Source organism: Oncorhynchus tshawytscha, linkage group LG13 (genome assembly GCF_018296145.1).
Source record: "Oncorhynchus tshawytscha isolate Ot180627B linkage group LG13, Otsh_v2.0, whole genome shotgun sequence".
NCBI lineage: Eukaryota > Metazoa > Chordata > Actinopteri > Salmoniformes > Salmonidae > Oncorhynchus > Oncorhynchus tshawytscha.
The window spans coordinates 76,605,910-76,677,612 of record NC_056441.1 but is presented as its reverse complement, the minus strand read 5'-3'; the positions used below and the strand labels follow the sequence as shown (position 1 = coordinate 76,677,612).

Sequence of the window (71,703 nt, the reverse complement as noted above, 5' to 3'; positions counted from 1 at the left end):
GTTTACATCTAATAATTTGCAGCAGGTAGGGGAAGGATTCAAATGTCCATGGCTTGGGTCTGTAATATGTTGTGGTGATGACCCTTTGACCTTGTGTGTGTATATCTATCTGGACGTCAGTAAGAGTGTGGAGTACAGCCAGAAGACTATGGATGAGGCTCTGCAGATGGTGAAAGAAATGAGGGCTGACCTGGGAGGTACAGAGATCCTCCAGCCTTTAAAACATATCTACAGCCAGCCCTGCCTCCCCGACCAGCCCAGACAGGTATCTAACACACCTTACATTCCTTACAGTGCCTTAGACCGAGTGGCGCAGCAGTCTAAGGCACTGCATTTCAGTGCTAGAGGCGGCACTACAGACCCTGGTTCGATTCCAGGCTGTATCACAACCGGACGTGATTGGGAGTCCCATAAGGCAGTGCACAATTGGCCCAGCTTTGTCCGGATTAGCGTTTGGCCGGGGTAGGCCGTCATTGTAAATAAGAATGTGTTCTTATCTGACTTGCCTAGTTAAATAACAATAATAATATACACAAACACTCCCACAGAGAAATGTCTGTACTTTCTGTAACAATCCTTCCATTGTAACAAAACCTCATGCGTTGCTTTACTGTGGGTTATACAATGACAGTAGGGATGATGTTTTTCGTCAGCTGTCCAGCCAAAATGATAGTTAAAATGATCTAGATGAAAATAATAAATTGTGTGCAACGTTATCAGGTAACAATAATGTAAATGCCTTTGCTAAAGCCCGCCACCGTATCCTCCAACAGACATTTCTTTGGAAGTTTCTGAATGTCCTTTTATCTAATTTAGTTTATGCATACGTGTATAGATGACGCAATGTATAACGACTGTTACCCAAAATATAGATTATGTATTTTTGATGATGCCAAAGGAACCACTACCATGTTTGACTAGGTTTGTTTTTTAGTGTCTCAACTATCTGAGTGGTCAACAAAAATCTGTCAGTTATTGTATCATTGTGGAGTGGCATTTGAATATTTTTTTCTAATCATCTCACTCATTGGCCTTCTCTATACCTTACACACACACACACACACACACACACACACACACACACACACACACACACACACACACACACACACACAGTGATTCATACAGGTTCCTCTTGAAACACCTGAAACTCCTCCCACCTTTCCATGTGTAACACGCAGGATATGAACCCTGGTCTCCAACGGGAGCAACCAATGTCTTAGACCATGAGGGAATTCCCTTTTAGGTTTTGGGCAGGTTTAGTTAGAGTAACACCCTAGCAAACAGTGTATTTTGAGTGTGGTATTTACAGTAACACGCCTGGCTTACTGGGAAACCAAATAGACCTGTGTTTCTGGTTACTAAGGAAACATTCTCGGTATCAGTGCTGCACGTACATTATTTAACGTTGACACATCAACATACCCGCTGTTACAAATCCCTTTGGCTCTAGTCTAGGGGGGATGGCAACGAGACCCGTAACATAACTCATGCAAATTATAACAGTGAAAAAGTAGCAGAAAAAGGGACTGAGCTGGACCCAAGGAAAGAAACAAATTTCCAAAAACACCCCTAAGCTAGACTAGCCTACTTCAATACAGCTAACTAACCAAAAATACAGTGGGTGGTCTACCCAGTTCTAACTAGTGTTCTTAGACAAAGTATTCCTTCGGGTAGTGTATGCCCATGGGCGACTTGTCTATGTACCCCCTTTTCCCACCAGCAAACAAACAGTCAAACACCATAACAAAAACAATAACTAATCCTCACAGGGTAATGGACAAAGTGACACGGAGTTGCTAAACCAAACAAGAGATCTACAGAGAGATTGAGCTCTAGAGTAAATAACTGATGGGGTTTTTAAACCAAGGGAATGTGATAGGGTAAGGGAAAAGGAGCAGGTGTCTTCTGATTGGAGAATGATGATTGTCATCTGTGAGGGGAGAAGGAGAGACAAGAAATACACACAGGATACACACAGGATACCTGTATCCGTAACACTCCCACCCTTAAAAGAGCAACCCCGGGGATTGCGACCACAGTATTTACAAAACATTCAATAATCATAATTTTTAAACACGAGACAAAGCATCTGCCAACACTTTTTCAGAACCTTTTTTGTGGCGGATCTCCAAATGATAATTTGCACAATAAGCGCCCAACGCATAAGGCGCTGGTTCTGGTTGTACATCCGGTGGAGAAACACTAAGGGGTTATGGTCAGTATATATGGCCACTGGTAGGGCACTGGAACCAATATATACTTTAAAGTATTGCAGAGCTAACAACAAAGCTAAAGCTTCTTGTTCGATGGTTGCATAGTTTGTCTGACATTTGTTAAATTTACAAGAAAAATAACAAACATGATGATCCACTCCACTTGTCCTGCTGCAGTAGAACAGCACCAGCACCTCTGGCACTAGCATCTACCTCAAGTTTAAACGGTTGTTCAAAATCCGGAGCAGCAAGTACAGGGGTACTACATAAGAGTGCTTTCGCAGTATCAAAAGCTACCTTAAAATCAGGGGACCACTCAAATGATCTAGCTGGACTGAGCAAATCGGTCAATAGAGCAACTACAGCAGAGACATTTTTACAGAAACTACGGTAGTAGCCAACCATCCCTAAAAAGCGGCGTAGCTCTCGTCTGGTGGTAGGTGTGGGAAATGCAGTTATAGCCAAGACTTTGGCATCAACAGGGGCGCACCTGTCCATGGCTGACCTCTTTGCCGAGATTGGGAAGGCTACTGTTACCTAACTCGCACTTTGCCAAGTTCAGGGTTAGAGAAGCAGCTGCCAAACATTCACATACTACCCTTAGAGAGTCAACATGATCTGAGGTCCAACTTAGTTACATAAGTCACAGCACCAACAGTGTCGATACAGTCGTCCAGTCTGGATAACGGGAACGAATCTGGCATTGTGACAGAATTTACCTTTCGATAATCCGTACATAATCTGGATGTACCATCAGATTTATGAACCAGAATGCAAGGAGAACTCCAAGGGCTTGAACTTGGCTTAGCCACGTCATTCTCCAACAAATATCTCACTTCATCCCGCATTATCTTCCTCTTAGAAGCATTGATACGATATGGGTGTTGCTTGATAGGGGCAGCATTTCCAACATTAATGTCATGTTCCAACACGTTGGTGCGAGTAGGAACGTCATTAAAGAGACATGGAAAACTGTGTAGTAGCCTCACAATATCGTCGGCCTGTCCGTCCGTTAAATGAACCAGACCTGACTGGAGAGACAGCAGCATTTCTGAGTTGGGCAATCAAATGCACTGCTGCTGAGTATTGCAAAACTCTAATCCATCTCCATCAACATCATTAATATGACAGCCCACTATCATAGCAGTAGAAGCAGAGGAGACAGCAGTACCTTCCGCTGTTTTTGAACTATCTACCTGGGTGATGGGTCGGGTGTGGTATGCTTTCAACATGTTAATGTGGCACACCCGATACTTGCGTTTCTATCAGGAGTTTGAAGCACATCAGTTTCACTTAATTTCTTTTCAATGAAATACGGACCAGAGAAACGAGCTGACAGTGAAGATCCTGGAACAGGCAAAAACACCAGTACTTGGTCACCTGGCTGTAGTGGACGAGAAACAGCCTGTTTATCATAATGTATTTTCATACTCTGTGAGGCAGAAAGAGAACAACGGCATTTGGAGCTCAAAATGCGCCAGATGGAACTGGAGGCAGAGACCGCGAGGCCTCCTCACCAGCTGTCTTCCAACACTTTTGATATTAGTAGGCAGATTGCCTTAGTACCTTTGTACAGAGAGTCAGAGGTTGACTCCTATTTTTGTGTTTTTGAACGTATAGCCGTAGCATTGAAATGGCCTGAAGAGGTATGGTGCCTGTTACTTCAGTGTAAATGAACTGGTAAAGCCCAAGAGGTTTTTTCAGTGCTACCTCCGTAACACCTGCTCTGTCCTCCACAGCTCTTCTTGTTCACTGACGGTGAGGTGGGGAACACCAAGGAAGTCCTGGATCTGGTGAAGACGAATGCCGGTTCTCACAGGTGGGCCCACAAGCACTGTTTCCCCTATCATTACCTAGTTGGGGCAGAGATCCCATAGCTAGGTCTGTCACCTCCCACCTGAAAGAATTTAACTAACTGGTTTTAATAGAGTTTGTTACAGAACCCACTGCGCCTGTCTGGAAAGTAAAGGTCTAACCACAGGTCTTTTTGACTCAAAAGATGAATTGTAAAACCCAATCTAAAGTAAACCTACCCAACCTGTCTGTGTTTTCAGTCACCCCACGAGGACAAGAAAATGATACAAGTGATATGGATTTTGGTGTTTGATAACAACAATAATAGTGATTCCTGGGTGTGTCCCTGTCAGGTGTTTCTCCTTTGGGATCGGGGAAGGGGCCAGCACTGCTCTCATTTCTGGGGTGGCCAAGCAGGCCAGAGGGCACGCACAGTTTATTACAGGACAGGACAGGATGCAGCCCAAAGTAAGAGAGCTTATCAGTGTGTGCATGTGTAAATTGAAGGCTGTATTGGTTATAAACATTTATCACCTTCCTTATTCTCTCTTGTTATCTCTTTCCTTTTTTAATGACATTTTTTACCACTCTCCCACCTCCTTAACACTCCTCCCTCAGGTGATGCAGTCTCTCCGGTTTGCCCTGCAGCCAGCTGTGGTGGACATCTCAGTCAAGTGGAATGTCCCAAAGGAGGTGTCTGTCACCCTTCTGTCTCCACCAATCAGAGTGATCTTCCAGGGTCAAAGGGCACTTCTGTATGCCCAGCTCACTGGGGAGGTGAGGACTCTGCCTTCTACTGTTATGAATGTTAATATTGTTTAACATGCAGTATGTCAATGTTCAAATGACACTGGTAAGGTCATAACTTATTTGCAAGACAACTATTTTTTGGGTCACGGTCCACGTGTTTCACTCAACCCTGTATTTCCTTGTTTTCTTTCTCTCGTTCTGTCTGTCTCTTTCTCTCTCTCATTCTCTCCCCTGCTCAGAGCTCGGGGGACACAGAGGGCTCGGTGACAGTGAAGTACAGCCTGGCCAAGCAGCCTGTTGAGAACCAGCTGAGCTTCAGTCTTAAGCCTGCAGAGGACACTGGGTAAAAACAACACTGCAGGCCTTGGTCAGATGCATTTTAAGGGAATGTGCCACTATTTACAGGCAACACTGCTATGATGCTCCATTAACAGAAACTGTGCCAGCACTTCTAATGCACTTCAGCTATGTAGTATGGTTTGATATATATAGTACTGTAGGTACCCCCATCTTATCATCGACCCTCCAACTCCCCCACTCCACCGTCTTAATCTCTATATCCCTCCTCTCCCCCACTCCACCCTCTTAATCTCTCTATCCCTTCTCTCCCCCACTCCACCCTCTTAATCTCTGTATCCCTCATCTCTCTCTCGCTCTTTCCTCTAATTCTTCTCTCTATCCCTCCTCTCCAGAATGACCGTCCACAGGCTGGGTGCTCGAACCCTAATCCAATCCCTGGAGGTGGAAGAGAGGGAGCAGGATGGTGAGAAGGAGGGAGCGAAAGAGAAGGTGATAGAGCTCAGCGTCCAATCAGGAGTGAGCAGTGCCTTTACTGCCTTCATCGCTGTCCACAAAGGAGATGGAGAGGCCCTGCAAGGACAGCTGCTACGCAGACATGTCCCCACACCAAGTGAGTGAGTGTTTGTGTGACGGGGAGAGGCCCTGCAAGGACAGCTGCTACACAGACATGTCCCCACACCAAGTGAGTGAGTGTTTGTGTGACGGGGAGAGGCCCTGCAAGGACAGCTGCTACGCAGACATGTCCCCACACCAAGTGAGTGAGTGTTTGTGTGACGGGGAGAGGCCCTGCAAGGACAGCTGCTACACAGACATGTCCCCACTCCAAGTGAGTGAGTGTTTGTGTGACGGGAGAGGACCTGCACTCCAGGACAGCAGCTGCTACACAGACATGTCCCCACTCCAAGTGAGTGAGTGTTTGTGTGACGGGGAGAGGCTGTGCAAGGAAATTATTTTATGCAGATATGTAAACGGCGCTAAATAAATTGTAACCGCGAGCTGAAGTGTCTCAATCTGTGCCCCCTGCACGTGTAAGACAGAATCCTCATAGTTTAGTCATTAATGAGTTTGGTGCGTGTACCTTCATGTTTGTAACCCAGTGACCTGTGTTTTTCCCTTCTTTCTCAGTGTTGTATCACAGCTCCATGCTCATGATGCAGTCGTGTGTTATGCCTCTGTGCAGCCCCACGGTGATGGCGTGTAATCTGCAGATGAGTGCCTCAGGCAAGTTAAAGTTGAGCAAAAAGAGTAAACGTAACGGTCAGCACCGAGTTTATTTGTTTAAAAAACAAGTTACATGTCTCCATTTCAATATGCTTACGTATCACTATTGAGTTAATACTAAACCCTGTTAATATGATCCCTGTCCATTTGTATTAAGATTGTGATCTGATGGGTTCATGTTTAAAGTCTGCATGTTTTAATGAAACTACATGTTTTATTCATTTCAGGGTTAATTCAAATAATTCAGTTTTACAAAATGTGTTTAGACACATTTCATAACTTTTACAGAAATGTTGGAATCAACATGGTTCATGTTGAATTATACTGAACAAAAATATAAAATGCAACATGCAACAATTTTAATAGATTTTACGGAGTTACAGTTCATATGAGGAAACCAGTCAATTTAAATGCATCCATTAGGACCTAATATATTGATTTTACATGACTGGGAATATAGATATACATCTGTTGGTCACAGATACCTTAAACGGTATCACGGTATTTTTGTGCATTCAAATTGCCATCGATAAAATGCATTTGTGTTCGTTGTCCGTAGCGTATGCATGCCCGTACCATAACCCCACCGCCACCATCTGTTCACAACGTTGACATCAGCAAATAACTCACCCACACAACACCATACACATGGTCTGCAGGTTGTGAGGCCATTTGGACGTACTGCCAAATTTTCTTAAAAGGCGTTGGAGGTGGCTTATGGTAGAGAAGTTAACATTCAATTATCTGGCAACAGCTCTGGTGGACATTCTTGCAGTCAGCATGACAATTGCATGCTCCCTCAACTTGAGACATCTGTGGTGTTGTATGAAAAAACTGCACATTTATTGTCCCCAACACAATATCATGCTGTTTAATCAGCTTCTTGATATGCCACACCTGTCAAGTGGATAGATTATCTTGGCAAAGGGGAAATGCTCACTATCAGGGATGTAAACCAAATTGTGCACAACATTTTATTTGAGTTTACCGAAAATTTCCGGCATCTTTTATTTCAGCTCATGAAACCAACACTTTACATGTTGCGTTTATATTTTTGTTCAGTGTTTTTTGGGTAGAAGTACTGTAATGTTGAATTGTGATCTTTAATAGATAGACTTTTGTTTGTGGGAATGTAAGACACAACATAAACAATTTACATTGGGTTTCAGATTTGGATGATTTAGAAGTATTCGGCTATGACTACAACTGTTCTGAAGGTAATTTTTTTAATTTTATTTTTATTTCACCTTTATTTAACCAGGTAGGCTAGTTGAGAACAAGTTCTCATTTGCAACTGTGACCTGGCCAAGATAAAGCGTAGCAATTCGACACATACAACAACACAGAGTTACACATGGAATAAACAAAACACAGTGAATAATACAGTAGAACAAAAGAAAACAAAAAGTCTATATACAGTGAGTGCAAATGAGGTAAGTTAAGGAAATAAATAGGCCATGGTGGCGAAGTAATTACAATATAGCAATTAAACACTGGAATGGTAGATCGGCAGAAGATGAATGTGCAGGTAGAGATACTGGGGTGCAAAGGAGCAAAATAAATAAATAACAGTATGTGGATGAGGTAGGTAGATAGATGGGCTGTTTACAGATGGGCTATGTACAGGTTCAGTGATCTGTAAGCTGCTCTGACAGCTGGTGCTTAAAGCTAGTGAGGGAGATGTGAGTCTCCAGCTTCAGTTATTTTTGCAATTCGTTCCAGTCATGGGCAGCAGAGAACTGGAAGGAAAGACTACCAAAGGAGGAATTGGCTTTGGGGGTGACCAGTGAGATATATCTGCTGGAGCGCGTGCTACGAGTGGGTGCTGCTATGGTGACCAGTGAGCTGAGATAAGGCGGGGCTTTACCTAGCAGAGACTTGTAGATAACCTGTAGCCAGTGGATTTGGCGACGAGTATGAAGCGAGGGCCAACCAACGAGAGCGTACAGGTCGCAATGGTGGGTAGTTTATGGGGCTTTGGTGACAAAACAAATGGCACTGTGATAGACTGCATCCAGTTTGTTGAGTAGAGTGTTGGAGGCTATTTTATAGATGACATCACCGAAGTCGAGGATCGGTAGGATGGTCAGTTTTACGAGGGTTAAGGGTTAATGTCTGTGTTAACCTAATTCCAAATACCTGTTATTCAAGGAATTGTAACACTGTTTGATGCTCCCCGGTGTTCTATTTATTGTGATTGTATTACTCAAGCACAGCACAAGGATTTTACCGCAACTGTTAGGATTCCGGTTAGGGTGACCCAGTTAGCCACTGACGCTGTAATGGAACAGTTAAGGTATTAGGTATGTAATCATTTAGATCATCTCTAACCGTTCTAACCATTATGTTGTCCAATCCCATTAGACTTTGACTCTCCAGCCCCAACCTCTAAGCCTGTGAGGGACCCTCTCCTCCAGCTGATCTCCCTTCAGAAGGCCTCTGGTTCCTGGGTCCTGGAGGCAGCATTGGCTGAGGTGCTGGTGAAGACAGAGGAGGAGGTGTCCAAGCCAAAGCCTGCACAGGTGGGTCCACAGAAATAAACTGAGATGCCAGGGTTTTTCTTTGTTTTTACTATTTTCTACATTTTAGAATAATAGACAAGACATAAACACTATGAAATAACAGATATGGAATCATGTAGTAACCATGTGTTAAACAAATCAAAATCTATTTTAAATTCTTCAAAGTAGCCACCCTTTGCCTTAATGACAGCTTTGCACACTCTTGGCATTCTCTCAACAGCTTCACCTGGAATGCTTTTCCAACAGCCTGTAAGGAGTTCCCACATATGCTGAGCACTTGTTGGCTGTTTTTCCTTCACTCTGCAGTCCAACTCATCCCAAACCATCTCAATTGGGTTGAGGTTGGGTGATTGTGAAGGCAGGTCATCTGATGCAGTACTCCATCTCTCCTCTTCTTGGTCAAATCTCCAGGCTGTGTAAGGGATGTGTCATTGTCCTGTTAAAAAAACAAATTATTCTCCCACTAAGCGCAAACCAAATGGGGTGGCATATCGCTGCAGAATGCTGTGCTAGCCATGTTGGTTAAGTGTGCCTTAAATTCTTAATAAATCACAGACAGTGTCACCAGCAAAGCACCATCACACCCCCTCCATGATTCACAGTGGGAACCACACATATGGAGATCATCCGTTCATCTACTCTGCGTATCACAAAGACACGCCGGTTGGAACCAAAAATCTCAAATTTGGATTCATCAGACCAAAAGACAGATTTCCACAGGTCTAATATCCATTGCTTGTGTTTCTTGGCCCAAGCAAGTCTCTTCTTTTTATTGCTGTCCTTCAGTAGTGGTTTCTTTGTTGCAATTCGACCATGAAGGCCTGATTCACGCAGTCTCCTCTGAACAGTTGATGTTGAGATGCGTCTGTTACTTGTACTCTGAAGCATTTATTTGGGCTGCAATTTCTGAGGCTGGTAACTCTAATGAACTTATCCTCTGCAGCATAGGTAACTCTGGGTCTTCCTTTCCTGTGGCGGCCCTCAAGAGAACCAGTTTCATCACAGCGCTTGATGGTTTTTGTAACTGCACTTGAAGAAACTTTCAAAATTCTTGAAATTTTCCAGACTGACCCTCTTTCATGGCTTAAAGTAATGACGGACCGTCGTTTCTCTTTGCTTATTTGAGCTTTTCTTGACATAATATGGACTTAGTGGTATTTTACCAAATAGGGCTGTCTTCTGTATACCACCCCTAAAATGTCACAACACAACTGATTTGGCTCAAACTCAATAAGAAGGAAAGAAAATCAACAAATTAAGAAGGCTCACCTGTTCATTGAAATGCATTCCAGGTGACAACCTCATGAAGCTGGTTGAGAGAATGCCAAGAGTGTGCAAAGCTGTCATCAAGGCAAAGGGTGGCTACTTTGAAGAATCTCAAAAACAAATCAAAATATATGTTTAACTTTAGGTTACTACATGATTCCATGTGTTATTCCATAGTTTTGATGTCTTCACTATTATTCTATTCTATGTAGAACATAGTAATGAAGAGGTGTCCAAACTTTTGACTGATACTGTGTATTATGAGCATGCTGCAAGATGATGCACTCACAGAGTATCTGCACGTGCGCTCTATAGAACGACCATCAGCTCTGGACAAGGGCTTGATGAACATTGAATTGAATGTCCCCATGATACCCATGTCTCAGTGTCCTTATTTTCTGTTTCTCTCTCAATCTGTCTCTCTCTCTCACTCTCTTCCTCACTCAGGTGGACCAGGAGGTGTGGGCCACGGTTCTAGCCCTGGTATGGCTCTATGGTTTCAAGATGGAGGCTCAGGAGGAGTGGCAGTTTCTGGCCATGAAGGCAGTATCATGGATTCAGGCTCAGAAAGGTAGCTATAGCTTACACTCATAGTCCTGGCAACTCTTGTCCTTCTGCCCTGATTGGAAAGAAAATGTTTAGGTGAAAGCAATTTCCTAGTAGGAATCTACCATACTGTATTACTTAAATGACAAATATATTTACATTTTGAGTATAATCATTCACAATACAATGTTGGTAGTATTTTGTCTTCAAACAAGTGTTGAAGATACATTTTGCCCATCCTTGCCAACATGATGACACAGTATAATGATGCCTGTCCTGGTGATGTTGTGTGTTTCAGTGGCCAGTGTGTCTGAGTGTGTCCAGGCTGGAAACACCCTTCTGGGTTGCCAAGTGCAGAAAGACACCCTGGGGCTCTGACATGTTCACCCTCCCAGTCCTCAATCTGTCCCCCATATACCTGCTACTCTACCTGGGGTGAGATTTTCACACAACCCTGCCTGCTCCTAGCCCCCTACTCCAAGCAAACTGGTGGAGCTAGCAACTGTATCCACCTAAACAAGCCTAATTATCAACCTCTTACCTATATCAGCCTATTGTCATTTACTGTTGGGACACTTATGTATCTCAATGTATTGGTTGTTATTAACATATCACCATTCATCTACGTGCTACGTATACAGCTAAACTTGTTTAGACTTTGCTTTGGTTATCAATTCCATATAGACTACTGGAAACAATGTGTATGCAGTACTTGTCATCACTAACCAAAATGCTTGGTAAAAGGCCTTATTATTGTATGTATGCATTATCCACGTATATGAGGCCAAATGCATGCAGGGAGAAGTTGTGGATAATATGAAAAGCCAGATGAGTGCCTATCTGGGTGCCTTTACTGTGTGATCATGTAACACTGTCTCTGTATTCATGTAATTCCTCATATACATTACCGTTCAAAAATTTGGGGTCACTTAAATATTTTCTTATTTTTTTCCATTTAAATAACATCAAATTGATCAGAAATACACTGGAATAACACATGGAATCATCTAGTTACCATAAAAGTGTTAAACAAATCACAATGTGAGATTCTTCAAAGTAGCCACCCTTTGCCTTGATGACAACTTTGCAAACTCTTGGCGTTCTCTCAACCAGCTTCACCTGGAATGCTTTTCTAACAGTCTTGAAGGACTTCTCACATATGCTGAGCACTTGTTGGCTGCTTTTCCTTCACTCTGCGGTCCAACTCATCCCAAACCCTCTCAATTTGGTTGAGGTCTGGGGATTTTGGAGGCCAGATCATCTGATGCAGCACTCCATCACTCTCCTCCTTGTTAAAATAGCCCTTACACAGCCTGGCGGTCTGTTGGGTCATTGTGCTGTTGAAAAACAAATGATAGTCCCACTAAGCCCAAACCAGATGGGATGGCGTAAACAGCATTCTGCAGCGATAAGTGTTTCTTAAATTCTAAATAAATCAGTGTCACCAGCTGGGAAATGACTGACAACACAGTTCTTAGCTCCCTCAGTAGATGCCTACTGGAGAACTTATTTGTATTGCTTTTAATCTTTTTAAATGAATTTATCTTATTTACACTTTGTTCTAGCTAGCTATTTGTGTAGGTAGCTATCAAGTAAACCCACCCCCACATCATAACACCTCCTCCATGCTTTACGGTGGGAAATACACATGCAGAGATCATCCGTTCACCCACACCGCGTCTAACAAAGACAATCCAGACCAAAGGACAAATTTCCACCGGTCTAATGTCCATTGCTCGTGTTTCTTGGCCCAAGCAAGTCTCTTCTTCTCATTGGTGTTCTTTAGTAGTGATTTCTTTGCAGCAATGTGACCATGAAGGCCCGATTCACACAGTATCCTCTGAACAGTTGATGTTGAGATGTGTTTGTTACTTGAACTCTGAAGCTTTTATTTGGGCTGCAATTTCTGATGTTAACTCTAATGAACTTATCCTCTGCAGCAGAAGTAACTCTGGGTCTTCCATTCCTGTGGTGGTCCTCATGAGAGCCAGTTTCATCATAGCGCTTTGTTTTTTTTGCGACTGCACCCCCCACCCCCCACCTTGTCACAACACAACTGATTGGCTCAAATGCATTAAGAAGGAAAGAAAGTCCACAAATTAACTTTTAACAAGGCACACCTGTTCATTGAAAATCATTCCAGGTGACTACCTCATGAATCTGGTTGAGAGAATGCCAAGAGTGTGCAAAGCTGTCAAAGGCAAAGGGTGGCGACTTTGAAGAATCTCAAATATATTTAGATTTGTTTAACACTTTTTTTGGTTACTACATGATTCCATGTGTGTTATTTCATAGTTTTGATGTCTTCACTATTATTCTACATTGTTGAAGATAGTCAAAACAAAGAAAAACCATGAATGAGTAGGTGTTCTAAAACTTTTGACAGGTATCGTATGACTTCACTTGATAAAAATGGATCATAATCTACATCTTTATTGGTCATTGTATCTATCTTCTTAATGACTCCACTCTGTTCCTTCTGCATTGAACCTACATCAGGAGTTACCAACCCCTCCTGGGGAGCCACTGGGTGACCGGCTTTTGAACACACCTGATTAATAGGGTCCATGAGGAGTGTTACAGTAGGTCCCCCCTGATGAGGAAGAGTAGGCTAGAAGACAACTTTTAACAAACACTATATAGACACAAGTATTTGTGTATTTTCAAATTAGTGGATTCGGCTGTTTCAGCCACACCTGTTGCTGGCAGTTGTATAAAATCGAGCAGACAGACATGCAATCTCCATAGGAAAAACATTAGCAATAGAATGGCCTTACTGAAGAGCTCAGTGACATTCAATGTGGCACCATCATAGGATAGAGCTGCCCCAGTCAACCGTAAGTGCTGTTGTTGTGAAGTGGAAATGTCTTGGAGCAGCAACAGCTCTGCCAGTAGGCCACACAAGCTCACAGAACGGAACGGGACCGCCGAGTGCTGATGCGCTTAGCGTGTAAAAATTGTCTGTCTTCTACTGGAACAGTCGCTACTGAAATCCAAACTGCCTCAATGTCAGCACAAGAACTGTTCGTCGGGAGCTTCATGAAATGGGTTTCCATGGCCAAGCAGCCGCACACAAGCCTAAGAGCACCATGCGCAATGCCAAGCGTTGGCTGAAGTAGTGTAAAGCTCGCCACCATTGGACTCTGGTGCAGTGGAAATGCGTTCTCTGGAGTGATGAATCACACTTCATCTGGCAGTCCAACCGACAAATCTGGGTTTAGCAGATGCCGGGAGAACACTACCTGCCCGAATGTATAGTGCTAACTGCAAAGTTGGATGGAGGAGGAATAATGGTCTAGGGCTGTTTTTCATGGTTCGGGCTAGACCACTTAGTTACAGTGAAGGAAAATCTTAACGCTACAGCATAAAATGACATTCTAGACCAGGTATTCCCAAACTGGGGTACGCCAAATAAAAATGTGATTCACATTTTTTTTAAAACATGTTTATCTTCACATTTTCACACAGTACATTTATATTTTCCAACGGGACTACACATTTGGGTGAGGTTTTTTTTCTTGCCTGAGTAGCCTCGTTATACTGCCAAAAATTGTATTAAACCATCTAGTGTTCAGCGAAATAACAACACAATATCAAATACAGGTAGCCTATTCAAATAATTAACATCCAATCACATTAACCGTTACTCTCTCACGGGAAACCTTCACTCAGACATTTAGAAATGAAACATGACCATTTTAAAAACAACCCCCCCGGAGTTTTTTGCGTGAGAAAAAGACTACTTTCGAGTAGTAAGACATCTGTAAAAGCAACAGATGCATTAATAAGAAGGGGCTAGAAGCATCTTATATGGTGTGCTACAGAGTGGCTATGACAGGCAAGCCCCATGCTATTGTGTAAGACTTAATTCTCCCTGCTGCCGCGGTTATGGCTGGGACAATGCTGGGGGAAAAGGCCCAAAAAACTATACAGACCATGCCTTCATCAAACGACAATGTTTCACGATGCATCAGTAACATGGCAGGAGATGTTTTGAAACAATAACTGCTTTGCATACAAGCCAGTGAATTATATGCGCTACAGCTGGATGAGTCAACAGACCTGGCCTGGCACAGGTCTGGTACAGGCCTGGCACCGGTCCTCGTATATGTCTGTTACGTTTATGGGGGGTCAATTAACTTCTTGCGTCGAACCATCCCGGATCCGGGATCGTGACTACAGCCTCAAGCCCATTACCATAACGCAACGTTAACTATTCATGAAAATCGCAAATGAAATGAAATAAATATGCTAGCTCTCAAGCTTAGCCTTTTGTTAACAACACTGTCATCTCAGATGTTCAAAATATGCTTCTCAACCATAGCAAAACAAGCATTTGTGTAACAGTATTGATAGCTAGTGTAGCATTTAGCGTTAGCATTCAGCAGGCAACATTTTCACAAAAACCAGAAAAGCATTCAAATAAAATCATTTATCTTTGAAGAACTTCGGATGTTTTCAATGAGGAGACTCTCAGTTAGCAAATGTTCAGTTTTTCCTGAAAGATTATTTGTTTAGGAGAAATCGCTCCGTTTGGTGCGTCACGTTTGGCTACCAAAAAAAAAAAAACGAAAATTTAGTCATCAAAACGCCAAACTTTTTTCCAAATTAACTCCAAAATATCGACTGAAACATGGCAAACGTTGTTTAGAATCAATGCTCAAGGTGTTTTTCACATATCTCTTCGATGATATATCGTTCGTGGAAGTGTGCTTTCTCCTCTGAATCCCATGGGAAAATGCCTGCAGCTGAAGATTACGCACCAATTTAGACGAAGGACACCGGGCTGACACCAGGTAAATGTAGTCTCTTATGGCCAATCTTCCAATGATATGCCTACAAATACGTCACAATGCTGCAGACACCTTGGGAAAACGGCAGAAAGCTTAGGCTCGTTCATGGCACATTCACAGCCATATAAGGAGACAATGGAAAACAGAGCCTCAGAAATTCTGCTCATTTCCTGTTTGAAGTTTCATCTTGGTTTCGCCTGTAGCATGAGTTCTGTGGTACTCACAGATAATATCTTTGTAGTTTTGGAAACGTCAGTGTTTCTTTCCAAAGCTGTCAATTATATGCATAGTCGAGCATCTTTTCGTGACAAAATATTGTGCTTAAAACGGGCATGTTTTTTTAATCCATAAATTAAGAGCGCCCCCTATATCCAAGAAGTTAAGGAAGACATTCTCTTCCGCAAACCACTGGAAACCAGGACAACATGAGAGGATATTTTTAAAGTACTGGACAGGTTTGTGACATCAAATGGACTTTGGTGGTCAAGATGTGTTGGTATCTGTACTGATGGCGCAAAAGCCATGACAGGGAGACATAGTGGAGTGGTAACGCGCCTGCAAGCAGTTGCTCCCGACACCACTTGGGAATGCCTGACAGCTTGAAAAACGTTTTGAACACGACAGTGAAAATGGTTAACTTTGTTAAAGCAAGGCCCCAGAACTCTTGTGTATTTTCTGCATTATGCAATGATATGGGCAGCGACCATGTAACGCTTTTACAACATACAAAATTGCGCTGGTTATCAAGGGGCAAAGTATTGAAGTGGTGGAAGTGCAAATTAACTCAAGCTTACGGACAATGTAAAATGTGATATAGCGAAGCACCTGAGTCAGCTGGATGTGCAATTACGCAGGTACTTTCCCTAAACGGACGACATAAACAACTGGATTTGTTATCCCTTTCATGCCCTGCCTCCAGCCCACTTACCCATATCTGAACAAGAAAGCCTCGAAATTGCAACAAGCGGTTCTGTGAAAATTGAATTTAATCAGAAGCCACTGCCAGATTTCTGGATTTCTGGATAGGGCTGTGCTCAGAGTATCCTGCCTTGGCAAATTGTGCTTTTAAGACACTGATTCCCTTTGCAACCATGTACCTATGGGAGAGTGGCTTTTCGGCTCTCACTAGCATGAAAACTAAATACAGGCACAGACTGTATGTGGAAAATAATTGATGACAGACTCTCCAATACAACCCAACATTGCAGAGTAATGTGCATCATTTCAAGCACACCCTTCTCATTAACCTGTGGTGACTTATTCACAATGTTTGATGATCAAATAAGGTTTTATATGTAATATGGCTAAATAAAGAGCAAAATTATTGATTATTATTATTTGTGCCCTGGTCCTATAAGAGCTCTTGGTCACTTCCCACGAGCTGGGTTGTGACAAACACACTAATTCTTAGGTTTAATAAATGTATCGTATTGTGTGTGTGACAGGCTTACAATGATGGCAAACAAATATGAGAGTGCTAGAGGGGGTTGCAGAACTATAGAACAATAAAACGTTTGGGAACAACTGTTCTAGACGATTCTGTGCTTCCAACTTTGTGGCAAGTTTGCGGAAGGCCCTTTCCTGTTTCGGCATGACAATGCCCCCGTGCACAAAGCAAGGTCCAAAAAGAAATGGTTTGTCAAGATCACTGTGGAAGATCTTGTCTGGCCTGCACAGATCCCTGACCTCAACCCCATTGGGATGAATTGGAAAGCCGACTGCGAGCCAGTGTAACCGGTGTGAAATGGCTAGCTAGTTAGCAGGGTGTGCGCTAATAGCGTTTCGATCGGTGACGTCACACGCTCTGAGACCTTGAAGTAGTTGTTTCCCCGCGGAGTTTGTGGAGCGATAGGTAACGATGCTTCGAGGGTGTCAGTTGTTGATGTGTGTAGAGGATCCCTGGTTCAAGCCCAGGTTGGGGCGAGGAGAGGGACGGAAGGAAGACTGTTTACACCAGGCCAAATCAGACATCAGTGCTGGACCTCAATAATGCTCGTGGCTGAATGGAAGCAAGTCGCCACCTCAATGTTCGAGTGGAAAGCCTTCCAGAAGAGTGAGGCTTTTATAGCAGCAAATGGGCTTTCATTGTAAAGGGTTTGCTTTTATAGCAGCAAAGGGGGACCAACCCATGACATTTTACATCACTAGTCACTTAGCGGACACTCTTATCCAGAGTACATCAACATATTTTTTTCACCTAGTCAGAGTTTCAAACCAGCGACCTTTCCGTTACTGGCCCAGCGCTCTTAACCACTACGCCAACTCTGACATTTTGGAATGAGATGTTCGACGAGCAGGTGTCAACATACCTTTGGTCATGAGTATTGGTCAGTGTGTTATGATAATTGAAGACAGAATTATTCAGAGACATACTTACCAGTTACTTTACCCTATCCCGAGCAGCTCACCAACCATCCTACTTGTTGCTTAGTAAAACTGGACCTCTTTCCCCAATTATAGGTGCATGACAGGAAAACATCTGTACTCCAGTGGCTATGTCGCTCTTGCCTTATAGGGCGAACTGGTTGATTGAGTTTATTTGGCCTCGGCCTCTATCTCTGAGCTCTATTGCCATTTGCCACGTAATCTCCCGAGTGCAGAGCATATGCAGAGTTCATATGCTATTCGGAACGAGAAAACGCGGAAATGTCAGACTTGCTAACTGGTTGTAGTTATATACGTGCCGCGTACATGGTTAGCAAGTGGGTAAATGTCCGAGTTTCCTAGCTCCGACTAGCACTTGAAAGCGGCAATAGGTACAAGGGGCGGATTGCGTAGCAGAGCAACACGAGCCTGTCAGGACCGGAGGAGAACACACGGGCAAAATCTTAGAGCATACAAGTTCAAGGGAGGGATTGTTTTAGTTTCGCCTGTGAAAACAAAACATTGAAACGTGGATATTGTTGATTAAGTAGGTAAGTGAAAGTAACGCTAATTAGGTTAGCTACTGTAGTTATATTTTCGACTGGTAGAGGTGGCGTAAGTATGTGTCAGTGTCGTTATGGCTAGCTACAGAATTCTAGCTAACATTAGGGATTAGCTAGCTCGCAAACGTTTCGTTTTTGACGTTGAAGTTCTTAACGTAGCTAGTTCCTATATCAGGCTAATAATTAGTTAAATATACCCTGATGCCAAATGTTTACATTATTGCATATGTTAGTCGGTCACATGTTGAGCTCGTACTTCTTCGTGGCTTCATGCACTGTTTGACTGACTTGGGCTTTAGCAACACTGCCCAAATTCGTTGAACAATCAATCAACCAGATAACTACGTGAAATGACACTTGCATATGGTTGCATGATCATCGACTTGCTTTCCTGTCGACTACCTGTGGATCTTTCTCGTCGAGAAAACCGAAGATTAGGCGAACTAGTTTAATACTAACGTTACGTATGCATGAACATAAACTGTAGCTATTGGATTCAACATGCGGTTCACATATTAAACTCAGCAAAAAAAGAAACGTCCATTTTTCAGGACCCTGTCTTTAAAAGATAATTCGTAAAAAGCCAAATAACTTCACAGATCTTCATTGTAAAGGGCTTAAACACTGTTTCCCATGCTTGTTCAATGAACCATAAACAATTAATGAACATGCACCTTTGGATTGGTCGTTAAGACACTAACAGTTTACCGACGGTAGGCAATTAAGGTCACAGTTATGAAAACTTAGGACACTAGAGAGGCCTTTCTAATGACTGAAAAACAGAGGAGTTCAATAAATACAGTAGGGGGAGAGGTAGTTGTTTTGGTTTGATATAGGGAAGATATCATATCAACAGAATATTTGAATCGATACTGAAAAACGACTGGGTCTTGGTCTGAGACCTGTGGATATCATCTCAGTGAACCCTTTCCATTCCAGGGGGGCCACAGTCAGGCTAATATTCAGTGCAGGAATAAAACTCACAACCCTGGTCTTTTAACCAATCTGCTCAAACCAACATCTCAAATCCTCACTTCTCAATCGGTCTCATGCAGGCTCTTTATTCTCTATGAGAGGCAGTGTCAACTGGTAGTCTGAGTGTCAGCATGTGAGGTTTGAGGCTGAGCACTACTTGTACTGGCTTTTTAGGGTCACTTGTGTAAATCAGGGCTGGTTAGTGACTTGCCTCCAGACACCCATTATACAAGATCCAACTTCCCTTTTCCAAGAGGAGGGGTTGTTTCAGGAGCCAGGCTACTCGTATATATGAGAGAGATATATCTCCTGCTGTGATAAGGAAGGGCAGAGCTGTTTAAAATTATTCAGGGAAGATCTGACTGGGGTGATTGTGTTCTGTAGCCCAGTAGGCTTTATTTATCAGATTTTTAAAATTTTTACACTGTTTACATTTGATAAAGAATGCAGTAATATCAGTTGGCACAATATAGAACAATATCCTAATGTATTTGCATCACAGCATGGCCAATCCATATGAAATCCTGGGTCTGATGCATGTCCATAATGCCAAAAAAGCCTGTCCACTTTAAAAACTTACACCAGCCTATTTATATTCTGACAGAGGGACGGATGTTAGACATTTTGACTGTTCAGTACTCCCAGAGTACTCAACAACAACAAAAAATATGGTATTTTTTAGAACAGAAGGCCAGCACAGAAAAAAATGATGCATTTATCTATACAAAAAAATATAAATGCAACAATTTTATTGAGTTACAGTTCATATAAGGGAATCAGTCAATTTTAAATAAATTCCTTAGGCTGTAATCTATGGATTTCACATGACTGGGCAGTGGCGCAGACATGGGTGCGGCTTGGGAGGGCATAGGCCCACCCACTTGGGAGCCAGGCCCAGCCAATCAGAATTAGTTTGCCCCCACAAGTGGTCTGCGGTTGTGAGGCCGGTTGGACGCACCGCCAAATTCTATAAAATGACGGAGGCGGCTTATGGTAGAGAAATGAACATTAAATTCTCTGGCAACAGCTCTGGTGGACATTCCTGAAGTCAGCATGCCAATTGCATGCTCCCTCAAACATGAGACCTCTTTGGCATTGTGTTGTGTGACAAAACTGCACATTTTAGTGGCCTTTTATTGCCCCCCAACACAAGGTGCATCTATAATGATCATGCTGTTTAATCAACATATTAATATGCCACACCTGTCAAATGGATGGATTATCTTGGCAAAGGAGAAATGCTTACTAACAGGGATGTAAACAAATTTGTTTACAATCTGAGAGAAATAAGCTTTTTGTGCGTATGGAACATTTCTGGGATCCTTTATTTCAGCTCATGAAACATAGGACCAACACTTTACATGTTGCGTTTTTTATATTTTTGTTCAGTATATATGCCAACAGTGTGCAACAATGCCTAATTTATCATAACCATTACAGATAATGAATCCTAATTGCTAAATTGCCTATTATATAGTCAATAAAAAGTGCAATTTTAAGATGAATGAAACAGTAATATCAACTGGTTATATTAGTGCGTTTGGAAAGTATTCAGACCCCTTCACTTTTTCCACCTTTTTGTTACGTTACAGCCTTACTTTAAAATTGATTAAAAATTATTATTTTTACCTCAATCTACACACAACTCCCATAATTACACAGCAAAAACTGGTTTTAGAAAATATTTACAAATGTATAAAACAAAACAAAAATTTTAAAACAAAACTGACAGCCTCAAGTCTTCTTAGGTATGATGCTACAAGCTTGGCACACCTGTATTTGGGGAGTTTCATTCTTCTCTGCAGATCCTCTCAGGTTGGATGGGGAGTGTCGCTACACAGCTATTGTCATGTCTCTCCAGAGATGTTCGATCGGGTTCAAGTCCAGGCTCTGGCGGGGCCACTAAAGGACTTTCAGAGACTTGTCCCAAAGCCACTCCTGTGTTGTCTCGGCTGTGTGCTTAGGGTCCTTGTCCTGTTGGGAGGTGAACCTTCACCCCAGTCTGAGTTCCTGAGTGCTCTGGAGCAGGTTTTCATCAAGGATCTCTCTGTACTTTGCTCTGTTCATCTTTCCCTTGATCCTGACTAGTCTCCCAGTCCCTGCTGCTGAAAAACATCCCCACAACATGATGCTGCCACCACCATGCTTCACCATAAGGATAGTATTGGTGATGAGAGGTGCCTGGTTTCCTCCAGATGTGACACTTGGCATTCAGGCCAGAGTTCAATCTTGGTTTCAACAGACCAGAGAATCTTGTTTCTCATGAGAGTAATTTAGGTGCCTTTTGGCAAACTCCAAGCGGGTTGTCATGTGCCTTTTACTGAGCAGTGACTTCCATCTGGCCACTCTACCATAAAGGCCTGATTGGTGGAGTGCTGCAGAGATGGTTGTCCTTCTGGAAGGTTCTCGCATTTACACAGAGGAGCTCTTTCAGAGTGACCATCGGGTTTTTGGTCACCTTTCTGACCAAGGCCCTTCTCTCCTGATTGCTTAGTTTGGCCTTGTGGCCAGCTTTAGGAAGAGTCTTGGTGGTTAGAAACTTCTTCCATTTAAGAAAGATGGAGGCTACTGTATTCTTCGGGACCTTCAATGATGCATACATTTATTTTTGGTACCCTTCCCCGCATCTGCGCCTCGACACAATCCTGTCTCGGAGCTGTACAGACAAATCCTTCGACCTCATTGCTTGGTTTTTGCTCTGACATGCACTGTCAACTCTGGGACCTTTTATATAGACAGGTGTGTGCCTTTTTTCTAAATCATGTCCAATTAATTTAATTTACCACCGGTGGACTTCAGTCAAGTTGTAGAAACGACTCAAGTATGATCAATGGAAACAGGATGCACCTGAGGTCAATTTTTAGGCTCATAGCAAATGGTCTGAATACTTATGTAAAATAAGGTATTTGTTTTTTATCTATATTATAATGAATTTGCAATTTCTAAAATCCTATTTTTGTGTGTGTAATGGCTCTTGCTTGTAGAAGTCTATGGCTGTGCAATGGCATAGCCTTGTCTTGTTAATTCTTGGCGCACCCATCCTGTTAGCAGGATCATTGCAGAGCGCCAAATTCAAATGAAATTACTAAAAATATTTAATTTTCATGAAATCACAAGTGCAATATGGCAAAACACAGCTGTGTTAATCCATCTGGTGTGTCATTTCAAAAAAGCTTTACAGCAAAAGCTATCCAAGCGTTTATGTTAGGACATCTCTTTCAGCAGACAAAACATTACAAACAGCTAGCAGCAAAGTAGATTGGTCACGAAAGTCAGAAAAGCAATAAAATGAATCGCTTACCTTTGATGATTTTCGGATGTTTGCACTCACGAGACTCCCAGTTACACAATAAATGTTCCTTTTGTTCCATAAAGATTATTTTTATATCCAAAATACCTCAATTTGGTTGGCGTGTTTTGTTCAGAAATCCATAGGCTCGAGCGGTCACGACGGGGCAGACAAATTCCAAATAGTATCCGTAAAGTTCGTAGAAACATGTCAAACGTTTTTTATAATCAACCCTCAGGTTGTTTTTACAATATATAATCAATAATATTTCAACCGGACTGTAGCTTTTTCAATAGGAGAGAGAGAAAATGTCTGCTGCAAGCTGTTGCGCATGCAAAACTCTGGGGGGACACAGCCATCCACTGACACGATATGATCCTTCTCGCTCATTTTTCAGAATAAAAGCCTGAAACTATGTCAAAAGACTGTTCACACCATGTGGAAGCCATAGAGAAAGGAATCTGGTTGATATCCCTTTAAATGGAGGGAAGGCATGCAATGGAACAGAGAGGTTTCAGGAAAAACAGCACTTCCTGGTTGGATTTTCCTCAGGTTTTCGCCAGCAATATCAGTTCTGTTATGCTCACAGACAATATTTTGACAGTTTTGGAAACTTTAGAGTGTTTTCTATCCTAATCTAATCAATTATATGCATATTCTAGATTCTGGGCCTGAGAAATAGGCAGTTTAATTTGGGTATGTTTTTCATCCAAACATCAAATACTGCCCCCTACACTCAAGAGGTTAAATTATCTGACAAGATGCTCTTATTTCCCTGAGCCCTTATATTAGTCAAGACACCTATTTTATAGTTTATATGATTATGTATGTATGTATGTATGTGTATATATATATATATATATATATATATGGGAAGTGATGCACATCTCAGGTCTAGAACAGTTATTCTCAGTGATCTCTTGATACGGGGCTCAAAAAATATATATATTTAGATACACAGATGTTTGATTTAGTTGATTCTGCCTGTTCTTTGGAATTTTCTAATGGATGAACAATTCCACATTGAAAACTGCATGGGGATGAATTACGACCACAACATCTGTTTGGTGAGTATGCCTAGGCTTAATGACTCTGATAAATACGCTGATTGTCTTTATCAAACTGTTTTGCGTATTTTTTGTGTGGAATCTGTCTGTTTAGGGGGTTATAGCCTAGACTAACCAATTCCAACGCCTCATGTACACCAGATCAGTCTAACTCTTTGCGCTCTTGTGTAAGTCATTCCACAATGCTACATGTCCTGTGAACCGCATGCCTTCAATATCTTCAACTCGTGTGTTGCTTTACTGTACGGTGGTGCAAATGGAAGTACACACACAGACTTTAACTAGCTAGCTTTTAGCTAATTGAAAGCAAAGCACATGTATAGAAAATGTGGGTTTGTCAGTTGCCACAAAGTTATAAACCCCACCTACTTTTAAAATGTATCTAATTAAAATCTGAATGTAAACCTTAACCACAATGCTAACCTTATGCCTAACCTTAAAATAAGACCAAAATGCATATTTTTGTTTTCATGAATCTTTACAATATAGCCAATTTTGGCGTTGTCTGTGGTAACTAGTGATAACTGCAAAGTAGCCCAAGTGGAAAATATATTTCAGCTTGTTGTTGGAACACCTAATTCCCTACTTCAGTCAACCATTCCATTTGGAATTTGTGTTAAAACGTGTCATTTGGCAAGGAATGTAGCTGGTTTATCCCATCAGTAGTATATGTAATTATAGGCATTTCTGTATGACTAATGGGAGTTTGTGTGCATGTATTGAGGGAACGCAAGGGAATTTAGGGCGAACTGTTTGATGTTTGACCTGGTTTCTGCTTAGTTGTGCTCCGCGAATGCACTTGTACAAATGGAACACTAGACTCAATAATAATAGTTTTGACATCCGTTTGAGTACTCGATTACCAATGGCCATCCCTACAAGGGAGGGGACAATTCAATGCCAAACAATGAGCTAAAGACTAAACATCCTTCTGGAAATACCAGGGTTGTGTTCGATAGGGCACACTGTGAAAATCTAGGTTGTTATTGTTGGACAAGTGCAGATGGTAAGAAGCCTACCTCCCCGTTTAATAATTCAGATACTAGCCTACCTCCCAGTTTTTATTCACTTTGAAAACGTTTTCTTCTTATTGAACATGACCCGGGTCATCTACCTATCAGTCGCTGCTGTGATATGAAAGAATACAGTAGGAGAGCCTCTCCACACAGTCAATCTGAAGGAAGTAGTCCAATACGTCAGAATGTGTGGAACTACTGCTGACTGGTTCAGACTCTCCCTGTCTGCAGCAACAGCCAAGAATGTTTCAGGCACTATGACACTGCTGAGTATTGAGATTGGGCCTCAGCCTGCACCAGTCTACCAGAATCCACGGTATATCATCCAGGAGAGATTAAAAATGACATGAAGGCCTTGCGTATACAATGACAGAATTTACACCACCTCACTTTATGTAGCCTGGAATTCAGCATCCAAGAGATGTCTTACTCAAAACCCATATTTACATAGTGTGAAGTGACTATGTACATTTTGTTATGCTAAAATGTCCTTGTTAGCGGATAGTGTTTTTTATTTGATTTTTTTGTATATTAAGTAACAACAACAATGTGCAGCGGTTCTGCTGCCCTGTGTTCGTTCGGTTGTCATTTCTATTTCTTCAGAGATCCTTCGGTGGAAGCGTTGCCATTAGACGTGCAGGGGGGAAACCAGGGGAGGATGAACTATAATGGTTATTTCGTAGCATTTTAGAACTGGTCATTTTTGACCATACTCTTGTGGTTTAGGATGATCCTTCATTTGGATTTGGCTAATTGTGTAATATAGATATGGTTAAGTAATGTAAAATATGGTTCTCTTGTCTCTCACTTAAGTCTTAGTCAGACTTAGCCCAAGGTACCAATAAACTAATGAAAATACATAGCCGTAGCCTGATTTGTATACTGTATGTTCTCTTCCTGGTCACAGGTGCGTGGTGTTGGCGAGCAAGTGGACCACCAATGACTGCACCTTCAGAACTGTAGAGGCAGTAACTGTCACTGCATCTGCAGGACTTGTCTGAGAGACTTGGCTGACCCTACGGAGTGTTGCAGTGTGCCTGCCCAGGGAGGGCGTCACCATGAGGCAGCTGAAGGGGAAGCCCAAGAAGGAGACATCCAGGGACAAGAAGGAGCGTAAGGCGGCCATGCAGGAGGCCCGGTCGCAGGTGGCCACAGTGGTTCTACCCACGCTGGCTGTGGTGGTGCTGCTCATCGTAGTCTTTGTTTACGTAGCCACCATGCCCAGGGCCTTAGAGTAGTGCCAGGTTCCACATACCTCCCCTTGGCCCTAACCCCTTGATGTTAGCATGTCTGTCGGGTCTTAATAGGTATAAGCAGTGTCAGCATTCTCCAACCCTGTTCCTGGAGAGCTACCTTGCTGTAGGCCTTCACTCCAACCCTAGTTGTAACTAACCTGATTCAGCCTATCAACTAGCTAATTATTAGAATCAGGTGTGCTAGATTAGGGTTGGAGCAAAAAACTACAGGAAGGTATCTTTCCAAGAACAGCGTTGGTGTGAACCTACAGGACGGTAGCTCTCCAAGAACAGCGTCGGAGAGCCCTGAGCAGTGTAGTACTACAACGTCCACCATATTGCTCCTATCTAATAGATCTCGGCCAAGGGGAAGGGTAGGGGTTGAATCGGGTCCTGCTCTAGGATGGCCGGGCCCCGCTGGGGATGTATGCCTCAGCCCTGCCTCCATGGACTGGGTCCCAATTTACCCAGAGACTTGCTGCACCCAAAGAATGCCCCCACCCCCCGACTCCCAGCTTAATGTACTCATCCCTCATATAGCCGTTTTTTTAATGTTATTTTATTTAACCTTTATTTAACTAGGCAAGTTTTCTGGTCACTCATTTCATCCTCTCACCCACACTTCACTATCTCCTTGTGTCCTCGGGGACCTGCCATTTGTCTTAATTGAAGCTTCCTGCCAAGTGCCATTTTGCCATGAGAGAATTGAGCTGCAAAACAATCATTGAATGGAGAAGTATTACAGGAGTGGCTTCATAGGTGCCTTTTTGATGGATGAAGATGTGTGGCAACTAAGGCAACCATGTTAGCTCAAGGGCAGAACTTTTATCCGCTACATGTCACTCATTCTGTAACGACAGTGGGATTCATGTTGTCTCTGGTGCTGTCTTAGTTTCAATTTCCTGTTTACCAAAGGACTTTCGGTACACACCTTGCCAAGTTTGATCTGGGGATGTTTTATTCAGGTGAAAGGTTGAAGAAGCATTTAATTAAAGTGTGACAAAATGAATCTACTGGCATTGTTTAGCAATGTGTTTTTCAAGATTAAGGTTATATGACAAAGAGCATTTGACAGTTTTTCAGGCCAGCAGTCCAAGCTATGTCTGTAGAATGTATACATCCAAAAATGTGCGATTACAAAAAAAAAAAACATTTTCACATGCCAGCAATTGGTCCTGTCTGTTCAAATAGTTGAAAGCAACTCGGGATTTTGTCTTGATTGAATGTGGTGTTTTTGTACTAGACAGATTGTGAATATGTCACACAGGAGAACATAATATATTAATGTACAATCACAGCGCTACACACTTTGTACCTTTTTTAAGTTATTGACAACTTTGACTTTTGGGTTGCTCAATATGACATCTGTGCAGATGTGAAAATATGTGCCTTATAACATTTGACAATTCCTCTTTTTCAGTTAATAAAGAACTGAAAACTGTTTGTTGCTCGAGTCCCCTCAAACTCGATTCTGGACCTCGAAGCCAGTTTTTTTTTTCAATTGTTCCCCTCTATTCAGGGACAGGTTTAGACCTGGGACACCTGGTGGGTGAAATGACCTCCTAGGGTAAGAGTTGAATACCCCTGCTCTAGTCTATTTGGTGTAATTGTGTACCTTTGACCCATATGCAGTAATGCAGGCAGCCCAGTGGATCAGTAGTGTCACCTGGCATCCTCTAGGGACACTAAAGAGCAGTGTCCCTACTGTCCCCTAGGCGTACTGTATGTCTGTGTTGGCCCCTGCCCCTGTTGCCCAAAGTCTGACTTGCTTTGGATGAGGAATGGTTGGATTTTGCTCTGTCCTGTAATATATAATCTGAGAGTGTGCAGGCAAGGATGAACAAGGGAAAGAACATGATCTAAGATTGATTGCTCCTTAGAACTTCAGATGGAGCACTTAAAGTAAGGACAAATTCTGTAATATACTGAGACGGTGGTAAATCCTCTTGTGTACCAGATTGATGTTTTTTTTTAATGAGCGGCTATCCATAAATGTCAGAGCAGAGAAAAGGCTTAACCTTATCAGTCTTGAGACCCCAACAAAAATAGTCTTCATTTATGACTTTCATTTATCTGCATGTCCAGCCCTTATTTAGCCTCAGTGTTTTACCATTTTATTTTCAGGACAACTACAAGTAAAACAATTTGACCTAAAAAGTTGCATTGCTTTGGTAGTTTTATTGACTAATGTATATTTATAAAAATATATATTTTAAAGTGGGACTTAATACAAAAACCTGAATATGAATCCAAAAATGTACAATTGTTTGGTCAGTGGGAAATGAATATCCAACTAGTCAGTGACAACTGCAGTTTGGAGTTTGTTACAGCAACTATGTGAGCTTATGTATTATAGTCACTATGTCCTTGGATTTCCTATGATCTTCTTCGTAGAATAACCCCTTACCTTCTAAGGACTCTTATGTAGCTTGTGAGCGTCAACATGATATGTGCATGTTTGTGAGAGTCAGCTTTTTATAGATCGCTTTTACGTAACTCTACCCAGCCCCGGGCCCCTTCGGGATCCGCCCTTGTCCCACAAACACCGCTCTAGCTCGGCCCCTGTTAATCACAAAGCTGAAGCAGGAGACATAGACACATCCAATGGTACAAATTTTTATTTGACCTTTATTTAACTAGGCAAGTCAGTTAAGAATTCTTATTTTCAATGACAGCCTAGGAACAGTGGGTTGGGGCAGAGCGACAGATTTGTACCTTGTCCAGATTTGTACCTTGCAACCTTCCGGTTACCGGTCCAACGCTCTAACCACTAGGCTACCCTGCCGCCCCAAATCTAATGGTACAACCCAGAAGTCTGTAGCTCAAACACACAATGTTTAAAAAGAAGTCCAAATCGTGCCGGTGACGCGGTTGGACTCATTGGTACCCCTGTGAAATAGAAGGTTAAGCCGAGACACAAGCACCTCACACATAACCCCTCCCTTCTTCCAACACACAGCTGCAACATGAAGTGAATCTACTTCCTTCTATCTACCCACTATACAGCAAAAATATCCAGCAGACCATTACCTTGGAGAAGCGCTGTAGTCTAACAAGATGTCTGTTTGAATGGATCCAGCCTCTTCCCTATTCTCTAGTCTCCCCTCTCTTCCTGGTGTCTCATTAAAAGTTGGAGGGAGACAGATGGTGCGGTGCAAGTCAAGTATGGCTGACTTCATGTCAGCTTCTCTATCTCTGTGCTCTCTCACTATCCCCATACTTGCTGGGTTAGAGGTGTGGTTTGGGGTAAGAAGACCTGAGTTTGGGGTCAAGTGCTTGAGAAATGTTAACAATTACTTTCTATTAGATAAAAATGAATCACATCTAAAAACATTAAAACATTTGATTTTTTTTACTAAGATCATAGAATCATGTATACTGTTCATCTGAATAGTTTGAGATGTACAGTAAGACCTCTGATGTAAACACGTTGAGAATGGAGGTGGTTCAGAACATTGAAATGTTCGAATCATTATGGAAACTAGAGTCTTTTTTTAAGTTGACCGAGAAAATACATTTATCTCCCTTGAACAGGAAATTATTTTGAAACCATCTGCCAACCTTCCTTTCTCCTCATTTGAGACCAAGCACGGAGACACTGATGAATAGTCATTGACTGACAGTATTGGTTCAGTGAAGGTGGAGTGAAATGCAGGTGTGTCATAGTAGACTTGTTAGAAGGACATAATGCCTTGTGAGGAGTTCAGATACACCCCAACTCTGTCAGTGTTTGAGGAAACGACGTTTGTGGAGTCTCAGGCGCCAGGATTTGTCATTGTAACAAAATAAACAGTTGAGCTCTTTTCCAACCCTGCTCATGTCTTTTATATGCCACACCTGCATTAACCTTTCCCACCACACAGCCTCCCAGTAACAACGTCCCGTCAAACCTTCTCTTCACAGCACCTGAGGATAGTCGTCAAATCTCTCGGTGTGATATAGATTACTCAACTAACATTAATCTAGCACCAGGATCAGCAGTGTTTAGCATAAACTAAATCAGATATGTTGCTAGATAATTTAGCTAACGTCGGTAGCCTCGAACCCCGGCCATATTATATCATATAAATTAGTTAGCCTCAAACTTTGCCCGGTCATACTGCTAGTTGCAGTGAACGGCACCGTCATGTTTTATTAAAAGCAATGCTGAAAAAAACATGTAAACTATAACAGCCACGGAAACACATTGGACTGTGTTAATGCTATCAAGGTAAATTAATTTACATACTAGCAAGATTGTTGCTTGCTTGCAGGGCCAGGCATACATAGATTAGACAACGGAGATGCTCAACATCCTGGTAGTTCTCGATTTTTTTGGGACTATTGTCTTTATTTTGCTTTATAATTGACATAAGACAAGCTACCTAAATGTGACTTATCGGCTAGTACTGAAGCAGGACATGTTTTTGAGTTACGTTTTTAGCCCAAAGCCTTGTATTTAAGCAAAACAACTTAAGGTAGGCAATTTATTCAGCCTGACTGGCTTTCATTTAAATGCTAACGTTAGCCGCGCTAGCTCGCGATTAGCATGAAGACACAGAAAGCTCACATAAAGCAAATTTGGCTAGTGACAACCTTATAAAACCATTGCTAACGTTACATGTCAGCTTTCGAACAGAGTAGACTAATGTGCACGTTCACTTTTTTCATATATTCCATCGAAGCTTATTAGAATAAAATAACTTCAGGCATATACCTAGTACTGCTTCAAAGGAATAGGGTTCCTATTCCTTCCGCTTTATTTTCACACAATTGTGTCTTGCAGAAGGGAACCATGAAGAGAAGCTTGGAGTGGGCAAGGGAGAGGCTAATAAAGCAGCAGAGGAGACCTGATTCATCAAGTATCAATTAATTTAGGTGATTCTCAACTGGTTGGTATGCACAACATAAGGAATGCAACATTAAGTCCAATCAAATATCCAATGTTATTAAAACATGTATCCCAATTTAAAGTCGAGCAACGTTTGTCAGTTGTGTTAATGTTATGAACTACAACAATCTGTGGTTCTTGGAGTCAATGAATCAATTGAAAGTGACTACAATTAGACATTTTAAAACTGTGCCAGTAAAGATGACAAAGTAATCTGCTCTTATGGTTCTGTTTACATTTTTTCCAGACACTTCAATCTGACACTCTTGTTAATGTTTGACGTCAGGCAAAACATCTTCAGCCACCGTAGGACGGAGAGCCGCTGGTTGGCATTTGACTGCAGTGTCTGTCTGGGTGTACCAGGAAAGGACGTTAGTAGTTATATATCAAAGATATCAAAGCTTCTTACCGTCTCCACTGCAGCTTAGTCGTTATCGATAAAATAAACTGGAACAATGGATTGTACGACATTATGTACAACTCCAGTTTGCCTATTGCCCCAACTAATGTCAATTAGACATTTTTACATACGTCAAGAGTGCATTTTCTTTTATAGCTTTGCGTTCAACACCATCCTTACCCACAAACTGGTTAGCAGGCTCTGGGTGTAAATCCTGTAATAAATTAGATTTTTTACATTATAAGAATGTGTATCCCCAGAATGGACCTGACACTACCATGGTACACATGAGTACATGAAGGAGCTGTGAGACTTGACAATAGTGATAGGACAAGTTTCAGCATAAGCAAAACAAAGTAGATGGTGATACTTGACCATTCTCCCATCTACTGTACATTGACATGGAGATGATCAGCAGCTGCAAGTTCCTGGGCACCCTGATATCCTTTTCTGCCCTCAGTTACTTCACTCAAAGTCCCACTTGTGCTTCTCCACTAACCTCAAACTTGCTGCACCACGACCTATGTACCAACTACAGTGTCTTGTATTGCCATAACACATGTAAAGGAAATGTCCATATTTACTGTAAGATTTACTTATGGTAACATTGCACATATTGTAGTCCCTTGACATACATGACTTAACTACTTTGCATAATGCTCAGTTTACCCACTAAAATCATAAATGTATTTAAATATTAAAGCTGCATTATGTAATACTGTGTCCAATTGATTCTGATTGGTTGTAATGTTTTTGAAAACTTTCACTACAACATTTTTTTGCTGATGGACAATCCTGTCGGAAACTTTCATAATATCAATTATTTTGGGACACATCAATTAACATTGGCTGCAGTATTCTGAACTTACTAGGTGGTCATGCAATGACCGTTCTGGATAATTCCCCTTAAATGAATTCTTTAAATCAAATCAAATTGTCTTTGTCACATGCACCAAATACAACAGGTGTAGTAGACCTTACAGTGAAATGCTTACTTACAAGCCCTTAACCAACAATGCAGGTACATAAAAAGTAAATAATTAAAGAGCATCAGTAAAATAACAATAGCGAGGCTATATACAGGGGGAGTACCAGTACAGAGAATGTGTGGGGGTACTGGTTAGTCGAGTTAATATATAGGTAGAGATATTAAAGTGACTATGCATAGAGTAGCAGCAAATAGTCTGGGTAGCCATTTGATTAGATGTTCAGTAGTCTTATGGCTTGGGGGTAGAATCTGTTTAGAAACCTCTTGGACCTAGACTTGGTGCTCCGGTACCACTTGCCGTGTGGTTGCAGAGAACTGTAGCTGTGGCTCCACTGGCAATCCCAGCCTAGGAATGCTGAAGCCCCTGACGTGAAAATGAACATCTCCATGGTTAAAGGGTGTGTTCCCCCCTGAAAAAAGGAAAGGTGGGGACATTAATGTCCATAAGTAACACTTGTTGGAGAACACAATACTCTGAAGTGAAAGCAGTTTAGGATTTAATTTATTACATTCTTAGGGAGGCCATGGAAGAATAAGGCTACAAAATGCTGTCCCACAGTTGTGAGAGTGATTAGGTGATGTTTTACTGATGTGGGCCATGTTACTTCAATGATCTCAGTCCCTCCAGAAACATATGACTCTTCTCTCTCTATTGCTCATTGATTGGTACCAGGTGGGGAGCGCTCTGCTTTGAAGAGAGAAGCTATGCCTTTGGCCAAAAGAGGTTTGTCAGCGTAGATGAAAATCTCTGAAGAGGCTTGAGTGTCTATTCATGTAAGGCAGGAGACCTATACACTCCAGACCCTCTGTGAATCTATAAAGTAAAAAAAGTATATGAATTTGCCCTGAAGAATTTAACTAAACTTGAGATTCCTTAGATATATGGAAACTCACTACTCAAGAGCATCCCGTTTCCTGCTTTCTAAGTAGAACTTTGTGGCTGATTCCACCAGGGCATCCCTCACCAATGTACAAATGTATCTCATTGGACCCAACATTACCACTTCCTGTGCATCGCAACAGTTTGTGCTAACTGGATATTAGATTGTTTATTGAACTGTTTTGGGACAAATTAGCAAAACAATAAACTGATTATCACTACCCTTAAAGATTGACTGCCAACAAAAATAAACCAAATCCATTTGGAAAAGTTCTGTTTTTTTTCAGACTTAGTGCAAATGAACAGTAACATAACATCCATCACAATATAAAGTACTTACCTTCTCCAACTTCTCTCTGAAGTCATATTCAACCATTTCTGTCAGTTCTGGCACAAGAGGTTTTAGTCCAGACACTTGCCTTTACAGCCTCTCTGAAAAAATGTGGCTCTACACCCTCATGTACCAGACAGACAGCAATCATGCGGCCCACCTGCTTGTATACGTCATCATAGAGTGCTGTCACACCGAAGACAAACAGTAAACAAAGGACACATTACATACAAAAATTAAATGTCTTACTCAAGTCATATATATTGCCATAAACAAATGTGTCTTTGTTGGTGTAAAAGTGTAACTCACCTTGAGAGTTGCAAGAAAGGCACTTTTGTCAATCAGGCCCCTCAAATATTGCAGAGGAATGGATGGCACTCATTAGCAGCTGGAGAAATTCTCGAGGGACCACCCTCATCAGCTGCCCCTTTTCCATCAGCATCCCTGAAAACAATGTCTATTTTTGCCTCCGGATTAAAGCGGGCTCTCTTAAAGCCTCTCATTGCACAATCATAAATGTTGTCCCTCATGACGTTCATTTGGTTGGCATCTCATTAACTTCAGCAGTGTTTAGAGGTCAACACTAAAAGAGACATTCAGAATAACAAAGCTCAGATACTTCCCACAATTCATCTGTAAAAACAAGACATTTCATTATTTACAGGGATGACTTACTCATTGTCATCACCAACATCAACAGAAGAGTGTGGTGAAGGTGGATGATAAGCCTCAGGGAATGGTGGAGGGGAGGCCACAGGAAGTGGTAAAGGTGGAGGGGGGCCACAAGAAGTGGTGCAGAAGATGGGGTGCCACAAGTGTAGCCTCGTTTGTAGAAGTAGTCTGTAAAAGGTCATTTAAAGGCTTATACATTTCAAAAACATGGAGAAAGCAATAAAGCTGTCCAACATAATGTGATTGCGTTCTGAAAATTATTTACAGAAAAAAAATGTAGCCTCATGCATCACTCACTATAGAATGTAATCAATGTGTAGGTCAAGAAGACTATATAATGTAATCAATGTGTAGGTCAAGAAGAGGTTTTAAGGATGCATGTAGCTATATTTTTTAAATAATATTTTCAATATGCATTACATTCAACAAGCAGACAGTGTTGTTTTCTCCTCCATGGTCCGTCCTAACTGGAGGGAACACCATATCTGGAGACAGCATTCACAAAGCAATCCATTACAGTACTGCTGACATTGTTGCTGGAAGCACGGAGGAACAACAAGACGGCTGTACCCATCAATGCCACCATGTATGACTATCCTCCACCTAAATCAGAAAACAGCACTGGTTGATACAAAAGCTGAACACATGAAATATACAAACATCACCATCCTCCTTTACCACTTAGATGCTGCATCAGGTTCCTGCAGTATATAACAAAGCAGCAGACCAGATATTAAATTAACATCCAAAATGTGGAACAATGTTGATGAGTCAAGAGGACAGACTCTCCTGTTGTTCACACTTAGGCACAAATACTTTGTTCCAACCGTTTTTGCCTCAGTATGTCCTCAATGTAAGCATGTTTGTTAATTTCGTGATGCAGATATTCTATCGATCACAGAAGTAGCAGAAACACAATAAAACAATTATTATCCACCTGACTGACATATTGGGCCATTGCTTGCTAAACTGAACTGTTAGTTGTTGATGAACAATTTTACATGTACAACTTCTCACCAGTGATATTGATAATTGTGTCTATCACAAAGATACATCTACCTTATCAGTTTGTGGTTTCCATCAAGGGGCCATAACGAGTTTGGTCCAACAACACTGTATGACCTTCTATGTAGCCTCTGCGACATGGCTCTGAGGGCAGCCACCCTCGGGTTAACACGAATCATGCTGTCCCTCACTCTGCGTCTCTGCACCCGGATTCCCAATGCCCTTAATTGTGCTCGAACAGCTTCCGGTCCAAGTTTGGCGTTCCCAGCCTCCAAGTCCTTAATCTTTTCATCCAGAGCCAAGTCTGACATGTCAGAATATAATGGTGCATGTGACAGATTGAAGTGTCTGGGGGAAAAAATTGTAACAATGGACAGGGATGAGGTAATGTATATCATCATGGTAATTTTAAAGTCATGTCTTGATTGTAGTCATTCTAAATTGTTTGATTGGTAAGAAACTGGAAACCATGCATCTAAAATCTGTAGTTTATAGCATTTCGCCCAAGAACAACTGACCTTAGACGACGTTTGAGTGTTGATTGGAACACATGTTGAATATCTGAGACATCTGAGACACACTGAAAGCACACGACATCAGAAACCTCAGTTGCTCTTGAGTGATGTTACAGCAAGATGCACCTCTAGCTCCTCTCCAAGTCCGAGGAGCCTGGTAACCGGAACTGGCTGTAACAATAACACTGTGTTTAGGCTGCTTAATTTTTATTTTATTTTTATTTTACCTTTATTTAACCAGGTAGGCCAGTTGAGAACAAGTTCTCATTCACAACTGTGACCAGGCCAAGATAAAGCAAAGACCGAGGTAAAGCTAGTTTCAGGATTGATATTCGACGGATATTCGCCTGTAGTTTTCCTTGCGGCCAGAATGTCCACTGACTACCCTTCTATATTGCACACCCGTTAGTTTATCCATTTTCATCTCACAATATTTTACTTTTTTTTTAAAGAAAACATTTCTATAGCTCCTTGGTCATGTGACCTACTGACTTCACACCCTTTAGGTTGTCCATTTTCATTTCACATGATTTTACATACAGTGAGGGGAAAAAGTATTTGACCCCCTGCTGATTTTGTACGTTTGCCCACTGACAAAGAAATTATTTGTCTATAATTTTAGTGGTAGGTTTATTTGAACAGTGAGAGACAGAATATCAACAAAAAAATCCAGAAAATGTTATAAATTGATTTTCATTTTAATGAGGGAAATGGTTATGGTTATTATGGTTACATAATGTCTATAGAGTCACCTGTTAAGCCAGGTGAGGTCACCACATGTGTGGGGGGTGGAACAAAAGGGCTATCTAAGGCATGTTGGGCAGGGCTGGGGGCTCTACAGTGAAATAAGACAATAATCACTAACCAAAATTGTATTTTATTTCACCTTTATTTAACCAGGTAGGCTAGTTGAGAACAAGTTCTCATTTGCAACTCCGACCTGGCCAAGCTAAAGCAATGCAGTTCGACACATACAACAACACAGAGTTACACATGGAATAAAAAAACATACAGTCAATAATACAGTAAAAAAATCTATATACAGCATGAGGTAGGATAAGAGAGGTAAGGCAATAAATAGGCCATGGTGGCAAAGTAATTACAATATAGCAGTTAAACACTGGAATGGTAGGATATACAGAAGATGAATGTGCAAGTAGAGATACTGGGGTGCAAAGGGCAAGATAAATAAATACAGTATGGGGATAAGGTAGAAAACAGCAATTGACAAGGGATATTGACATTACTTCCGGCGCCGGCAGAGATGGCCGCCTCGCTTCGCGTTCCTAGGAAACTATGCAGTTTTTTGTTTTTTTACGTGTTATTTCTTACACTAGTACCCCAGGTCATCTTAGGTTTCTTTACATACAGCCGACAAGAACTACTGAATATAAGATCAGCGTCAACTCACCATCAGTACGACCAAGAATATGTTTTTCGCGACGCGGATCCTGTGTTCTGCCTTACAACCAGTGTAACCGAGTGGATCACATGCAGCGACCAAAAAAAAAAACGACTCAGAAAAAGAGGGAAACGAAGCGGTCTTCTGGTCAGACTCCGGAGACGGGCACATCGTGCACCACTCCCTAGCATTCTTCTTGCCAATGTCCAGTCTCTTGACAACAAGGTTGATGAAATCCGAGCAAGGGTAGCATTCCAGAGGGACATCAGAGCCTGTAACGTTCTCTGCTTCACGGAAACATGGCTAACTGGAGAGACGCAATCCGAAGCGGTGCAGCCAGCGGGTTTCTCCACGCATCGCGCCGACAGAAACAAACATCTTTCTGGTAAGAAGAGGGGCGGGGGCGTATGTCTTATGGCCAACGTGACATGGTGTGATGAAAGAAACATACAGGAACTCAAATCCTTCTGTTCACCTGATTTAGAATTCCTCACAATCAAATGTAGACCGCATTATCTACCAAGAGAATTCTCTTCGATTATAATCACAGCCGTATATATCCCCCCCAAGCAGACACATCGATGGCTCTGAACGAACTTTATTTAACTCTCTGCAAACTGGAAACGATTTATCCGGAGGCTGCATTCATTGTAGCTGGGGATTTTAACAAGGCTAATCTGAAAACAAGACTCCCTAAATTTTATCAGCATATCGATTGCGCAACCAGGGGTGGAAAGACCCTGGATCATTGTTACTCTAACTTCCGCGACGCATATAAGGCCCTGCCCCGCCCCCTTTCGGAAAAGCTGACCACGACTCCATTTTGTTGATCCCTGCCTACAGACAGAAACTAAAACAAGAAGCTCCCACGCTGAGGTCTGTCCAACGCTGGTCCGACCAAGCTGACTCCACACTCCAAGACTGCTTCCATCACGTGGACTGGGAGATGTTTCGTATTGCGTCAGACAACAACATTGAGGAATACTCTGATTCGGTGTGCGAGTTCATTAGAACGTGCGTTGAAGATGTCGTTCCCATAGCAACGATTAAAACATTCCCTAACCAGAAACCGTGGATTGATGGCAGCATTCGTGTGAAACTGAAGGCGCGAACCACTGCTTTTAATCAGGGCAAGGTGTCTGGTAACATGGCTGAATACAAACAGTGCAGCTATTCCTCCGCAAGGCTATCAAACAAGCTAAGCGCCAGTACAGAGACAAAGTAGAATCTCAATTCAACGGCTCAGACACAAGAGGTATGTGGCAGGGTCTACAGTCAATCACGGACTACAGGAAGAAACCCAGCCCAGTCACGGACCAGGATGTCTTGCTCCCAGGCAGACTAAATAACTTTTTGCCCGCTTTGAGGACAATACAGTGCCACTGACACGGCCTGCAACGGAAACATGCGGTCTCTCCTTCACTGCAGCCGAAGTGAGTAAGACATTTAAACGTGTTAACCCTCGCAAGGCTGCAGGCCCAGACGGCATCCCCAGCCGCGCCCTCAGAGCATGCGCAGACCAGCTGGCCGGTGTGTTTACGGACATATTCAATCAATCCCTATACCAGTCTGCTGTTCCCACATGCTTCAAGAGGGCCACCATTGTTCCTGTTCCCAAGAAAGCTAAGGTAACTGAGCTAAACGACTACCGCCCGTAGCACTCACATCCGTCATCATGAAGTGCTTTGAGAGACTAGTCAAGGACCATATCACCTCCACCCTACCTGACACCCTTGACCCACTCCAATTTGCTTACCGCCCAAATAGGTCCACAGACGATGCAATCTCAACCACACTGCACACTGCCCTAACCCATCTGGACAAGAGGAATACCTATGTGAGAATGCTGTTCATCGACTACAGCTCGGCATTCAACACCATAGTACCCTCCAAGCTCGTCATCAAGCTCGAGACCCTGGGTCTCGACCCCGCCCTGTGCAACTGGGTACTGGACTTCCTGACGGGCCGCCCCCAGGTGGTGAGGGTAGGCAACAACATCTCCTCCCCGCTGATCCTCAACACTGGGGCCCCACAAGGGTGCGTTCTGAGCCCTCTCCTGTACTCCCTGTTCACCCACGACTGCGTGGCCATGCACGCCTCCAACTCAATCATCAAGTTTGCGGACGACACAACAGTGGTAGGCTTGATTACCAACAACGACGAGACGGCCTACAGGGAGGAGGTGAGGGCCCTCGGAGTGTGGTGTCAGGAAAATAACCTCACACTCAACGTCAACAAAACTAAGGAGATGATTGTGGACTTCAGGAAACAGCAGAGGGAACACCCCCATCCACATCGATGGAACAGTAGTGGAGAGGGTAGCAAGTTTTAAGTTCCTCGGCATACACACCACAGACAAACTGAATTGGTCCACTCACACAGACAGCATCGTGAGGAAGGCGCAGCAGCGCCTCTTCAACCTCAGGAGGCTGAAGAAATTCGGCTTGTCACCAAAAGCACTCACAAACTTCTACAGATGCACAATCGAGAGCATCCTGGCGGGCTGTATCACCGCCTGGTATGGCAACTGCACCGCCCTCAACCGTAAGGCTCTCCAGAGGGTAGTGAGGTCTGCACAACGCATCACCGGGGCAAACTACCTGCCCTCCAGGACACCTACACCACCCGATGCTACAGGAAGGCCATAAAGATCATCAAGGACATCAACCACCCGAGCCACTGCCTGTTCACCCCGCTGCCATCCAGAAGGCGAGGTCAGTACAGGTGCATCAAAGCTGGGACCGAGAGACTGAAAAACAGCTTCTATCTCAAGGCCATCAGACTGTTAAACAGCCACCACTAACATTGAGTGGCTACTGCCAACACACTGTCAATGACACTGACTCTACTCCAGCCACTTTAATCATGGGAATCGATGGGAAATGATGTAAATATATCACAAGCCACTTTAAACAATGCTACCTTATATAATGTTACTTACCCTACATTGTTCATCTCATATGCATACGTTGATACTGTACTCTATATCATCGACTGCATCCTTATGTAATACATGTATCACTAGCCACTTTAACTATGCCACTTGGTTTACATACTTATCTCATATGTATATACTGTACTCGATATCATCTACTGTATCTTGCCTATGCTGCTCTGTACCATCACTCATTCATATATCCTTATGTACATATTCTTTATCCCCTTACACTGTGTATGACAGTAGTTTTTTTTGGAATTGTTAGTTAGATTACTTGCTCGTTATTACTGCATTGTCGGAACTAGAAGCACAAGCATTTCGCTACACTCGCATTAACATCTGCTAACCATGTGTATGTGACAAATAAAATTTGATTTGATTTGACATTAGGGAGAGGCAGGTGTAAGCCGAGTGACCATAGGGTCCAATGAGCAGCACTAGATGAGTCAGGGAGCCAGGGTTGCACATTCAAGTGGATGCAAATGTTATACCTGAGGAAGTAGGTGAAGTGATTGGTGTACTTTTTTTACAAGTCTCTCCCTTCTCATGTTAAACTAGGCTTTATGATATACCCTATAATAGCTTTTGTGCATAATCCCCTCCAGTGTTATAAATGCAAAAGATGTGGGCATGTATCAAGTGTATGCAGACAGAAATTATATCATATACCAGTTGAGGTTATATGCTGCAACTGTGGTCGCGAATATGCGCCCGAGTTCCCGGATCGCCCTGATTTTCTTTCCCCTTTCATATTTTATTTCACAAAGTGTAATGGATTTACACTCCAGTCCAGTTTGTGGCGGTAATGCAGCTTTTGGTTGCCAACTGCCATTTTAGAAGTCACAGAAGAAGAAGAAGTCTTATTTTCGTGGACAGATTTTCGGCAGAGTAAATCAATGGAGTAATGCAAATGATACTTTAGTTCCTCTCGTTTCGCTACTTCCGCTCTGCTGAAAGATATTAATATTTTCCATATTGGATAAATATTTTGGTTAATTGCTGCAAAATATATTTTACGATATTCTTATTTTCCTGGAAAAGATAGGTAAGTGTTTGCTAACTGTTAATTGTTCACCTTCTTTGGCCGGTGGTTTATTTGATTTCTGTAAAGGTGTCCAGCAAGCTAACAAGGCCTTGGCTGTTACTAGCTGGCTAACGTTAGCACTGGTAGCTAGCTATTTGCTTAACTACGCGTATGAACCTTGATACTAGGTTTTATATATTTTAAATGTTGTATTTCTATCGTTAAAGCGATTATTTAGCTGGATGTAAAAGTTACAAATTGTGACAATCCAGTCAGCTTTAACTCGGTAGCTAACGTTAGGGGGCGGGACGGTGCTTAGCCGGAGACTTAACTAAGAAATGCACACCGCCATCCAAGCTAGCTTCAATTCACAACGTTTTAGTTTGCTTGACCACAGATTTAATGTTGGCTTGACTAGTTCGCTAGCTAGCTTGCCACCAATATAAACGTAGGATTCACTTGTCTACATGTATTTTATATTTGACCTCATGGTTGTCTGCATTGAAATTAACGGGTTAGCTTTTCTGATGCAGTTACATATTTACCCAACGTTACCATCGGAAAGAAACGTTATAGATCGTTATAGAAGATACCAACTCTTACCTTTACGCTTCTTTACACTGAGCAGCAGCGTAAACAAGCGTAACGGTAGGGTCTTTAGCATCATGCTAACCTTTTACAGTACTTTAGAGGTTTTTGCTCAATGGGAGTAACTATTGTAGCAGGGCATCATTTGCAAATATACATGTTAGAAAAGGGAACGTTTTTGTTCCCTACAAGTTGCTAGTGTCCATCTGTAAAAAGCAGCTGAAACAATATATTTGGGTTTTAGATTAGAATGTCAAACTGAAATTGTGTTTTTATCTGATCTATTTTCCCCCTTTTTCTCAGGGGAATGGCTGCTGCCGAGGTGAACAGTAGTTCTGCTCTGGTGATGGAGGAAAAGGAGCCTATAGAAGTCACCACCGAAGGCGAGCACACAGAGAACTACCAGACACTAATTGATGCCGGACTGCCGCAGAAAGTGGCTGACAGTCTCAACAAAATATTCTCTACTGGTGGGGCATCCGTCATACAATGGCTGAGTAATCTATTTTCCAAAGAAACATGGTGTTGCTCAAGAATGCATGAAGTGGATAAAGGCCAGATTGTAATAGTACAAATCTGTCTTGTACCAACAGGGTTGCTGGCATACGCTGACCTAGATGAGAGGGCCATCGATGCTCTGCGGGCGTTCAATGAAGTGGGAGCGTTGTCTGTACTGTCGCAGTTCAAAGAAAGTGACCTGACCCATGTCCAGGTGAGTTAGTGTGACCGGAATGAAAGAGAAGTCAGTTTAGATAATTGCATTCAAATGAGTCTAGGGGTTTATAATTTTTTAAATAATTTTTCCTTTGATCATAACACCAATACATGCATCAACTCTGCTGTGGTTTGCTTTCCAGAACAAAAGTGCTTTTCTTTGTGCAGCTATGAAGACATACAGACAGAGGGAAAAGCAAGGAAGTAAAGTTCAGGAATCCTCTAAGGGTCCTGCTGAGTCCAAGATCAAGGTAAAATGCAGCTGTTTGAACATTCATTCAGTGGGTCAATAGAACCTGCTGTGTGTGTGAACCTGCTCAGGTTGTGTAGTTCTGTTGTGGTTATGCTGTTGTCGACGTGTTCTGCAGGCTCTGCTGGCGCGGACAGGATACACCCTGGACGTCACCACCGGACAGAGGAAATACGGAGGGCCCCCACCAGAGGAAGTGTTTAAAGGAGCACAGCCTGGGATTGGAACTGAGGTAAAGCTGCTGGAGATGCTCGGTTTTCAAGTAACACTATTTGAAAGGTTTATGGTCATCGCGGCAAAGCTGTTAACTGATATAGAGTAGAGAGATGAATGTCAATTGAGAAGTTTATAGCAATACCACAGCATTCTTCCACGATCACACTGGAACCCTCATTCAGGCGGTTTTTTGCCTTTAGGTGTTTGTAGGAAAGATCCCCAGAGACCTGTATGAAGATGAGCTGGTGCCTCTGTTTGAGAAGGCGGGCCCAATCTGGGATCTGAGGTTAATGATGGACCCCCTGTCGGGTCAGAACCGGGGCTACGCCTTCATCAACTTCTGCAGCAAGGATGCAGCAGCTGAGGCGGTGAAACTTGTAAGTCCTTGCAGTCAGACATAGTCTTAGTTTACCTTCTAAGAACCAAAGGGCTGATTTCCCAGACCCAGATTAAGCCTTGTCCTGGTTTTGAAAACCACTTTCAATAGGGTATCTTCATTGAATGTGCTTTTTAGTCTAGGGCCAAGTTTAATCTGTGTATCGAAACCGGCCCAAGATGTGATGCATATTTAATTTTGGAGGGGTCATCGGCCAGCCTCCTGCTACCTTATCAACCCTACAAAGCCATCTTTCCTCTATTCTTGTTTTCAGTGCGACAACTATGAAATCCGGTCTAGGAAACACCTTGGAGTGTGCGTATCTGTAGCGAACAACCGCCTATTTGTCGGCTCAATCCCAAAGAACAAGACCAGAGAGAGCATATTGGATGACTTCAGCAAAGTCACAGGTCAGTGAAAGTGCAGACACCCCAATTTGGTTAACTTGGCTGGCTTTATGTTCTGTGGGTAATCATTGGTCAGATATCAGTTATGTCACTCTCGTTCTTGTTCCTCCAGAGGGGCTTCAGGAAGTGATCCTCTACCACCAGCCGGATGACAAGGAGACGAACCGTGGCTTCTGTTTCCTGGAGTATGAGGACCACAAGTCTGCAGCCCAGGCACGCCGCTGCCTCATGAGTGGCAAGGTGATGGTGTGGGGGAACCCAGTCACTGTGGAGTGGGCCAACCCGGTCACTGAGCGTGACACGGATGTCATGGCCAATGTGAGTCATCTCTCACTTTCTCTGTCCATTTCTCGCTTCCGCCCCATCTTGTTTTACATCAACACATGAACAACCCCCCCCTATGTCTTCCACGTCTGACTTTTATTTATACTTCTCTAAACGGAGTCCAACTTTGTCCGTGTGAGTCAGCAGGCGAAGGTCTTGTTTGTCAGGAAGCTTGCCACCTCCGTCACAGAGGAGCTACTAGTGAAGACGTTTTCTGCCTTTGGCAAACTGGAGCGGGTGTATAAGCTCAAAGACTACGCCTTTGTCCACTTTGAGGACAGGGACGCTGCTGTGAAGGTGGGTTACCCAAGGTAAAAAAAAAAATATTTTTTTATCATTCTTCGGATATCTGATTTAAAAAAAAATTCTGTTTTTCTCAGGCAATGGTAGACATGAATGGAAAGGAGCTGGGGGGAGAGGCGATTGAAATAAGAATAGCAAAGAAGAAGAAGGCGCGGAAGACTCAGCGCCAGACCACCAGAAACCCAGGGTGAGGCCACAGAGACTGGTATTGACTTATATCTGATTTAGTAGATCTCCCATCATGGGATTACATTGAAAGTTATGTTTTTCCTGTTTTTCAGCAGGAATAACGATTACAACCAGCCACCGCCACGCATGCCTCCACCAGATAGGGGCAGGGGCCGTGGTCAACGCGGAGGCTACGCCTCCTACCCTCCAGACTACACCAGCTACGATGACCACTACGGCTATGACTATCATGACCCCTGCAGGGGTTACGAGGACCCCTACTACGGTTACGAGGACCCCTACTACGGTTACGAGGACCCCTACTACGGTTACGAGGATCCCTACTACGGTTACGAGGACCCCTACTACGGTTACGAGGATGTGTACAGCGAGAAGGGCCGTGGCAGCAGGGGAGTTCCGCCCCCTCCTAGGGCCCGTGGAACACCACCCACACAGGGCCGAGGGGGCTATGTGCAGAGGGGGCCACCCATCAGAGGGCCCAGGGGTGGTAGAGGGGGCCGTGGGGGACTTTTTCAGCCACAGAGGGCCCACAGTACCCGAGGAGCCAGGGGGAACCGTGGGGGCAATGTGGGCGGGAAGAGGAAGGCAGAAGTCTTCAACCAGCCTGACTCAAAGCGCCGGCAGACCAACAAGCAGAACTGGGGGTCCCAGCTCATCACCCAGCAGCAAGGCGGCGACTATTCTGATAACTATGGTTAAGGTAATGACACCCTGGAGTTTCACAGGGTTATTATGGGCATTGGTGGAAGTAGACACATGAAAAAGGTATTTGACGACAAAAAAAAGTTGAGCAAATTTTGAATGTCTTTTTAATCTTCATCCCTTACAAAAAAAACAATGAATTGTCTGGAATTGCATTTTGAAATGTGAATGTAACCATTTTGCTGAATAATTACTTAATTACTACATGGGACGTATGTTTTAACACATCACTTATACCTAAAAGTGTAGGTCTAGTGTTTTTCTAGAGGTAGATAAATAGTTTTTTTTAAATGTATATTATTATACCTTTTTTCTTTGGGAAGCCATAGCAGTTTGTTCTCTTTTGTATTTATACATACTTTTCAATTAAACTCAGTTGAGCATCATTCAATTGCCAGTCTATTCCTCACCTTACCTAAAATATCACATTTGGAACACTATTTTGTCTACTTTTCGCTCAAGGAATAAATCAAGAGACCAAATTAAATTGTAGAATACCAAAAGACTCCATGGCAGAGCGCACAAACAATATATGAATGACTGAATATTTTATTTGAACCCTTTTTCTTTTCCAGGAACTCCTTGTCTTTTTGCAGTCTTTCCATAGAGAAATGCTAAGAGCAAACACCTTTGGTTCAATGACATCATCATTTTGTTTGTTTTGTCCTTCTATTCCAATTTACACAGGTGGTGAGGTGAGAGCGACAGCGCTTGAGTGAGAAACAAACTCACCCTGAACTTTGTTCCTTACAAAAGGGTGAGCTATTACTAGTAGTGTCTAGCCCAAACCGTGCTGAATCTACAGATTATTTTGTGAGAAGACCGAATTCCAAGATGTCTCCTGGTCTGACACAATGCTGTAGCTCTGCGCCACCTCCCACTGCCGATGCGGTGGATTGAGACCCAGCCCATGCAAACAAAAGTCTAGTTTAAACTAATGGATTTTAATGGTCATTTTGTTTATTTGATTTATTATGCTAATTACAGAGCAATTTGCTTGCCTTGCATATGCCATTCAATGTTTTCTCGTCAACTATTAGGATAATGATTTTTGAGACATGTCAGCAAAAATCACTAGTGATCAAGCTCCACTGCATATTTCTGGTCTTTTTTCCATGCAAGTCAAGAAGATAACAATAAAAGAAATCCTGTGAAGGGGCCCGGCTTACAAAGTGTAGGCCAACTTCTAGACTAATCTCTTGTGGACAGATGAAATGGTGAGAATCTCCAGGCTCATATAGAATTATGTGATTACGAGCAGCAGCAGTAGTTCCTGGTTTGGGGTTTTCGTCATTGATTTAAGTGGATCGAATCGGGTTTGGGCGTCGGCAGTGTAAGAACTGGTGCGAGGAATTTAAGCATGTTTGCGGATAAACGGTTACCACATCCAAAGTCAACTGTCTATTTCGTAAAAATGTATATAAACAATTGTACGTTTTAATCATGTTAGGACACTAGGCATTACATTTCTGTAAAACCAATTTAGTGTGGCTAGTGTCAATCTATTCCTTCACTCAGGGGACCCCTGTCAACGATGAAGGTCCTATCCACATAAATTAAACCTCAGTGACATGAATTATTTAGACTTCCCCTCACACTAAAGACAGTATGGCTACCTTCCTCTTTAGTACTAGGCCATACATAGTCCTTTTAAGTGACGTTGTAAAAAGGCTCTCTTTTCACACACTGAAGGTCCTATGCAATGTCAATCCATTTGACATCAATGTAAAGGACTTCCCTCACAATATGGACACAGCCTAGACGTGCCCTCCAATTTTAAGTGGCATTGTACACTGAACAAAAATATAAATGCAATATGCAACCATTTCACAGATTGGACTGAGTTACAGTTCATAGAAGGAAATCAGTCAATTGAAATAAATAAATTAGGGCCTTATCTATGGACTTCAGATGACAGGGTAGGGGCGCAGCGATAGGTGGGCCTGGCAGGGCATACAGTTGAAGTTGGAAGTTTACATACACTTAGGTTGGAGTCATTAAAACTAGTTTTTCAACCACCCCACAAATGTCTTGTTAATTAACAAAGTATAGTTTTGGCAAGTCGGTTAGGACATCTACTTTGTGCATGACACAAGTCATTTTTCCAACAATTGTTTACAGACAGACTATTTCGCTTATAATTCAGTGGGTCAGAAGTGTACATACAATAAGTTGACTGCCTTTAAACAGCTTGAAAATTCCCAGAAAATGTCATTGCTTTAGAAGCTTCTGATAGACTAATTGACATAATTTGAGTCAATTGGAGGTGTACCTGTGGATGTATTTCAAGGCCTACATTCAAACTCAGTGCCTCTTTGCTTGACATCATGGGAAAATCAAAAGAAATCAGCCAAGACCTCAGCAAATAAAATTGTAGACCTCCACAAGTCTGGTTCATCATTGGGAGCAATTTCCAAACCACGTTCATCTGTACAAACAATAGTACGCAAGTATAAACACCATGGGACCACGCAGCTGTCATACCGCTCAGGAAGGAGATGCGTTCTGTCTCCTAGAGATTAACTTTGATGTGAAAATTGCAAATCAATCCCAGAACAACAGCAAAGGACCTTGTGGAGCTGTTGGAGGAAACAGGTACAAAAGTATCTATATCCACATTAAAATTAGTCCTATATCGACATAACCTGAAAGGCTGCTCAGCAAAGAAAAAGCCACTGCTCCAAAACCGCCGTAAAAAAGCATTCTTAAAATAAAATGGTGATCCTAAGACAGGGAATTTTTACTAGGATTAAATGTCAGGAATTGCGAAAAACTAAGTTTAAATGTATTTGGCTAAGCTGTATATAAACTTCCTACTTCAACTGTAGGTCCACCCACTGGGAAGCCAGGCCCAGCCAATCAAGATGATTTTTTTCCCCCCCACAAAAGGGCTTTCTTACAGACAGAAATACTCCTGAGCACCCCCTCAGACGGTCCTGCAGGTGAAGAAGCCAGATGTGGAGGTCCTGGGTTGGCGGGGTTATATGTTGTCTGTGGTTGTGAGGCCAGTTAGATGTACTACCAAATTCTCTAAAATGATGTTGAAGGGGGCTTATGGTAGAGAAGTTAACTTTAAATTCTCTGGCAACAACTCTGTTTGATATTCTGGCAGTCAGCATGCCAATTGCAAGCTCCCTCGAAACTTGATAAATCTGGAATTGTGTCGTGTGACAAAACTACACATTTAAGAGTGGCCTTTTATTGTCCCCAGCACAAGGTACACCTTTGTAATGAACATGCTGTTTTAATCAGCTTATTGATATGGTGAAAGAATTACCATGGCAAAGGAGAAATGCTCACTAACAGGGTTGTAAACAAATATGTGCATGAAATTTGAGAGACATGAGCTTTTTGTGCTTATGGAATGTTTCTGGAATATTTTATTTCAGCACGTTACAAATTGTGTTTATATTTTTGTTCCGTATTAAAAGGCTGTCATTTCAGTTTTTAGCACAAATGAATGGGAAACTACTAGCTCTGTATAATATCAAAGCCTATAGCCAGGTAATTTGACCTGGAGGTTAATCTAATCCATGTGATCTGGTATAGCCTAGCTAGCTGCAGAAGCTGTGGTCTAATAGCACTCCAATGACTATCTGGTAATTGGGAGTTATCACTTCAAACCTCTCAGTACTGGGCCTATCAAATTGATCTGGTGGTGAGTGCCTGTCTTTGTTTCTGCATCGGTGTGATACTTGGATATGTTCATATACAATGATAATGTAATTATTATAATTATCTTTTCCTTGTTTTAATGAGACCATGATACTCTTATAAAACATGCATCATTAGCATGGACTGCTGTAGTACCCACATGCTATCCTTGGGACATCCCAACCTCATTGTGGAAAGTGGAAATTTCAGATGGTTTAGGTAAGGATTATTGTTAGGGTAGGGATGTCAAGGATCCTGAATACCACTGACAATATCACAACATGGCTGCTTTTACTCTGAACATCTGATTTATCAGCAAAAAAGTAAACATTACTTTAAATGAGTCCTGTCTTGAGTTGTTGGCACCAGCCAGATGTCATAGTGTATAGTGGTCAGCAGAGGGTGCCAGAAGATGTGTTTTTACCTCAACATCCTGAAGGCTGTCAGCAAAAATTGTACCTTCAAATTCAGGATGCAGTGTGTGCACCCCTAGGTAAAGCTAGGTTCTCTGCTAGAGCACGATTGCCAAACCAACCAAGAAATAAAACCGATACAAAAGGCCAGGGTTTTCTTTGTTTTCTCTTATCTGTGTATCGTCCTACCCTCAAAGGGTGTTACGGGGATAGGTCTGCTTCCTTCCTCTATGCACAATGTGGCAACAATACCCAGTAGACCATTACCTTGGGGAAGCGCTGTAGTCGACTATTCTCTAATCACCCCTCTCTTCTGGGTGTCTCATTAAAAGTTGGAGGGAGACAGATGGTGCGGTTTAAGTCAAGCATGGCTGACTTCAAATGTCAGCTTCTCTATCTCTGTGTGTGATGTTTAGTGTACATCTTAGGCAGTGTTCAGCCAGGCAGCCTAATTCTGATTTTAAAAAACTCACTAAATTTGTCTTTTGACCAGTCAGATCAGCTCTGAAAAGATCTTATGAGCACAGCCTGACACTCTTCTCCGTCTCTCTCCTGCCCTGAGGGCGAGTGTGTATTCCTAAATGGTCCACCCTTCAGGGTTGAGTGTGGATAGATTGGTGGGATGAAAGTATAAACCGTGTTGGGGTTAGGAGTTTAAGAAATCCTTCATATAAAAACATTTTTTATAATACACAACACCACAATCATACATATTGTACATGTAATAGTTTGATAAAATGTATTTCCATTATTACTCAAAAATAAAAACACCCTGAACCCTGAGAACAATGTACAGAAAAAAAGCTAAGGAGAAGCTCCCCTTGTAGCTGAATGCAACATATCATACAGAATAGGTCAAACTTTCAACCACTATATTGAATAAGTATGCAGTTCATATACAGTAGGACCTCAGATTGGGAATCCAGGTTCTTTCAAAAACTTTGAAATGTTTGTAATTTTGCAATGTACTGGGGGGAAAGAGTTCAAACAATTATGGATATTATGAATTGAGTATTTCCATGTATTGGTCAACTGGATATGGTCTAGACTCCATCTCTATCATGGACTCAGAAGTACAGCAGTTTATTAGTAAACATTCAACATAATCCTTTTCTCTAGGCCAATTTAAGACCTAACACAGGGACACTGATGAATAGTCATTGACTGTAAATGCTGGATAAAGTGGTTCAGTGAAGGTGGACTGGAATGTGTGGAGGTGGGTCAGAGTGTCAGAGTAGACTAGGTAGAAGGACAGAATGCCTTGTGAGGAGTTCAGATACACCCCAACTCTGTCAGTGCTGGAAGAGGGGGCAGGTATGACCGTGTGCTCATTGTTGTGCCAGGCAGAGAGTTTGAGGAAACCATGGTTGAGGAGTCTTAGGCTCCAGGATTTGTCATTGTAACCAAGCAAACAGTTACGCCCTTTTCCAACCCTGCTCATGTGTTTATATGCCACACCTACATGAAACCCTTTCCCACTACACTCTGCCTCCCAGTAACAGCACCCAGTCAGACCCTCTCTACACAGCACCTGAGGACAGTCATTAAATCTCTCTGTGTGAGGCAAACATAGACGATCATCTTCCTCCCATGTCACAGTTCTTCCGTTGTTAGACAGAGAGAGCGTTTTGTGTGCTGTGTTAGGGTCCAGTGTGAGCGCACAGGCATCTGCAATAAATAGAGGTTAGGAATCGGTACACATGCCAAGATTAATTTATGCATTTAGGAGACTAGAGAAGTTAACGATGAAAAACATACACTTCTTCAGGCCTGGTTTTAAGTAGCACTCTTCATTGTGTTCCACACTAAGGGAAGCAGAGGAACAGTGATTTAGTGACAGAAACAAGACTTGTAACTCAGTGAAACCGGCACTGAATAGTCATTCAGACACAGGTTAAGCCTAGTTTTGGACTAAGGAGCACTTTCAAGTTACTTGATTTACTTTAGAATGAAGAGTGGATCGCCCAGTACATCAGAGAGCAGTCTCACTCCTCTGTCTCCTGGGTGATTGTAGCTCAGATCCAGCTCTCGCAGGTGTGAGGGGTTTGACCTCAGAGCTGAAGCCAGAGAAGCACATCCTTCCATTGAGACAAGACAGCCAGAAAGCCTGCAACAGGAAGACATCACTATTTTAAAAGACTAACTACTCATTTCATATATGTACATGGTTAATTAATGAAATGGGCTGTCTAATGAAATGGGCTGTGTATGACAATTTCATAATCTATAAAGTTAAATTCATAACTACCTCAGTGTCTCCAGTTCACAATGTTTACTCCCCAGTCCAGCAGAGAGCAGCTTCACTCCTGAATTGTGCAGGTTATTGTCACAGAGTACTAGCGTTCTCAGGTATGAGGGGTTTGAACGTAGAGCTGAAGCCAAAGAAGCACAGCCTTCCTCTGTGATGCCACAGGATGACATCCTGCAGGAAGAGTTCAGAGAAATCTTGAAAATATTAAATACCACAATATTTGTGAGATTGTTTAAGGTGTAGTTACAAGGTTAAACCTTTAACATTTCTACCTGCAATGAGCACCAAATGCCAGTTACATCTTAGTAGCAGAGGAATAGAAATCCACGAGCGTAAAACGTACTTTGTAGAACGCTGTCTGATGGTGTAAAAATCAGCCTTTTTGTTGTGACTAGCCCGTCCGAATGTCATGTGTGCAACTTCCTGTATTATGATTGGGCCTCGTTGGCGTGGTTGATAAGGTAGGAACCAGTACTAAGGCTGGGTTTACACAGGCAGCCCAATTCTGATCTTTTGCCCAATTATTGTCAAAGGATCTGAATTGGGTTGCCTGTGTAAACCCAGCCTGTCATTTCAGGTGTTTCAAAGTAGTGTCCTTAAAAGAGTGGCTGTTTATCCGACTTTTCAGATATTTCTCTCTCCAGGCTAAAGATCACGAAACGTCGGGATGTGCGTATCACATTAGGAGCTTCTGTTTATGCTCTACTTTACACACATTCTCTGCTCTACTACTTTGGTGAATGGTTAGATCAAAGCTGAATCAATGTTTGCAAGCTCGCATAATCATAACAGAACTGAGTATAATAGTATTAATGTATGTTATTGTAAGACAAAAAATACATTTTTCCTCCCATGTGGCCGAAACTCAACATTATGCAAAATAAACAGATAAACTATGCTATGGTTTGTAAACACCATCTGTGCAAAAATCTGGTCACTACATCATTCAAAAACACTGTATAACTCAAGAAAATCTAAATGCATACCCCCCATCAACTGATTGAAGTCAAATAGTTGGTATGCAGATGCTGCATGGACGTTTCATCAGTAAAACTTGAATAATTATCATTCCCGATTGACAGTGACAAATGTGAAGGGAAGGCAGACTTGACAGGTTTAGCAAAAATGTCTAGCTAAATGACCACAAAACACGCCCACAAGGCCTTTTCGCCTCAATTTGTAGGGACATGGGCTAGAGGTCGACCAATTAATTAGGGCCGATTTCAAATTTTTATAATAAATCTATAATCAGCATTTTTGGTCGCTGATTTTGGCTAATTACATTACAATCCACGAGGAGACTGCATGCAAGGTAAGTTGCTAGCTAGCATTAAACCTAAAAAAAAAACGTTTTTTAAACTATCTTCACATAATCGTTGCAATCCTGCGTTGCATATAATGAATGCGTTGACTGTTAATGTATCATCGAATCACAGCCTACTTCAATTTCGCCAAACTGGTGATTTAACAAAAGCACATTCGCGGGGAAAAAAAGCACCCTGTCCCTAACCATAAACATCAATGCCTTTCTTAAAATCAATACACAGAAGTATATATTTTTAAACCTGCATATTTAGTTAAGAAATTAATGTTAGCAGGCAAAATAGGAAAATTGTGTCACTTCTCTTACGTTCAGTGCAAGCAGAGTCAGGGTATATGCAGCAGTTTGCGCCGCCTGGCTCTTTGCAAACTGTGTGAAGACCATTTCTTCCTAACAAAGACTAATTAAATTTGCCAGAATTTTACATAATTATGACATTGAAGGTTATTCAATGTAACAACAATATTTAGATTTAGGGTTGCCACTCGTTCGATGAAATACGGAACGGTTCCGTATTTCACTGAAAGAATAAATGTTTTGTTTTCTAAATGATAGTTTCTGGATTTGACCATATTAATGACCAAAGGCTCATATTTCTCTGTGTTTATTATAATTATATCTATGATTTGATATAGCAGTCTGAGTGGTGGTAGGCAGCAGTAGGCTCATAAGTATTCATTCAAACAGCACTCTACGGCGTTTGCCAGCTGCTCTTAGCAATGCTTGAAGCACAGCTCTGTTTATGACTTCACACCTATCGACTCCCGACATTAGGCTGGCAAAACTAAAGTGCCTATAAGAACATCCAATAGTCAAAAGGTATATGAAATACAAATGGTATAAAGAGAAATAGTCGACGTGTCATAATTCCTATAGTAACTACAACCTAAAACGAATTAACTGGGAATATTGAAGACTCATATGAAAGCTGGTGGTTCCTTTTAACATGTTCTCATGTTCTGAGAAAGGAACTTAAACGTCAGCTTTTTACATGTCACATATTGCACTTTTACTTTCTTCTCCAACACTGTTTTTGCATTAGTTAAACCAAATTGAACATGTTTCATTATTTATTTGAGACTAAATTGATATTATTTATGTATTATATTAAGTTAAAATACAAAAGTGTTCATTCAGTATTGTTGTAATTGTCATTATTACAAATAAATATATAAAAAAATAAAAAACTCCCTCACTCTTCGACCTCCTCCACGAGAAAATTACCCATTTCTTTTCTGTTTTTGTTGGCTCCCCCACGTGGGGGTTCATGCTCTCTGATTGGCTCAAAGTCACGTTGTTGGCCACTGACGAACATTGCGATTCTACAAGTAGAATGGTAGGTTCGTCACTACCGGGTCGGCATGCTGCAGTTACCGCTTTTGTTCTAGCAAGAGAAAAGGAACGGCCTCCCACTGTGATAAGTACCTATCGGCAGTGAGAGCATGGTGTGTTTTCTGCTTTAGTCAATAATTCCATAAGAGGTCAAGGTCTCTAGCTTTTCTTTACTACTGAACACGCTTCTCTTTCTGAAAAAAAAAATTGCACATACATCAAAGTCTCCAATTTCTGTAGTCCAGTAGAGAGCAGTTTCACACCCGAATCTTGTAAATCATTGCCACCCAGGTCCAGCTCTCTCAGGTGTGATGAGGTTGAGCCAAGAGCAGACTCCAAAGCTGAACAACATTCCATTGTTAGATTGCATTGATTTAGCCTTAGGAAAAAAATATACAGAATTATGGTTAATAGTCATAGCCTCCTACTGTCTATACAGAAATTTAAAAAAAATCATTCAAAATAGACTACACCAGAAAGCATGATTTGGCCACAGAGGATCATTAGTTTTTAGGGAAAACAATAAGCTGTGGATTGTTTTAAATCACATTGCCTACAAATCAGAAGGGTGAATTTGGGCAGTGTATGCTGAAAATAACAAATAGATGGTTGAGTTGCGACTGTCAGTGAAAAGTGGAGGCCCAGCTAGGCATACTTTTATTTAACTAGTCAAGTCAGTGAACAAATTCTTATTTACAATGATCGCCTAGGAACAGTGGGTTAACTGCTTTGTTCAGTGCAGAACGACAGATTTTGTAGCGATGAGACAAGATAATAATTACTAACAATTGGATACCACGAAATTGGGGAGAAAAGTAAAATAAAAAATATATTTAAAAAAGGTATACTTAACTGGAAATCAACCAATTCTCAGTCATTAACAAACAGGTAAAATTATGTAAAAATTGGAAGTGTGTAGGCTACGGAGAGAAACAAAGTGATGTGGGTGCTGGATATGGAGGTGTGTGCTAGTGGATCTGGACAGGTGTGATGTAGTTGATGTTTGTTTATAAAATATATAAAAAAGGAATAGTCTGCAAATGTGATGATGAATATTGGCTTACCCACGCTGCCTGAGGTAGTCTACACACATACTAGAATTACACCTAAATGTGGCACAAACAATTTGCTCACCTCAAGATCTTCAGTTTACAGCTTTGACTACACAACCCATCACAGAGCAGATCCATACGGGAGTGCTGCAAGTCATTGTAACTCAGGTCCAGCTTTCGCAGTAAGTTTGTTGACTTTATAGCTGAGGCCACTACTCCCCAAGACCTCTCTATGAGGTTACAGCCAGCAAGTCTACAATAACAGAGTAAATACAATTAAACTAACCTCTACAAATGTGTAGGTACAGTGCTTTCGGAAAGTATTAAGACCCCTTCCCTTTTAGTTACGTTTCAGCCTTATTTTAAAATGGATTAAATACATTTTTCCTCATCAATCTACACACAACACCCCATAATGACAAAGCGAAAACAGGTTTACAATTTTTTGTAAATGTATAAAAATAAAAAAGATACCTTTATTTACACAAGTATTCAGACCCTTTGTTATGAGACCAGGGTTAGGATTACAGGCACACACCTGTCTATATAAGGTCACACAGTTGACAGTGCATGTCAGAGCAAAAACCAAACTGAGGTCGAAGGAATTGTCCGTAGAGCTCAGAGACAGGATTGTGTCGAGGCACAGATCTGGGGAAGGGAAACAAAACATTTGTTGCATTGAAGGTCCCCAAGAACAGTGGCCTCCATTCTTAAATGGAAGAAGGTTAGAACCACCATGACTCTTCCTAGAGCTGGCCACGCGGATAAACAGGAAAGGGACGTGACCAAGAACCCGATGGTCATTCTGGCAGAGCTCCAGAGTTCCTCTATGGAGATTGGAGAACCATCCAGAAGGACAACCAGCTTTGCAGTACTCCACCAATAAGGACTTTGGTAGAGTGGCCAGACGGAAGCCACTCCTTAGTAAAAGGCACGACAGCCACTTGGAGTTTGCCAAAAGGCACCTAAAAGGACTCAGACCATGAGAAACAAGATTCACTGGTCTGATGAAACCATGATTGAACTCCTTGGCCTGAATGCCAAGCGTCACACATGGAGGAAACCTGGCACCATCTCTATGGTGAAGCATGGTGGTGCCAGCATCATACTGTGGGGATGTTTTTCAGCAGCAGGGACTGGGAGATTAGTCAGAATCGAGGGAAAGATGAACTGAGCAACGTACACAGAGATCCTTGATGAAAACATGCTCCAGAGCGCTCAGGACCTTGGAAGGTGAACCTTTGCCCCCAGTCTAACAGGACAACGACCCTAAGCACACAGCCAAGACAACGCAGGAGTGGCTTCAGGACAAGTCTCTGAATGTCCTAGTGGCCCAGCCAGAGCCCGGACTTGAATCCGATCAAACATCTCTGGAAAGTCCTGAAAATAGCTGTGCAGCGACGCTCCCCATGGAACCTGACAGAGCTTGAGAGGATGTGCAGAGAAGAATGAAACTCCCCAAATAGGTGTGCCAAGCTTGTAGCGTCATACCCTAGAAGACTCAATGTGCTTCAAAGGGTCTGAATATTATGCAAATGTGCTAAATGTATTTTTAATACATTTGCAAAAATGTATAAACCTGTTTTTGCATTGCAATTGTGGGGTATTGTGTGTAGATTGAGGGCAAAAAACGATTCAATCAATTTTAGAATAAGGCTGTAACGTAACAAAATGTGGAAAAAGACAAGGGGTCTGAATACACTGTATGTGCATAATTAGATTAACACTCACAAAGCGTTTCTGCAGTACTTGATAAGTGGAATCAGCCTCTTTCGACCCTCCTCACAAGTGTTGAACTTCTTTAGGTCAAACTCATCCAGAATCTCCATTGACATCAGCACAGTAGCCAGAGTTGTGCATTTAGCAGGTGAGAGCTTTGTTCCTCCACGATTTCCTGACCTCAGGTACGCTTCAACCTCTTCAGTAAGTGTATTGTCATTTATTTCAGCCAAACAGTATACAAGGTTAATGGATCTCTCGGGGGAGTTGTGCAACCTCAGCTGTTCCTTTATGTAAAACTTTGTTTCTTCAACACTATCTGCATAGCTCTCCGTCTCTGACAGTAGGTCTTGTAGGAGTCTCTGATTGGAGTCCAGTGAAAGGCCAAGAAGGAAGCGGAGCATAAGGTCCAGATGTCCATTCGCACTCTGCAAGGCATTGTGCAATGCACTCTTCAGTAACACATGGAAGGATGGTTTTTCATGTAGAACCAGCTCTGAAGACTCAGAGCCAGACACTTCTTCAGCCTCATCATCATCGAATGACTCTGAGTGTTCCTCAGGCTCTTCCTCCAGAGTTGAGTTTTCTTCAATAGTGGACTCTAGACTTTCTCCAGACACATCACTCTGCGAAGCATCTGAATGGTCTCCGTTATCACCCAACAAAGCCGCAGAACCTTCTTCCAGGTCCTCCTCAACAAACCTCTTATGGAGGAAAGACTCCAACACACAATAGTTATTGGTTGTGTAGCAGTAGAGTAAATACAGAGCGGCAAAGTACTCCTGGATGGTGAAATGCACAAAGCAGTAGACTTTCTCGCAGTAGAGCCCATCTTCTTGTTTAAAGATTTCTGTGCACAATCCAGATTTCACTGAAGCTACATTGATGTCAAGGCCACACTCTATCAGATCCTTCTCATAAAATATGAGATTGCTTTTCTTCAGGTGTTCAAAAGCTAGCTTGGCCAGCTTTAGAATGATCTCTTTATCTGATTCTTTGATCCTCCGCGCATCTGTCTCATTGCTGTTATGATACTTCTGGTTCTTCAGGTTTGTCTGAATGAGCACGAAGTGTGTGTACATCTCAGAAATTGTTTTAGGGATTTCTTTGCAGTCATTTGTCAACATCTCCCCTAGAACCATAGCAGTGATCCAGCAGAAGACTGGAATCTGGCACATGATGTTGAGGCTCCTTTTTGTCTTTATGTGGGAGATGATTCGGTTGGCCAGGTTCGCATCCGAACAGAATCTCTTCCTGAAGTACTCCTCCTTCTGTGAGTCATTGAACCCACGCACTTCTGTCATCTGTGTTATGTTCTTCCTGGGGATCTGATTGGCTGCTGCTGGTCGGGAGGTTATCCAGAGGCGAGCACTGGGTAGCAGATTCCCCTTAATGAGATTTGTCAATAGCACATCAATGGGTGCTTCTTCTGTCATGTCAAACAATATCTTGTTTCGATTGAAATCCAGTGGAAGTTGGCTTTCATCCAGACCATCGAAAATGAACAGAACTTGACAACCTGCAATTCTCTTTGCATCTATTTCTCTAAGTTCATTGTGGAAGCTACACAGAAGGCCATGAAGACTGAACTGTTTTTCGACCAAATTCAAATCCCGGAAAGGAAGCAGAAATATGAAATCCAGATGCGAATTGGCTTTTCCTTCTGCCCAGTCAAGGATGAACTTTTGTACAGTGACTGTTTTTCCAATCCCAGCAATGCCCTTGGTCATCACAGTTGTGATTATTCTGTCCTGTCCAGGTAAAGGTTTAAAGATGTTGTTGCAGTTGACAGGAGTGTCTTCTGATGTGCATGTTCGGGATGCTGTCTCAATCTGCAACACCTCATGTTTGTTACAGAGCCCTTCGGTCTCTCCTGCTGTGATGTAGAGTTTTGTGTAAATATTGTTGAGAAGAGTTTCATTTCTGGCATTGCCTTCAAACAGGTGCTTACAGCGGCCTTTCAGTCTGGCTTTATGCTTCTCTTTGACTCTCTGTATGAGAGAATCCTCTGCAAGGACAAAGTTACAGGGACACAAAACACACAGATTAAAAAAGGTAAGGTATGTGATGATGACCAGCAGTTGAAAAGCACACAAGTGAAATAATCACATTGCCAAATCACCACATGATATCTACTTAGCAGTAGGAAGTCTTCTATGTGTCTGCTTTGCTGTAACTTGGATGTGCACCAGGTACAGGCTGTCAGGCCACCCTTCACTTACTGTAGAAACAGGACAGAAACACAATCAGTTTATGGTGCTAAAATTAAATGTTGAGGATAAATGCCGAGTCCATTTGATCCAGTTTAGGATACTGTAAAAACCCACTACTACTATGACTGCTACTGCAAGTACACTAATCATTTGCATAATACACTAGTCTATAGTGTTCGAAAAATGTATGTCTTACCCTTGATCACTGCTTTGTGGAGCCACTGACAAGTCCACTGGAATATACAAAACATAAACATTGCTTAGGATACAAATAATTTGGAATTTGAGTGGCACATTCTATATGAAGAAAAAAATAAGCAAAGCACAAGGTCTACCTAATGAAACTAATGTTATTCATGAGTAATTATAAAATGAAGTTACTGTTTTAAATGTATTCAGATGCTGATTAGAATCATAACAGATACACTTACCGCTCTGTTGAGATGACACGTTAATATTAACAGAGCCCAAAATATAGTTGTTGTTGAGGTGTGGTGCAACATTAGTGCCTCCCGACTGGGCTGTGTAGGAATGTCCAAAAGCATGTGCTGCTAACATGAGGGATGGGGAGGAGGAGACTGGTGGAATGGATGACAGGAGAGGAGGGCCCAGTGAAACCGAGGATGGGGAGGAGGAGACTGGTGGAATGGATGACGGGAGAGGGCCCAGTGAAACCGAGGATAGGGAGGAGGAGACTGGTGGAATGTATGACGGGAGAGGAGGGCCCAGTGAAAGAGGATGGGGGGTGGAGACGTGTGGTGAAACAGAGGATGACAGAGAGGAAAGGTGAGGATGAGTAAGATGTGGAAAGGGGGGTTGCTGTGGTGAAACGGAAGAATGGAGAGGCTGGCAGTTTGATGAAAAGGAAGAGGATTGGAGTGAAGCTTGTGTCTGCTCCGTGGTAGGTTGATCTCCTAGACCTAGAGAGAGGAAAGAGAGTTGGATACTACATACTTGTCACTTACAAAAACTCTGACTTAGGGATAGCCCCCTTTGTTTCAATTTTCACCTAAAATGACATACCCAAATCTAACTGCCTGTAGCTCAGGCCCTGAAGCAAGGATATGCATATTCTTGGTACCATTTGAAAGGAAACACTTTGAAGTTTGTGGAAATGTGAATTGAATGTAGGAGAATAACACAACAGATCTGGTAGAAGAAAATACAAAGGAAAAACTTTTTTTTTCTTCTACGACCACCTTTGAAATGCAACAAAGGTCCCAGTTTTAGCCATCACTCTGGTTGTAATTCCGATTGTGTCCACAAGATGGCAGCAGCGTATGAAAAGTTTCAGACGGATAACTTGAAGTATGAGCGAACTACATGACATTTAGTGTGAAATCACCCAGGAACATTTGGGCGAATCGCGAAGGAGACATTTGCATTCATATGACATTTTTCTGCAAGAATATCGTCAAATCTGTATACTTGGACTTTGATTTAGCTTTTCCAGTATTAGTAGCCATATCATAAGTTAAACATTTACAAAACAACCCGTTTTCATAACTCTGAATATTCTTATAATTTTTGGCCAAAAGGAAAAGGCATACTGTTGCAAAAGGTTAGCAGCTACATTTTACGACCCGATACAGGGTTTCTGGATACTCCCATGAAGCCCAGCTCATTGGCTATCTAGCTAGCTCTGTTTGACTGCGATTTGTGCTTATTTGACAAAGCTAGAGTCGATCAAGTGAGAGTCGGCCTGCCATGAAGGCGTCGCTCTTTTTTCCTATAGGATATACTACCCCCCCTAATGATAGTGAAGTCTAGTTACGTTCTAGGATCTCTGAGGAAGACATACGAACGTGATTTGACCTGTTTAAACTACGTTTATGGTTAGATTTTCACAGATTCTTTGAAAATTGAACAAGTGGAAATACAAAATCAATTGTGCATGCTATATGGACCTTTTTAGGATATGAAAAGGATTTTATCTAACAAAAATTCATGTTATCTCTGGGATGATAAATCAGAGCAAGATTTCAGACTGTAAGTACACATTTCATCTTCAGAGGTGAATTTATCAAACCTATCGCGGTGAAAAAAGTGTTTTGTTGTTAGGCGCTCTCCTCAAACAATGGCATGGCATTTTTTCTGCAGTAATAGCTACTGTGAATTGGACAGTGCAGTTATATTAACAAGAATTTAAGCTTTCAGCCAATATAATATGTACCGACATTTGTTGTTTCTCTAAAATGTGTGATCATAACACAAGGCGCTGCATGATTTTACAACTCTCCCGTAGACGGGACGCCTATCCCTAACAAGTTTTAATTTGAAATGGCTTACTCCTTTTCCTGTTGCTTGAGGGTGGGTCGTTGTGTTCTTGTGGTATCTGTCCAGGCGTGTCAATGGCGGGGGAACTCTTAGGGCTCTCCCTACACCGGAGACAGGATGCTGATGGTGGACAAGACCTGCCAAATATCTTTCTAATACATGGCTTGGTGCCAAGATTCTTCTTCCACTCAGGTTTCTGCAACAATAATCGTGAATAAGACTACACAAAATGTCATTGGTAAAGTTATTGGTATTGCTTGAAAAGTTGTTAGAAAGAAGTTATTGCTTTTTAGCCAAATATACTGAATATTTTAGAAAATGGATGACTGACGACATCATTGTTTAGATGACACTTGTTGAGAATTGCAGATTTCATTGACAGATATAACATGTTTAATCATCAACATAAGTGGTAATATGGGCTTATGTAATGCTTTAAAGTTACATTGTAAATACAGGAAATAAGCAATACACACACAATTAAGAGAATAAATTAAATGTTCCATTAACTGTAGATTTACAGAGCCATTGACTGACCTTTGCCATGGTGCGTCTCTTTTTGCTGTCCATGGTGTCCTTCTCCAAAACGTGTTCTTACAGGCTGCGACCAGTTTCCCCCTCTTGTCTATTTCATAGAGGCTGGGGAAATCAACAGTACCATACAATTGAATGTTCATTATGCTCGGGAAAACAATTTGCATGCAGTCTCTTGTCTGTAGCTTATATGGGTCATTCTCATGTCATTTTTTATGTGATTGCCTCTTGGATCACTGAGATTAGGATCTGTACATATCTATTTCATAATTATGTATTTTTAATCAGATATATATTTTACCACAAAATCATCATTAACAGTTTCATAGTCTAACAAATTCAAAACAAATCATTTTCTAATATATATATATATATATATATTTTTTATTTACATTGCTCCCCTCATGAAAATGCTTGAGTTAAACATAACATTGAAGATAAAAATAATTTCCCAATTTCAGAGTTTTAGTATTGAGAATGCCAAGTAGGGTTAAGGGGGTGTTTGAGAATAGGAACCTCATGCTGATGGCATTATGCAGAAATCACTACACCATTTCATGGTTGCTAAAATTCTAATAGTTCACCTAATTTTAGTTTGTGACAAAACAAGCAGTCATTGTACCATCTAAACCACCGAAATATCCTTCTATAACCAAAAATATTGTATATTCAGCTGTTTGAACACAAAAAGGAAACATAGAAATAATACACATAGAACAGATCTACCACTTCTTAGATTTGCTTTCAACTGGAATGATAGATCTATAACTCACATTTATATGTGAATTTGGTCAGGAATCCCAAAAAGTTACATATTGTAGCTTTAACTTGTGTTCATCTAGGGACTACTCTTGGGGATGATGCATCATGGATGAATACGTTTTTACAGAAACTTGAAAAAGTGTCACGGTAATGTAAAATTCAACTAGTATACCATTTTAATGATTTATGGACAAACATGTGTTAAATTAAAATAAAGTAACATTTAATTTAGGGTGAAAACGTACAAAATAATATTCAATAAGAAACTTAGCCAAGTGTCAGAATAATAGTTGATTTTTGCCAATGCATCATGGTTTTGTAACTCAATTTCCTACAGACTGGTTTCATTAGAGAGATCTAACCAAATCATGAGAAAACAAAAATATATTTACTTGATACATTGGAAAGAATTAACAAAAAAACAGAGCAAACTAGAATGCTATTTGACCCTGAACAGAGAGTACACAGAGGCAGAATACCTGACCACTGTGACTGACCCAAACTTAAGGAAAAGCTTTTACAATGTACAGACCGTAGGCAGACCTGGCTCTCAAGAGAAGACAGGCTATGTGCACATTGCCCACAAAATGAGGTGGAAACTGAACTGCACTTCCTAACCTCCTGCCAAATGTATGACCATAGAGACACATATTTCCCTCAGATTACACAGATCCACAAAGAAATTGAAAACAAATCCAATTTTGATCAACAACCATATCTATTGGGTGAAATACTACAGTATGCGTCACACTCAGACTCAGTCTAAAAGAGCGCGAACTGTGCGGGGCAAACATCACCACACGCTACAACCGGATCTAGCTCTAGACAAATAAGTAGTCCAGATCGCTAGCATATGAGAAGTACTCGTCTCACTACAAAGGAGAGGAATGGAAGAGATGGTGTTCGCACCTGCGAGACAATCTAACGTTTACAATAAGTAACCTAGTTCACTTAAAAATTTTTTTTTATATATATATATTGCAACAGTGAAAAAATGCAGCGTGGACTGCAGAAGCAACTTACCCGAATAGGCCATTGTCCTCGTCCAAAGCGGGCTTTGTACTGTACTTTTATTTCCAAGCCCATTTGCTTTGCATATCCCTTCAATGTATGTTTACTCGTCAACTATTATGATAAAGATTTGTATGAGACAATCCAGCTAAATTCACCGATGGTGCACATTTCGGGGTTCATTTTATTCCAGGAATGCAATACAAGCACAAGAAAAAATGATTTTATAGTAAAGGGGCGCGGTTTACAGACTGCATTTCCTTGCCAAAAACGAACGTCCATCTGAATCCGAGTCTCGCGGCCTAAACAGACGGTTTCCCTCCAATGATTCATATATACACTAGATTACTGATAGGGGGCGCTGTGTTGAAATGAAATCACCGAGTACGACAGGCGTAAAGCCCATTCCCAACAAAGCAGAGTTAAAAAGTAAGAAATATTTGCTAAATAAAAAAGGAAATAGTACATTTTAATTTAACACTTTTTGGGTCACTACATATTGATGTGTTATTTCCTATCTTATTATTCTACAATGTAGAAAATAGTTCAAATAAAGAAAAACCCTTGAATGAGTAGGTGTGTCCAAAGTTGACTGGTACTGTATATAAAAACATTTTCCTTAAAGTAGAATTTTGATAGATGACTAATGTCACTGTCCCCACTACCCTAAAAAAAATGTCATCTAAATACTGTAGAATTTCATTCATTCCTATGCAGGACTGCTCCTACTAGGGAGTGCAAATATGGCCAACCGGTGGCTTCAAAACCTCTCAATGGCCAATACATAGCATCAGTAATCCAGCGTTTGTAATCCAGGGGTTGTACACATTGGTTGCAACCCACAATGAAACAATGTCCCAGAATTTTTTTTAAAGTAATCAGTGTAAGTGAATTTTTTCATTTTTCTGCAACTTTGAACCTAAATCCAATAACATGGTTCATTTTTTTTCACATTGATTGACAACTCAACCAAATGTAAATCAAAACGTTGAACTGATGTCTGTGCCTACAGGCTATATAGAATTAGTGTGTAGCATCATAGTGAAGCACATTTGAATTATGGTAGGAGGACCCTAGGAATTAGGATTCCATAAAACCAGTCCAGCAGGGCATTAGTGCCAGTCTATCCCTTCACTCATCATGAAAGTCCTATGCAAATAAAGTCAACCTCAGTGATGACATAATTACTAATGGACTTCCCCTCATAATGAATTCACATATGACTACTTTCCTATTTAGAACTAGTCTATAGATAGTCATGACCTTTTAAGTGACATTGTAAAAAGGCCATATCTTTTCACAGTTTATAGTAGCAAAATAAAGGGGAACTAGCTCTGTATAATATCAAAGCCTATAACCAGGTAATTTGACCTGGAGGTTAATCTAATCCATGTGATCTGGTATAGCCTAGCTAGCTGCAGAAGCTGTGGTCTAATAGCACTCCAATGACTATCTGGTAATTGGGAGTTATCACTTCAAACCTCACTCAGGACTGGACTACTAACTTAGACTTACGAATATGTTCTGCTGGTGTCTGCATTTCTGCATCTGTGTGATACTTTGTTGATATGTTCATAATATTCATATGAACAAAGGATACACATTCCTTCAATTCTTTCAATGCACTTTGCAGTAGTTCGGTCACAAAATGTGGCTCTGTTGTTGGCTGGGAATTCACCCATGTTTTGCCTCTGATGCACAATGTCCTACCTAATTCATAGGCAAAATATTTGCGTGGCAATTATAATTATCTTATTTAAATTAGACTCTGAAACTGTGTTATAAAACAGGCTCATCTGAAGTGTTGGCCCCCATGTTTCATGAGCTGTAGCATGTGGATAAAATGACAAAGTCAACATTTGTGGGGTCCCTAACACTTAACCATAACGACTACACTATGTTTGCTTTTACTCTTCTCTGAACAGCTGACATCAGAAAAAAAGTCAACATTACTTTCTTTGGAAAATAGCAAACTTGTGAGGACTGTCAACAGCTGTTGGCTCCAGCCAGATGTAATTGAGTGTAGTGGTCAGCAGAGGGCGTCAGAAGACACGTTCTCTTTTGCCACACAACGTCCTCAATGCCTCCACGTGGCGAGCTCAAAGTCAACAAAACAATTGTACCTTCAAATTCGGAATGCAGTGTGCACCCCTTGGTAAAGCTAGGTTCTCTGCTAGAGCACACGGTTGCCAAACCAACCAAGAAGTACAAAACAGATACAAAACACCAGGGATTTCTGACTTTATTTTCCATTGTCTGTGAATTGTCCCCCCATCAAAGGGTGTTCAAGTGATACCCGCAGTGCTTCATTTGTAATTCGAGAGGTGCCAGAACAAAACAAAAAAGCTCTTCTCTGTGTGTGACCTAGGGAGCCCTGAGGTACCGGAACGCATGAGAAATGTAATAAAATATGAGGAAATTATAGGCCTAAACATGCCTTCCAGTTTCACTGGCTCACCCAATGAAGCGCAGCTCACTCGCTGGTGATGGCCGATGCGTTCCTGCCAAAAGCCCATACCTCGCGCTCGTCTTACTTTGTAAAACAATATTTGGAAGTTAATAAAATATTTAGTTAATCTGTCTGCTGTAGGCTATAGTTCTCTTTTCAGCAGGAGCCATTTGGTTTCCAACCTGTTTTCCATATTGCGAAAGGACTGTTTGTGTACTGTTCACTGACAGATTTGCTGCGCGTTCCTTGTTGGACTACACACAATCTACAGCTACGGAATTAAAAAAAATAAACTAGCAATCATCTGTGGCTTAATTAAGGTAATTTAGACGCTGTAGTAGGCTATTCTGAAATATTTCATTTATTTCTGAACAGACAGCAGTTATTCTATAACTTTGGTAAATGTATTTTAATTTATCAGGGGTGCTGCAGCTCCTCTAGAACCCCTTCACGTGGCTATATGAAGTGCAACGCTGGAGAGATGAGAGTTTCAGGCTCATGTCTATCTGAGCAGAGATAAGCCAAACCACACGGCCAACAACAGTGGACACTTTATGGAACACAAAGCCTTCACTTTCTCATCCTGGAATATCCAAGGCCTGAGGTCATCTGCCTTTGGTCTAAAGAGCAGGAACCTGGACTTCAAAGAAGTCAGAAATACAGACATTGTCATCCTACAAGTAACATGGTATGGAGGAGATGGACCCCACTGGTTGCCCTCTAGGTTACAGAGAGCTGGTAGTCCCATTCACCAAACTACCAGGTGTGGAACAGGGAAGGGACTCAGGGGGTATGCTAATTTGGTACAGAGCAGGCCTAACTCACTCTATTAAATTAATCAAAACAGGAACATTTTACATTTGGCTAGAAATTCAAAAGGAAATTATCTTAAGAGAAAAATGTTCTCCTGTGTGCTACCTATATCCCCCCACTAGAATCCCCATGCTTTAATGAAGACAGCTTCTCCAACCTGGAGGGGGAAATCAATAATTTCCAGGCCCAGGGACATGTACTAGTCTGTGGCGACCTAAAAGCCAGAACCTGAAATTTTAAAACAGGAAACCAAAGAAAATTAACAATGACAAATGGTTTGAAGAATACAAAAACCTAGGAAAAGAAATTGAGAAACCTGTTCAACCAAAGACAGACACCCAGAAAACCTGAGTCTAAGCTTCACTATGGTGAATCACTAAAACAATACAGAAAACCTGAGTCTAAGCTTCACTATGGTGAATCACTAAAACAATACAGAAAACCTGAGTCTAAGCTTCACTATGGTGAATCACTAAAACAATACAGAAAACCTGAGTCTAAGCTTCACTATGGTGAATCACTAAAACAATACAGAAAACCTGAGTCTAAGCTTCACTATGGTGAATCACTAAAACAATACAGAAAACCTGAGTCTAAGCTTCACTATGGTGAATCACTAAAACAATACAGAAAACCTGAGTCTAAGCTTCACTATGGTGAATCACTAAAACAATACAGAAAACCTGAGTCTAAGCTTCACTATGGTGAATCACTAAAACAATACAGAAAACTAAGGAACAGCACATCTCAAATCATCTCAATGTAATTGAAGAATCCATAGACTAACCACTTCTGGGAAAATTGGAAAACACTAAACAAATAATTATCTATCCAAAATGGAGACATTTGGGTAAACCACTTCTCCAATCTTTTTGGCTGTATAACAAAGAACAGCAAAAACATATACATGATCAAATACAAATCTTAGAATCCACTATTAAAGACTACCAGATAACACTGGATTCTCCAATTACCTTGAATGAACTACAGGACAAAATAAAAACCCTCCAACCCAAAAAGGCCTGTGGTGTTGATGGTATCCTCAATGAAATTATAAAATATACAGACAACAAATACCAATTGGCTATACTAAAACTCTTTAACATCGTCCTTAGCTCTGGCATCTTCCCCAATATTTGGAAAGAATGACTGATCACCCCAATCCACAAAAGTGGAGACAAATTTGACCCCAACAACTACCGTGTGACATGCGTCAACAGCAACCTTGGGAAAATCCTCTGCATTATCATTAACAGCAGACTCGTATATTTTCTAAGTGAAAACAATGTACTGAGCAAATGTCAAATTGGCTTTTTACCAAATTATCGTACGACAGACCATGTATTCAACCTGCACACCCTAATTGACAAACCAAAACAAAGGCAAAGTCTTCTCATTTAAAAAAAGCCTTCAACTCAATTTGACATTAGGGTCTGCTATGCAAATTGATGGAAAGTGGTGGGGGGACATACAACATTATAAAATTAATGTACACAAACAACAAGGGTGCAGTTAAAATTGGCAAAAAAACACATTTCTTCCCACAGGGCCATGGGGTGAGACAGGGATGCAGCTTAGGCCCCACCCTCTTCAACATATATAAACGAATTGGCGAGGGCACTAGAACAGTCTGCAGCACCCGGCCTCACCTTATTAAAATCTGAAGTCAAATGTCTACTGTTTGCTGATGATCTGGTGCTTCTGTCACCAACCAAGGAGGGCCTACAGCAGCACCTAGATCTTCTGCATAGATTCAGCCAGACCTGGGCCCTGCCAGTAAATCTCAGTAAGACCAAAATAATGGTGTTGCAAAAATGGTCCAGTCGCCAGGACCACAAATACAAATTCCATCGCGACACCGTTGCCCTAGAACACAAACAAAACAATACATACATTGGCCTAAACATCAGCACCCCAGGTAACTTCCACAAAACTGTGAACGATCTGAGAGACAAGGCAAGAAGGGCCTTCTATGCCATAAAAAGGAACGTAAAACTTACCAATTAGGATCTGGCTAAAAATAGTAGGCCAGCATCCCGGAATCGTCTCTTCACTGTTGACGTTGGGACTGGTGTTTTGCGGGTACCATTTAATGAAACTGCCAGGTGAGGACTTGTGAGGCGTTTGTTTCTCAAACTAGACACTAATGTACTTGTCCTCTTGCTCAGTTGCGCACCGGGGCCTCCCACTCCTCGTTATATTTTGGTTAGAGCCAGTTTGCGCTGTTCCTTGAAGGGAGTAGTGCACAGCGTTGTAGAGAGCTTCGGTTTCTTGGCAATTTCTCGCATGGAATAGCCATCATTTCTCAGAACAAGAATAGACTGATGAGTTTCAGAAGAAAGTCCTTTGTTTCTGCCCATTTTGAACCTGTAATCAAACCCACAAGTGCTGATGCTCCAGATACTCAACTAGCCTAAAGAAGGCCAGTTTTATTGATTCTTTAATTAGCACAACAGTTTTCAGCTGTGCTAACATAATTGGAAAAGGGTTTTCTATTAATCAATTATCCTTTTAAAATGATAAACTTGGATTAGCTAACACAACGTGCCATTGGAACACAGGAGTGATGATTGCTGATAATGGGCCTCTGTACGCCTATGTATATATTCCATTAAAATAATGGACAATAGTCATTTACAACATTAACAATGTCTAAACTGATCATTTTATGTTATTTTAAAGGACAAAAAAAGTGTTTTTTTGTAAACAAGGAAATTTCCAAGTTTCCCCAAACTTTTGAACGGTAGTGTATGTTTCCCATGCCAATAAAGCACCTTGAATTGAATTGATAAGGAGAGAGATCATAGAAAGTGAACCTCATTCGAATTCTGTGAGAGATACAGACGTGCTACTCACACTCACAACGTTAGGCAAACCATAAACCTGGGCTGACCCAACCCGAATCAACTCTTAGAATATTACGCTTGGGCTGAAATTGAATTTCTTCACATTTGGGCAGTGGTGGAAAAAGTACCCAATTGTCATACTTGAGTAAAAGTAAAGATACCTTAATAGAAAATGACTCAAGTAAAAGTCACCCATTAAAATACTACTTCAGTAAAAGTCTAAAAGTATTTGGTATTAAATGTACTTAAGAATTAAAAGTAAATGTAAATCGCTAAAATATACTTTATAAAAAGTATGAATCATTTCACATTCCTTATATTAAACAAACCAGACGGCACGGTTTTCTTGATTATATTTTTTTATACATAGCCAGGGGCACATTTCAACACTCAGACATCATTTACAAACAAAGCATTTGTGTTTAGTGAGTCTGCCAGATCAGAGGCAGTAGGGATGACCAGGGATGTTCTCTTGATAAGTGTGTGAATTAGACATTTTTCCTGTCCTGCTAAGCAATCAAAATGTAACTAGTACTTTTGGGTGTCAGGGAAAATGTAAGGAGTACATTATTTTCTTTAGGAATGTAGTGAAGTAAAAGTTGGCAAAAATATAAATAGTAAAGTAAAGTACAGATACCCCAAAAAACAACTTAAGTAGTACTTTAAAGTATTTTTTACTTAAGTACTTTACACCACTGCATTAGGGTTTGATTAAGTCTTGGACAATTAACAAAGAGACAACTCGAATTAACTGCAATTGCTTTTATTAGAATATTGCATTGCAAAATGTGACCATTATTTGTCATGCCATGAGAGGTACCGGATCAAAACAGTCCAAAACACATTTGCAAATGATTAATAAATGATAAATGGATTTATTCATATTGTACTCACAACTGTACCAGCTATTTGGAGTTATATAAACCACACGTTAAAAAGGTCCAATGCAGATGTTTTTATCTCAATATCAAATAATTTCTGGGTAACTAATTAACTACCTTACTGTGATCGCGTTCAATTAAAATTGTAAAAAATAAAATAACTTAATAGCAAAGAGCAATTTCTCAAGCAGAAATTTAGCTTGGACTGTCTGGGAGTGGTCTGAGTGGGGAGGTGAAAACTGAAAACTAGCTGATATGGGAAGAAAGGTTTTGTCTATTAACTAATTTACCACCTGGTGATGTCCCCAGGCAGGCCAAAACTCCGTCCCACCAAAACAGGCTGAAATTTCAGGCAGTCTTATCAAACAGCACTCACCCAATGTCACATCTACTCCCACTCCTCATCTCCAGTGCTCAGCATCACCAGTAGTCGCAGGTCTACTAACCACCGGTCCTGGCAACCTTCATTACGCACACCTGCACCTCATCACTTCCCTGATTACTCCCCCTTTATCTAGAGCTCCTTTTTAATGTTTATTTTCACCCATCAGGCAGTATTGTTTCTGTGTTATGTTCAGATGCTACACTTGTTCCTGTAGCCACTCTGGGTGTTCTTATTAAACACTGACTGCACCTGCTTCCTGACATTAAAAGTGCATTATCACAATTTCACAGTAATATTCCAACCTCATAGTGTGGAAATATGTACACTGTGAAACACAGTAATATCACTTTTTTGACTGCGCTGGTCCTTTAACCATGACCTATTATGACATTTAAAAATGAGGGGAGATGAGGAGGTCAGAATGGGGGATGGATGGAGGAGGTCAGATTTGGGGAGGAAGGGAGATGGGGAGGTCATAATGGGGATGGATGGAGGAGGTCAGAATTGGGGAGGAAGGGAGATGGGGAGGTCAGAATGGGGGAGATGGGGAGGTCATAATGGGGATGGATGGAGGAGGTCAGAATTGGGGAGGAAGGGAGATGGGGAGGTCAGAATGCGGGAGGGATGGGGAGGTGGGGAGAACAGAATGGGGAGAGAGGGAGATGGGGAGGGAGGGAGATGGTGAGGTCAGAATGGGGGCGGGAGGAAGATGGGGAGGCAGAGAGAGTGGGCATCAAAGGAACTGCCATTATAAATGGTACTGCTAACCTAGAGTCCAT

General features: G+C 41.6%; 3 protein-coding genes and 1 long non-coding RNA gene across 9 annotated transcripts in view; 3 read left to right on the top strand and 1 right to left on the bottom strand.

Annotated features, from left to right (window-relative positions):
* LOC112265709 (von Willebrand factor A domain-containing protein 5A) overlaps positions 1-11,631 on the top strand; it is a 27,342-nt gene extending 15,711 nt beyond the window's left edge. For both annotated transcript variants that reach the window (XM_024443269.2, XM_042296374.1), the window contains exons 9-19: positions 121-265; positions 3,956-4,035; positions 4,364-4,478; positions 4,629-4,787; positions 5,000-5,103; positions 5,453-5,670; positions 6,186-6,281; positions 7,451-7,498; positions 8,646-8,803; positions 10,517-10,640; positions 10,914-11,631. In XM_024443269.2, the coding sequence (XP_024299037.2) occupies positions 121-265; positions 3,956-4,035; positions 4,364-4,478; positions 4,629-4,787; positions 5,000-5,103; positions 5,453-5,670; positions 6,186-6,281; positions 7,451-7,498; positions 8,646-8,803; positions 10,517-10,640; positions 10,914-10,993 (1,327 nt within the window). In that variant the 3' untranslated portion in view covers positions 10,994-11,631. The remainder of the gene's footprint in view (positions 1-120; positions 266-3,955; positions 4,036-4,363; positions 4,479-4,628; positions 4,788-4,999; positions 5,104-5,452; positions 5,671-6,185; positions 6,282-7,450; positions 7,499-8,645; positions 8,804-10,516; positions 10,641-10,913) is intronic.
* Positions 11,632-25,939: 14,308 nt separating this feature from the next.
* On the top strand, positions 25,940-31,968 carry LOC112265708. Its single transcript, XR_002955804.2, has 3 exons — positions 25,940-27,819; positions 30,683-30,774; positions 31,035-31,968. It is a non-coding gene; the product is annotated as an uncharacterized LOC112265708 (long non-coding RNA).
* Positions 31,969-40,772: 8,804 nt separating this feature from the next.
* On the top strand, positions 40,773-46,206 carry LOC112265707 (heterogeneous nuclear ribonucleoprotein R). 4 transcript variants are annotated; one of them, XM_024443265.2, is made up of 12 exons: positions 40,774-40,963; positions 41,834-42,000; positions 42,124-42,242; positions 42,388-42,495; positions 42,613-42,726; positions 42,911-43,087; positions 43,361-43,496; positions 43,606-43,811; positions 43,962-44,114; positions 44,198-44,307; positions 44,402-45,009; positions 45,699-46,206. In XM_024443265.2, exons 2-11 carry the CDS (start codon positions 41,838-41,840, stop codon positions 45,006-45,008), a joined length of 1,893 nt encoding a protein of 630 aa, XP_024299033.1. In that variant the 5' UTR covers positions 40,774-40,963; positions 41,834-41,837; the 3' UTR covers position 45,009; positions 45,699-46,206. The 4 variants fall into 4 exon arrangements, with proteins under 4 accessions (XP_024299034.1, XP_024299035.1, XP_024299033.1 ...); XM_024443266.2 differs by lacking the exon at positions 45,699-46,206 and having other exon boundaries at positions 40,773-40,963; positions 43,965-44,114; positions 44,402-45,397; XM_024443267.2 differs by lacking the exon at positions 45,699-46,206 and having other exon boundaries at positions 40,773-40,963; positions 44,405-45,397.
* Positions 46,207-49,740: 3,534 nt separating this feature from the next.
* Positions 49,741-63,806, bottom strand: LOC112265706 (NACHT, LRR and PYD domains-containing protein 12). 2 transcript variants are annotated; one of them, XM_024443260.2, is made up of 12 exons: positions 63,563-63,790; positions 61,781-61,882; positions 61,256-61,439; positions 59,398-59,886; positions 59,164-59,199; positions 56,766-58,761; positions 55,117-55,287; positions 54,200-54,361; positions 51,327-51,500; positions 51,021-51,185; positions 50,837-50,883; positions 49,741-50,746 (listed from the first exon to the last, which is right to left on the bottom strand). In XM_024443260.2, exons 2-12 carry the CDS (start codon positions 61,811-61,813, stop codon positions 50,211-50,213), a joined length of 3,993 nt encoding a protein of 1,330 aa, XP_024299028.2. In that variant the 5' UTR covers positions 61,814-61,882; positions 63,563-63,790; the 3' UTR covers positions 49,741-50,210. The 2 variants fall into 2 exon arrangements, with proteins under 2 accessions (XP_024299028.2, XP_024299031.2); XM_024443263.2 differs by lacking the exons at positions 49,741-50,746; positions 50,837-50,883; positions 51,021-51,185; ... (1 more) ...; positions 54,200-54,361; positions 55,117-55,287 and having other exon boundaries at positions 56,762-58,761; positions 63,563-63,806.
* Positions 63,807-71,703: the final 7,897 nt, after the last annotated feature.

Coding starts and splice junctions, on each gene's coding strand:
- LOC112265707 (XM_024443265.2), top strand. CDS start 41,838: ATGGCTGCTGCCGAGGTGAACAGTAGTTCTGCTCTGGTGATGGAGGAA. Junction 42,243..42,387: donor GTGACCTGACCCATGTCCAG/GTGAGTTAGTGT, acceptor TTTGCTTTCCAG/AACAAAAGTGCTTTTCTTTG. Junction 42,496..42,612: donor CTGCTGAGTCCAAGATCAAG/GTAAAATGCAGC, acceptor CGTGTTCTGCAG/GCTCTGCTGGCGCGGACAGG.
- LOC112265706 (XM_024443260.2), bottom strand. CDS start 61,813: ATGGACAGCAAAAAGAGACGCACCATGGCAAAG. Junction 51,501..54,199: donor CAGAAATTGGAGACTTTGAT/GTATGTGCAATT, acceptor CTCTTCCTGCAG/GATGTCATCCTGTGGCATCA. Junction 50,884..51,020: donor GATCCACTCTTCATTCTAAA/GTAAATCAAGTA, acceptor TGCTTCCCTTAG/TGTGGAACACAATGAAGAGT.